Genomic DNA, 72,089 nt, shown 5'->3' with positions numbered 1-72,089 from the left:
CATGGTTCCCCTCACAGGAACATCAAATAATTTTCCGAGAAATTCAGAATTAAAGTCGGTTCCCTTCACAAGTGTAGAACAATTTCCTTCTTCATCAATTGAAAAATTCTCACAAAATTCATCCATTAGTTTGGGAATGAAACTTTGTCCATAACAATTTTCAAAAAGATGTTCCCAACCTTGAAACATAATCATATTAAGCAATTGACGAAAATTAACCTTCTTACACCAAGAAATATCAATGCATAAACCATGAACATACCTAGTTGCAGTGGATTTTCGTTTTACAACTTTGGTTGTTCCTCTCACAGGAAGTGTCGATTCCCCCTCACTATTTGCATGTGGTTCCTCTACTTCCATCTCCATAGATTCTTCAATTTTCTTCCTCTTTCTTAGGACCCTTGTTGGTAGATTAGGAGAGATATCCATAGGAGTTGGAGATTCGGTATTAATGGAGGAAGAAGAGGGTTTTTCGGATTTTTGGGAGAGAGAGAGAATGAGAAGTTGTTATGTTCATGATTTTGTGGAGGTGTTTTCGGTTTTAATGGAAATAGAAAAAGGAGTAATTTTTGTTTTAAGGGAAAACTAGGAATTATAAGAAAAAATTAATAAACCGTGTATTGTATACGTTTTGAGGAAAGAGCAATAAATAATGAGAACTAATTAAAGAAATAAAAGATAATATCTTCCAACTAACTTGAGAGATGTTAGGAAAGAGTAAAAAGATGAAAATCAGATTTTTAGGAGAAAAAATCTGAACAGATTATTTTAGTATTTTTGAATTTTGAAAATTAAAAAAAATAAAAACTAGATATAATACGCTAGGAACAGTGTTTGGGAACAACGAATGGAAACAACGAAATTTGGCTACTTTGGAACACAATTAATCTTTTAATCCTTTGTTATCACTTAAGGCATAGAATTGTCTTATGAACAATAAGGGGGATATTATTGTACATTGGTGAGCAGTTTTCAGACATTTTTACTCATACACATGAAATAATCATATTGAGATTGTGATGCATTTAAGAAAATAAAAACATCAAATATGCTCATCCATTCATAATGCCAAAGAATCAAAACAAAAAAAAATGAATAGCAATCATTTCAACTTGATCAAGCCAAGTTCAAGTCTCAATTTTTCAAACCTATCTCTATTTAAGGGCTTAGTCAAAATATCAGTAATTTGACGTAAATTCCATTTTAATAAGACCCTTCTCAACATTATCCTTTAGAAAATGATGCCTAATATGGATGTGTTTGACTCTAGAATGATGCACGGGATCTTTAGAAATACTAATTGCACTAGTATTATCACAATAGATAGGAACACATTCAAAGTTAATTCCGTAGTCACGTAGTTGTTGTTTTATCCATAGCATTTGGGAACAACATGCTGCTCTGCAACATATTCAGCCTCAGCTGTAGATAAAGCAACTGTGTTTTGCTTCTTGGTGCTCCAAGAAACCAAACTATGACTAAGGAACTGAACCATACCTGATGTACTCTTCCTATTGACCACTGCATAGTCAGCATCCGCAATTCCTTTTAGTTTAAAGGTATCACTTCTTGAATAGAATAGACTTAAATCGTCCATTCCCTTGAGGTATCTCAGGATTCTTTTCACTGCTGTGAGATGAGATTCCTTTGGATTGGCTTGAAACCTTGCACATATCCCTACACTAAAAGCAATATCAGGACGACTTGCAGTTAGATATAATAGTGAGCCAATCATACCTCGATACTTGGTTTGGTCCACACTTGTCCCTATAGTATCTTCATCCAATCTGGTTGAAGTTCCCATAGACGTATGATTCACTTTGGATGCCTCCAAACCATACTTTTTCAGTAGTTCCTTTATATACTTTTGTTGATGGATGTAGATTCCTTCTTCTGTTTGCTTGATTTGCAACCCCAAGAAGAAGTTAAGTTCACCCATCATGCTCATTTTAAATTCTTTACTCATGAGATTAGCAAAGTCCTTGCACAAAGATTCATTAGTGGCACCAAATATAATATCATCAACATATATTTGAACTACTAATAAATATTTTCCTTTAGATTTTAAAAACAAGGTTCAATCCAATTTTCCTCTTTTAAACTCATTTTCAAGAAGGAACTTAGAAAGTCTTTCATACTATGCTCTTGGAGCTTGCTTTAACCCATAAAGAGCCTTGTCAAGCTTGAAGACATGATTAGGAAATTCTTTATTTTCAAAACCTGGAGGTTGTTCCACGAAAACCTCTTCATTTAGATAACCATTTAAAAAAGCACATTTCACATCCATTTGATACAATTTAAAACCCATGAAAGCAGCAAAAGCAACAAAAATTCTAATAGCTTCCAATCTTGCAATAGGTGCAAAAGTTTCTTCATAATCTATACCTTCCTGTTGATTGTATCCTTTTACAACTAATCGAGCCTTTGTTCCTCACTATGGTTCCGAACTCATCCAACTTGTTTCTAAACACCCATTTCAAAACCAATAACCTTATTGTGTTTAGGTTTAGGTTCAAGGTGCCAAACTTTGTTTCTTTCAAATTGATGAAGTTCATCTTGCATAGCTACAATCCAATCAGCATCAGTGAGGCTTCTTCATGGTTCCTGGGTTCCATCATAGAAAGAAAAGCATGAAAAGCACAAAAATTTCTAATTTGAGACCTCGTTTGAGTTCCCTTGTTTATATCACTGATTATGAGTTCCACTGGATGGGAACGATGAGTTTTCCAAGGCTTAGGATGGAAACTTGATTTCTTTGATTATCTTCACTTCCCTGTTCTTGGGAACCAGGTTCAACAATAGTGTATTCATTCACTTGTGTTTCCTCGCCTAGTTCTTCTTCTTCTTCATTGGGAACATGAACATGATGTTGTTCCTTAGCCTTTGTTCTCATGACTTCTTCTTCTTCCAAAGTCTCATCAATAAGATTTTGATCTCTTACCAAACCTATCTTGAAGTCATCATCAACCTGTGTGCTTGTAACAAGATTATCTGTTTCATCAAATATAACCGCCCAGCCCCGACCACGAAACTGGTCCAGCCCGGCCCATGAACCGGACCAGCCCAGTCCAAGTAAATATTGAACCAAATTGTGTATATTTTAATCAAATTGTATATATTTTAATCAAATTGCATATATAATAATTCAAGCAAATTTTAAAATAATGAAATTATTCATTAATATTAATAATTGTATATATTTAATTTATTTTAAAGATTTTATGTAACAATAATGAATAATTTCAATGATTATATAATTTTGAAAAAAAAATTCTCATGCCGGCCCGCTAGCCTGGTCCAGCCCACTAGGCCCACGAACCGCCAGATTCGCTTCCCGAACTGTGAAAACCTGTGTGGGCCAAGATTTTTCAGCCCGCGGACCAACCCACCTAACCCATGAATTTCATGGTCCGGTCCTAGGCCATGAAATCTCAGCCCAACCTGCTACGACCCACGATCTGGCCCGCCCAACCCGCATCAGTGGCCATCGCTAGTGGTGGTTATAGTGGTGGTGGCGAGTGGCGGTGGTTGGTGGTGATGGTGGATCTTAAGTGTTAGATATAATATATATGAAATATTATTAGTATCTAATTTTATATTAAGAATAATTTTCTCGAAATCCACAGTATAAAAAGTGTTGTAACTATTATGGTAGGAGAAAGTATCTTTAAATTTTTTTTTCAAAGGATTAAGATTTGTGAAAGTATTGGGTAAGACCGTCTGACCCAATACCTTCCGTCGGACGGGCTGAGCCCATCAAAACGCGCGCGGGCTTTTTTTTTTCATATTTGTTTGTTTTTCAAAAAAAAAAAAAAACATTTAACGGTTATTAGATTATATCTTTTTACGATTTTGAAACTGTTTTTTATTTAGTTTGTGCTTGATTCTCGCTAGTTTCAAAACTGATTCTTCTATATTAATTAGTGATTATTTCTAGAATTTTTCTGCTTCTCTGCTTCGCTGTTGTTGAAATTTAGCTTGTTTTTTTGTTCGTAATTCATTACTGTTGCATCGCAAATATGGTGAAGAGGATCAGAGATGATGATTCTAGGTATAATTTGGTTTGATTTTTGCTGCAAATATTTTTTTTTTCGAATTCTTAGTGTTTTGTTGTTGTAATTGTAATGTAGCCCGAAGTCGAAGAAGGTGAAAACTATTGCATCTTCAGGAAAAATTTTGGTTGTGTCTACTGCTGGCAAGAAGAAAGAGAAAGATGGTGATTATGATCCAAGGTATATTTCAAGTTCTTAGTGTAATTGTTTTTAGTTGGTGTTGTGTTTCTTTCGTTTAGACATTTTTACCTTTAATTTGGTGTTTTTGATTTTGTTTTTTTTCTATTTTTGGACGTTTTCAGTTGATTATTGTATTTATTTCATTTTGTTAGGGTTTGTGTTTCAGTTGATGTTGTTTTTGTTTCATTTACTTATTTTGTTCTTTTTTTGGTGTGTTTTAATTGTTGTTTTGTATTATTCACATATGTTTTCAGTTGATGTTGTTTTTGTTTCATTTAGACATTTATTTCTTTCATTTGGTCTTTTTGATTTTGTTATTCTATGATTTGTTGACGTTTTCAGTTTATATTTATATTCTTTCAGTTGATTCTTGTATTCTTTCAGTTGCTTCTTGTATTCTTTCAGTTGATGTTGTTTTTGTTTGATTTAGACATTTCTACCTTTCATTTGGTGTTTTTGATTTTTTTTTTCTTTGTTTTTTGTCGTTTTCAGTTGATCTTTGTATTCTTTCAGTTGATTGTTGTATTCTTTCAGTTGATAATTTTTTTGTCTAATTGCAATACAATGAAATGAAAGAGTTATTATACTAAATGAAATAATAAGTAGACCAACTGAAAAATAAATATGTGTAACTGAAAAACAAAGAAGTGTAACTAAAACAATGTAAATTCTAACTGAAAATTTTAAGTGTAATTGGAATAGAATGAAAGGAAAGAATCATTATACTAAATGAAAAAATAAGACGACCAACTGAAAAATAAAGAAGTCTAACTGAAAAATAAAGAAGTCTAACTGAAATAATGTAAATGTTAACTGAGATTTTTGTCTTATTGGAATAGAATGAAATGAAAGAATCATTATACTAAATGAAATAATAACAAGGCCAACTGAAAAATAAAGAAGTCTAACTGAAAAATAAAGAAGTCTAACTGAAACAATGTAAATTGTAACTGAAAAATTTAAGTGTAATTGGAATAAAATGAAATGAGAATCATTATACTAAATGAAAGAATAAGACGACCAACTGACAAATAAAGTAGTCTAACTAAAACAATGTAAATTCTAACTGAAAATTTTAAGTGTAATTGGAATAGAATGAAATGAAAGAATCATTATACTGAATGAAAGAATAAGACGACCAACTGAAAGATAAATAAATCTAACTGAAAAAGAAGTGACCTTTGTATTCTTTCAGTTGATCTTTGTATTCTTTCAGTTGATGTTGGTCTTCTTTCAGTTGATCTTTGTATTCTTTCAGTTGCTCTTTGTATTCTTTCAGTTGATGTTGGTCTTCTTTCAGTTGATCTTTGTATTCTTTCAGTTGAACTTTGTATTCTTTCAGTTGATGTTGGTCTTCTTTCAGTTGATATTGTTGCTTGTTTTCAGTTAGTCTTATTATTTGATTAAACTTTCTTTCTTTCAGATGTGATAAATCATTGTCTAAGAAGAAAGCAAAGCTGATTTATCACCAGTGAAGTTTTCATTTTCAAGGTCTAATGCAGATGAACAGAAAGACACTTTTGATAGATCGTACGTTTTTTCATTATTCTCCTTTATATGATATGATTGTTTCTTTTTTTTTAAAATTTATTTTTGCTCACTTTTCTTAGGAATTTGACTGAGCAAGAAATGAAGTCTATTAGTATACAAGTATTGTCAGACTATTCTCATTTACATGAAGTTGTTAGTAACTTCAGTGATGAGCAGAAAAGAGAGATTAGAGAAATCGGGTTTGGCAGTCTTCTAGATATTAAGATAAAGAAGTTTTGTCCCAATCTGAATTTGGAGTTGTTGAATTATAATGCTTCCGGAATGATGTTTTCGACAAAGAATGGTAAATGATTTTTAATAAGTTTACCATTAGTGATGTTTTGGGTTTACCTGTATCAGATAAACCAGTTGAGGTTATTGATGATGATGCCTTTAGGAGGAAAGGTAGTCAGGTGGAGGCTGGAAGTGCAAGGAGGGATTGGCATAGGTTCCTTGATATTTCTGACCCCATGAAGCCATACATTGCTAAAAAACATTGGGATGATTTGTTTAAGAAGCATCAATGTGGGGATGATTTAAAGAAGTTGTTTGTTATTTTTTGCTTGTCCAAGCTCCTATGTCCAATTGCTGATTTAGGGCCTGCCCTGAAGTGTGCCAAGAGTTTTGAAGATGTATCTACGATTTCAAGCTACGATTGGTGTGGATATATCTTAAGAAGTCTTTGTACTGCTGTTTTGGACTGTCATCAGTCTATAATGATGAAGAAGAATGAGCTGGGACAGAAGAAAGTGACATTCAAGCTTCGAGGATGCATGAGCGCTCTGGCTCTTGCTATTATTCACAACTTCAAATGTCGTAACTGGATTTTTCAAATGTCAGTAAGCCATATTTATCACTTATTAGCAGGAAGAGAAGGATTTGAGTAGTGCTGTGAAGCAGTTTGAGATCAACATGGATTTTATTCTGCCGGTGAAGCGTGAAAAATAGAAGCTTGAGTTTAAAGCTCCTAGTGTTAGTGCTGCTAGTAGGAAGTCTGCTTCTCCTATAATAAAGGTGGTTGAGGGTCCATCACCTTCAAGTAGGCAGCTTTTTATGGATCTTCCTCATACTTTGATGACTGATGAGGAAATAGATGCTCTTGATGTTTCTGTGAGTTTCATTCGTCTTATGTTTTTATTATTGTTATACTCTTAAACTCTAACTGAAGACTGTTAAACTCTAACTGAAATAATGTCAGTACTAGCTGAAGAGTATATACATACCAAATGAAAATATTTTTATTTGTTTTCATTTCATTTAAGTTTTCATTTGATTGCTGGATTCTTTCAGTTGGTCCTTTTTTTTTTGTTTATGTTGTTTTTGTTTGGGTTTGAGTTGTTTTTGTGTCATTATGATATTGATTTGTTTGTTTATTTGTTTTGCTCTTTTAATCGAAGGAATATGTGAAGAACATGCACAAGTTAAAGAGGAATGCGCTTGCATTCTATCAAGTGAACTTGGAGATTTCCCAAAACATTCGGGAAGAAGGCGAGAAGCTGTCTCAAGACAGTATTTCTCTGGATGACAGTGAAGTTTTTAATCCAGAGTTTTCGAATCAAATTGACGACATATGCAAGCGTCATTTGGAAGCGAAAGATAGTGCAAACAAAGTTGATCCTACAATTGCACTATTGGTGAAGCGGACTGTGGATTTGGAGTTCGAAAGAAATGAAGATGTTCCTGATTTGGATTATGGTGTTCATGGAGGTGAAGAGAAAGGAGGAAGTAAGTTCCTTTCATTATATTGTTTTCATTTGATTGTTGTAGTTTTTAATCTGGTTGGAATAAAAATTATTGTTTTCAGTTTTAGTGGAATACTTTTGTTTAAATGAGAAAGTTAAATAGGTAAGTGAAAGAATAAAAAGACCAACTGAAAACTTTGACACTCTAACTGAAATAATATCAACACCAGCTGAAAATTAGATAAATACTAAATGAAATTTTTCTATTTGTTTTTATTTCAATCAAGTTTTCATTTGATTGCTGGATGTTTTCAGTTGATTGATTTTTTTTTTCATCTGGTGGAAACATTGTTTCAGTTCTTGTGTATTTAGCTTGTTTTTTATTGTTTTTGTGTTTTGAATGAAGATGATGAAAAAGAAGAAGAGGAGGATGAGAAGAAGAGGAATGCTGATGATGATCAGCTTAAAGATGATGATGATCATAATAATGGTGATGATAAGGATCACCAGAATTATAATGAGACGAAGCAGGATGATACTGATGATGATGACGATGTTGGTCTTCAAGGAGATGAAGAGAAAGGAGGAGATAAGGATTTGGATGCTGGTGTTCATGGAGATGGAGAGAAAGGAGGAAGTAAGTTCCTCTTATTGTATTGTTTTAATTTGATTGTTAGAGTGTTTCATCTGGTGGAGACATTGTTTCAGTTTGAGTGGAATACATTTGTTTAAATGAAAAAGTTAAATAGCTAACTGAAAGAATAAAAAGACCAACTGAAAACTGTGATACTCTAACTGAAATAATATTAATAGCAGCTGAATATCATATAAATACCAAATGAAACTTTTGTTATTTGTTTTTATTTCATCTGGTGGAAAAATTGTTTCAGTTTGTCAATGAATTGATTCATTTTTGATTTTGTGTTTTTCAGTTTTTGTGTATTTAGATTTTTTTTTATTGTTTTTGTTTTTGAATGAAGATGATGAGAAAGAACCAAAGGAAAATGATAAGAAGACTGGCAATGCTGATGATGATGGTGGTCTTCAAGGAGATAAAGAGAAAGGATGAAATAAAGATTTGGATGCTGGGGTTCATGCAGATGGAGAGAAAGGAGGAAGTAAGTTTCTTTGATTTTATTGCTAGCTGAAAGAATACAAAGACCAACTAAAAACTGTGATACTCTAAAGGAAATAATATCTTACAAATACCAACTGAAATATTGTTTCAGTTTGTAACAATATGAAAACGAACTGAAAAATACATAAGGCTAACTGAAGTACTATAAAGACTAGCTGAAAAATAAACAAGTCTAACTGAAGCACTATAAAGACTAGCTGAACAATAAACAAGTCTAACTGAAAGAATAAAAAGACCAACTGAAAACTGTGATACTCTAACTGAAATAAAATAAATACCAACTGAATATCATATAAATACCAAATGAAACTTTTTCTATTTATTTTTTATTGTTTTTGTTTTTGAATGAAGATGTTGAGAAAGAACAACCAAAGGAAGATGATACGAAGACGAGGAATGCTGATGATGATCAACTTAAAGAGGCTAAGGATAAGGATAAGGATAAGAGTTATACACATATCCCTACTCGCACCGCTAGTGTTGAGCTTGTTGATCTTTGTACTCGTACTCCTCCCGTTGTTGAAGTTGTTGAGAACGTATATAGTAGAAAGTCTTGGAGAGTTGATTCTTCTGCTAAAAGGAAAAAGATACATGATTTCGGTGGCCCTTCATTCCAACTATTAACTCCGAGTCATGTTGTTGAGGATGTTGGATTTGCAGACAGTGCAGAGAGTGGTGAGGGTGTTGGAAGTTCAATTCCAATGATCACTCCAGTTAATGTAAAATATCCTCGAGTAAGTATAGTTTTTGTTTGTGTGTTTGTGTTTTAATTTGTTTATTTTTCTGTTTCAGTTAGTGTATGTTTCTTCTCATTTAGTATTTCTTTCTATTTCAGTTAGTGTATGTTTCTTGTCAGGTTGTATTAGTTTATGTTTCATTTAGTGTATGTTTCTATTCAGTTAATGTTTGTTTCTTGTCAGTTAGTATAAGTTTATGTTTCAGTTAGTGTAAGTTTCATGTCAGTTAGTGTTTGTTTCTTGTCATTTAGTGTATGTTTCTTGTCAGTTAGTATTATTTTATGTTTCAGTTAGTGTATCTTTCTTGTCAGTTAGTAATAGTTTATTTTTCATTTGGTTTGTGTTTCTTTTCAGTTAGTATCTGTTTCTATTTCAGTTAGTGTATGTTTCTTGTCAGTTATTATTTGTTTATGTTTCATTTAGTATATCTGTCATTTTTGTTTAAGTATTTTTTTTCATATTTTAATGCAATGCAGGGTGATGGCTCTTATTCTGATCAATCATCATACAAATCCTACATACCTCAGAAACATTCAAAGTCAGAAATTCTTTCAACACCTGAATTATTGAAGGGGTGGGACTATGACCATACTTCGGATAAATATGAGAAAGTTTTGAGAGTTGAGGAAAAAGTTGATAATTCTGGGGATGAAAGTTTGGATAACCTCATTGACAGGATTTGTAGACAAGGAGTTGATTCTGATGAGCCCAAAAAAGAAGAGGATGAGGAGAAAGATATTGGAGATTTAGCTGGTGTTGCTTCTTCTTCTGCACCTGGTTTGTAGGCTTTCCCTGTCAATAATCATGGCATGATCTTTTGTCGAAGCTTGCAACAATATAACAAGTACCTGAGTGATCTCTCTCCTGAGAATGTGTTGCTGGTTGATTATCTCTTCTACAATGAGTTTGATGACGTTTCAATACTGTCATTGGATCCAGAGTCTGAAGACACAAAGACGAGAAATTATATTATGCTAAGTGATCTCATTGTGGACTTTGAGAATCCTCATAGCAACTACTCGGTTCAGTTGTACAAGTTTGACTTTGTTAGCATGCCTCGTCAAGGTTGGTTGACTAGTGGAGTTATTGATGGATGTGCATGCATGTTTAATAGGCAAGAAGAGGAATCACCTTCTGCAACGAGGAGATTCTGGTTTAATTTGATGCCTTTTGTAAGTGTTTAGTGTTATGGCTTAGTTTTATTTTCAGTTGGTCATATTCTCTTTTCATTTTGTTTTATACATCTGTTTTCATTTGGTCATATTATTTTTTTCCGTTGGTCATCTTCTGTTTTTCAGTTTGTCATATTCTGTTTTCAGTTGGTTATTTAGTATCTCTTTTCTTTTGTTGCAGAACTATATCAATTGGATGTGTGAAGAGAAGGCAAAAAAGGTTGAGTCTGATAGTGAAATTGACGAAAATGATATTATGTTGAAGAAGCTGGAGGGAACTAGTGAATATGATGAGAAGTTGAAAGAATGGGAAGAGAAGAAGAAAAAGTTGGGTACAAAAGATGATGATTTATTCTTCAATAAATGTAAGGAGGCTATTTCTTCATGGGTGAAAGCATTTCCAAGGAATGGTATTCGAGAAGTTGAACTGGTTAGTTGGATTGTATTATTGCTTACCATTTTTTTATTCCTTTTGATTTCAGTTAGTATCAGTTCATGTTTCATTTAGTGTATGTTTGTTGTCAGTTAGTGTATGTTTCATGTCAGGTAGTATTAGTTTATGTTTCATTTAGTGTATGTTTCTTGTCAGTTAGTGTATGTTAGTTGTCAGTTAGTATTAGTTTATGTTTTAGTTAGTGTATCTTTCTTGTCAGTTAGTAATAGTTTAATTTTCATTTAGTTTGTTTTTCTTGTCAGTTAGTATATGTTTCTATTTCAGTTAGTGTATGTTTCTATTTCAGTTAGTGTATATAAATCTTTCAGTTAGTGTATGTTTTGGTTTCAGCTAGTGTTAGTATTTCATTTACTTCTTTGTTTTCTTTCAAGTAAACTTATTGCTTTTGTATCTTATGTGTATTTTCAGATTTTTGTTCCCATTCACAAAGATGATCATTACACTGTTTTGGTGCTCAACAAGAAAGCTAAAAGGATTGAAAACATTGACAATCGTACAGACATGAAGGATTTTAATAGATATAAGCATGAGTGATTTAACGGTCTTACATACTTTGTACGTACCTTTTTATGAGCATTTGGATTTTTTCTTGTTCCATTTTATTACTTGTTTTTTTAATTGTTCTTTACTTTTTCATCTTCAAATGCAGTGTCGTGCTTTTGATTCTTTTATGCAAGTTAATATGAGATGTCGTGATTTTGATCATCTCCAACATTGGGGTAATGTGACTCTGTTTTTCCCTTGGAGAAACAAGGACAACAATAATGATTGTGGTGTGTATGCAATCAAGTCAATGGAGCTGTATGATGGTCAAATTGCTAATGAGTTTTCACTTGTTGACCTGAAAAGGGTATGATAACTTTGTTGTTTATAGGCAGAATTTTTACTTGTTAGATTTCTGTTTTTGAAATTATTTTAATAGTTTGATTTTTTTATTTCACAGACAGCCATCAAAAACCTTGAGCGGTGCAAGCTTGCACTTCGACTAGTGGAGCATCCTCTAAATAAGTTGAAGGACAAAGTGAAACGTGATTGCTATCTTTGGTCAGCAACGAAGCCTCAACTTATGGCAAGACAGAAGTTAAGAAAGGAAAAAGAGGTTGTTCTAAGTAAATTAGCATTTAATCGATCAAAGAGGACAAATAGAAAAGAAGCACGAGTTTTAGAGCGAAGGAGGCAGCACGAGGAGGAAGTTGAAGATGTGTTGAATCATCACTTTGAAGACAAAATCAAATTAGAGAAACCGTTGAATTTTCGTTATTCTTAGTTGCCAAACTGTATTTTTTTATTTTTTTTTATTGTAATATACAGTAGAAATAGCACACAACTCAATTTTGTAATGTACAGTAGAAATAGCACACAAGTCAATTGATATTTTTTATTTTTAGAATTGTACATTTACACTTACTTTGAGTGGAATATAAATTTTAAGTCTAACTGAAGCACTTTAAAGACTAGCTGAAAAATAAACAAATCTAACTGAAGCACAATAAAGACTAGCTGAAAAACAAAGAAGTCACTCTGAAGGACTGTAAAGACTAGCTGAAAAATAAACAAGTCTAACTGAAGCACAATAAAGACTAGCTGAAAAACAAACAAGTCTAACTGAAGACTTTATAGACTACCTGAAAAATAAACAAGGCTAACTGAAGTACAATAAAGACTAGCTGAAAAACAAAGAAGTCACTCTGAAGGACTCTAAAGACTAGCTGAAAAATAAACAAGTCTAACTGAAGCACAATAAAGACTAGCTGAAAAACAAACAAGTCTAACTGAAGCACTATATATACTACCTGAAAAATAAACAATGCTAACTGAAGTACTATAAAGACTAGCTGAAAAATAAACAAGTCTAACTGAAGCACTATAAATACTAATATAACTAACTGAATCTCGAGTAGCTGAAAAATAAACAAGTGTAAATTTGAATACAATTAATGGCTGGAATACAATTGAAAAATAATATTATTTTTACACTATTCAACTTCAGGTACATTTGGGATTTTTGTTCCATATTCATTCGGATGCCTTGTCTTCATTTTACGCTTCTCAAAATGTCCTTTTACTCTCTTGTTTCCCTTTGGGGGTCTTCCTTTTGTCTTTATCACCTCAGGATTTTCAACTGTCTGTCTTCGTAGTTCTTCGTCTTCGATTTCTTGTTGTTTTTCTTGATCAGTCTTGAAAACTTCTTTTACCGATTTGTATAATTCCTTCAACGAATTGTCACATAATTTTTCCTCCTTCTTCATTTGATTAACATATTTGTTGAACCCTAGTTTTGATAATGACAAAGAAACAAAGGAACAAACTAAGTAGTGAACTAATGAATTATTTAAGTGTATGGTGTTTAAGGTATCAATGCAAGGAACTGGGAGAATACGAAGTCAATGAAGAAGTCAAGAGAGGATTTCAAAGGCTAAGTAAACAAGTTTCTATGTTGATACTGGAGCAAGCATTGGATCAAGAAGAATAGAAGCTAGGCGTTTTATTTTCTAGTTCCAATGTAAAGGAACAAAGAAAGAATGGTAAGGAACTGTGGCTGTCTATTTGAGAATGAGAGTTTGTTTCTTTGTAAGGAACAAACTAAGTGGCACTAAGCGAATATGTTAAAGGAACTTAGTTAATAAAAGGAACTAGACTTAGGCGTGTAAATATTGTAACGGTTAAAAAGATATTTGAGTAAGTCATGCCTAAATTATAGTAAATTAGTTATATCTTATTTTAAATGATAAAATCTGTTTGAGAAAAAGATTTTATTTTTCGGAAAATAAGAAAATAAATATCCGGTTGTTAGAAAGATTTTATTTAAAAGATGTTATTTTCTTAAAGATTAAAAATTCAGTTTTAAAGATAAAAAGAGTTTTTATAAAACTGATTTTCGGATAAAGCTCAAGGAACTCCTATTACTTAGGAGTAATGGCTAAAAATATCCACGTTCATTTGTAGTTCATGGGATCATGGGACATGATGTAAAACGTGTTCCTTAGGGGAAGGAACATCATGGGTTAATGGACTAAACATGTACTCTAACTTTAATCCCACGTTCTTCATGATTAACACTATAAATATAGAAGTCTAGAGAAGTTCCAAAGTGTGTCTGACTAAGTAATTAAGTGAGTTTAACTTATTAAGTGTCAGTGCCTTCATTCTCTCATAATAGCCATTTGTTCTTTGCCTTCTTACTCTAATTCCACTAAGCTTATTTCGATCAATTGTATTTTGGTTTTTGGGGTAAGGGAACTTTGAGTGAAGTTTTGTAAGAGAGAGGCTTTGAGTGAAGCTTGTATGTGTGAGAAAACTTCGAGTGAAGTTAAGAGGAACTGCTGTTAATGGAACAGTGGCTCAGGAACTTGAGTTTAGGAACTCAAGGTGTGGCTCGAGTTAGAATTAGGTTGTAACAGAGTTGTTTGGCCTAATTAGTGAAAGTGTTGAGTTTAAAATCCCTAGTGATCGAGGTTGTTTCTTCTTGTTGGGCCCAAGAAGTTTTTCCTCGTAAAAATCCCTTGTGTTCCTTTAGCTTGTTTATTCGTTTAAGTTTTAATTTCCGCAAAAAGTTACGTTTATTTCTACACCTACAATTCACCCCCCCTCTTGTAGTGTTCCTAGGGAAATAACAATATTGACACTAGGTTGTAGAAATTATTGGTTATTGCATGTCTCCATGGTGTCCATAACAGTGCATTTTGGCTTTGGTCCTTGTCTGCTGTAATAACATTTTCTTAGTCAATTATTTCATTTGGCGAACAAAACTTTTCAGCTAGTTGATAAAGTGTTTTCGTTGGAGCTTTACTTTTTTCAGTTGGCTAACTAAATTTATTAAATAGTTGATAAATTGTTTCAGTTAGTTAAGTGTTAAACCCCACACCCCCAAAACCCCCCTCCACCTAGGGCTGTCAATGAGTTGAGACAGCTCGCGAGCTACTCGAACTCGGCTCGGTCAAAGCTCGACTCGAGTGAGCTCGACTCGAGCTCGAACTCGACTTGACAGGTTAACGAGTCGAGTCGAGCAACTCAATACTCGACTCGAGAAACTCGTGAGATACTCGATAAAATTTTATATATATGTATATATACTTTTAACTTTTTAAAGAAATTTTAACTTTATTTTTTTCTATAAAAATACTTGTACTTTTCTTTTTAAAAAAATGAAAAAAAAGTGTATAAAATGACCAAAAAGCAAAGTAAAGAATTTCTTCTATAAAAAAAGAACTATATAAATGACTAAAGAGCTTGAAACGAGTTCGAGTTCGAGCTTGAAATGAGTTCGAGTTCGAGCTTGAAACGAGTTCGATTTCGAGCTCGAGTTCGAGTTTAGGTTTCGAGTTCGAGCTTGAAAATTTGAAACTCGCGAGTTTTCGAGTCGAGTCGAGTTTGAGTATGAGTTTTCGAGTTCGAGTCGAGTTTAGTCAAACTCGAGCTCGACTCGCATCATTGCCAGCCCTACCTCCACCAAAATCCCCCCTCCCACACACAAACAAAACCCGCAAAACCCCCAATTAATTTTCTGTTAGTAACATTAATTGATCAGTTAGTTACACTACTTTTTCAGCTAGAGCCTTTTATTTTTCAGTTGACTAACTAAATGTTTCAGGTGATCTGAAAATTGTTTCAGTTGGAGTCTTTATTTTTTCAGTTAGTTACATTAATTTGTCAGTTAGTTATATTGATTAATTTCACTAACCTTGGACATTCTCCCATACTGCTGACTTTGCAAGTCTTGTCCATCTCTTAAGGATATATTGTTCTGGGGTTTGAAATATGCTGAACATGTGCATGACCCTTATGATGTGAAAGCAAAGCATCCCGGTCTCTGTGAAGCATTGACATGAGCACACTAATTCTGTTGTAGCCTGATCGTATGCTACCGTATGTGAATTGCTGAAATCTTCTTCTGATGAGACTTCAAACAACTTCAGCTCTGAGTTTTCTGTTGCAAATGCTCGTAAAAAGGATGTCATTGCCCACTCATACTCGGTTTCAAAGTCATTATACAGTGCTAGTGTGTATACATCAGCTGCATGTTTCAGAAGCTTTGACTTGGATTTGACAGCTTTGGGACGTTCGGTTCTGTTCCGGAAGTTGTCACTAGTTTCATTGCTTCTCCATTTCTTCACTGTTTGCTCAAATATATGGTAGAATTCAAACAAGTTTGTTATTGCTTTTACATTGAATGATATTGCCTTGTTTGTGACTTCACTTCTTTGTGATGATAAGATTCCAGCTGAAAACATATCCCTATTTAACGCGGTGCACCACTTGTGTCTCTGATCATATACTTGATCGAACCAATCCTTTTTCTCGTGTCCATACATTTCCATCATTTTCGTCCATAAATCTTCAAAGCCTGATTCATTTTGACACCCCATCAAGCAGTTCTTGAACATGTTCTTGAAGTCTTCATTGGTCTTGAGGGATCCGAAGTGGCTTACAAAGTTCTTCTCTATATGCCAAAGGCAAAGCCTATGTCTTGAATTTGGGAAAACCTGTTTTAAGATAGTACATATTATGCTACAAATCATTTTCATTTTCATTTGAATGCTTATGAATCTAACTGAAAGAGTAAACAAATAATATGAAGACCAACTGAAATATAAAGAAGTTTAACTGAAACAGTGTAAATGCTAACTGAAAATTTTTAGTCTAATTGGAATAGAATGAAATGAATGAATCATTAGACTAAAGGAAGTAATATGAAGCCCAACTGAAAAATAAATAAGTCTAACTGAAACAATGTAAATGCTAACTGCAAATTTTTAATCTAATTGGAATATAATGAAATGAAAGAATCATTATACTAAATGAAATAATATGAAGACCAACTGAAACATAAATAAGTCTAACTGAAACAGTGTACATGCTAACTGAAAATTTTCATTTGAATGCTTTTTAGTCTAAGTGAAAGAGTAGATCTTTGAAATGAAACAATAAGACATGCAACTGAAATGATAAGAATAATTACAAATTGACATTTTTGTATTCAGTTGTGTTAGTTTATGTTATTTATACCTTTTCAATTGCATTGCCCATGGCCTTATCTTGATCATTGAAAATTATCTTTGGCTCTTGTTGGCACATTGCTCTCTTGGATGTTTCTAGTAGCCATTCAAAGCTCTCTTCCTTTTCTTTAGTTATGAAAGCGCATACAAACATTGTTGTTTTCCAATGGCAGTTTATGCCAACAAATGGTGCACATATCAGTCCATATTTGTTTGTCCTATAAGTGGTGTCGAATATCATAACATCTTCATAGGCTTTGAAGTCCTCCAACATCATGGAATCTCGCTAAAAGTAGCTGACAATGTTGTTATGTTCCCCAAATTTCAGCCTGTAGAATAATGTAGGATCATCATCCGCGCTTTGCTGAAGTAGGTATAACACACTCTGCATATCCTTTCCTTCAACCAATCTTGTTCTGTATTATGTGATATAGTTTAGATGGTCCCTTTTTGTGTGGCCCACTACTTCCTCTGATCCAGCCTCATGACACAAAAAGTTGTATGCATGCATTGGCTTTATGCCAGACTCAACCATTGTTTCTATTAGTTGGCCTTTTTGTTCAGTTATCTTCCTTTCTGATTTCAGATGATGTATTTCTTGTTGTATTACGAACTCATGGTTGTGCTGCAACTCATGAGCTACTACAACAAAGTCTTGGCCAGGTTTTTCTTGCGTAAATCTGACCATGGCTTTGCATGCTGTTCTTATCTCATTGACTACTCTTTCCTTTCTTTCCTTGGTTGGCTCCTCAACATCTGGTATCTGAACATGATCTTGTTGTGTGTCTTCTTCTTTTGGTTCTGTTATTTTGTTTGTTGATTTTGAGGCTCCTTCCTTTGAGCAAACCAAGTAGAATTCGTATATAGAATTATCAATTCTCCTCCTCCTTAGAATTTGTTTCCTAATACTAAATCCTAATGCTCTTGAGTGTGCTTGATACAAGTTGTAACCATCTTTGTGATTTGTACCATGTCTCCCTATTAAACTGCTACTAATATTCTCGTCATTGATGTACTTGAGATTTTCATGTTCAGCTGTTGAGTTCATTGACAAAAAATAAGGACACTAACTGAAAGAACAGAAGCACTAATTGAAAACTAAACAAGTGTAGCTGAAAATAATTGTAATAGTATCAAATGAAAGAATCATTATACTAAATGAAACAATATAAAGACCAACTGAAAAGCAAATAAGTCTAACTGAAAATTATAAGTATGATTCGAATAGACTTTGGTAAATGAAAATTTTAGATATACTAACTGAAACAATGTAAATCCTAACTGAAAGAATGAAATGAAAGGATCATAATACTAAATGAAATAATAAGACGACCAACTGAAAAAAAAAAAAAAGTCTAACTGAGAAATAAAGAAGTCTAACTGAAACTTTTTAGTCTAATTGGAATAGAATGAAGTAAAAGAATCATTAGACTAAATGAAATACTAAGTAGACCAACTGAAAAATAAAGAAGTCTAATTGGAAATTTTTAGTCTCATTGGTTATACTAAATGAAATCATATGAAGACGAACTCAAAGCTAAATAAAGATAACTGACAAATATAGAAGTCTAACTGAAAATTTTTAGTCTCATTGGTTATACTAAATCAATATATGAAGACCAACTGAAAACAGAATAAGTCGAACTGAAAAATAAATAAGGCTAACTGAAAAATAAATAAGTCTAACTGAAAAATATAGTTGTCTAACTGAAAATTTTTAGTCTTATTGTTTATACTAAATGAAATCATATGAAGACCAACTGAAAATTAAATAAGTCTAACTGAATAATAAATAAGTCTAACTGAAAATTTTTAGTCTCATTGGTTGTACTAAATGAAATCATATGAAGACGAACTGAAAACTAAATAAGTCTAACTGAATAATAAATAAGGCTAACTGAAAACTAAATAAGTCTAACTGAAATTTTTTAGTCTCATTGGTTATACTAAATGAAATCATATGAAGACCAACTGAAAACAGAATAAGTCGACTGAAAATAAATAAGGCTAACTGACAAATAAATAAGTCTAACTGAAAAGAGAAGTAACGTTAACTGGAAAAAGATGTAACTGAGACAATGTAAATGCTAACTGAAAATGAGTAAATGCAATTGAAAATTATTTTTGTTGCACCTGTTTCTTTGTCGTCTTTTCTAGGTGATTCTCCTTCTAATTTCTTTCTTTTTTTTCCTGATCTGCTATCTTTATCAAACAATTTTTGATATGAATTTATAAGTTGAGTTACTGTGTGAAAGTTGTTGATTAATCTGAGCTCTGTGTTACCTTTTTCATTCCTTAGTTCATTTTTTAATGAACTTTCAATTTGTGAGTTCGAATCTTTGGTTGACATTCTTGCTTTAACTAGATTGAGAAGTCGAATGTCGAAGTGAGATTTACTTGCAGGGAGAAAGCAGATGTGTACGATAATTTCCCGTTGAACAATGGCAGATGAAGCTGTTGTTTTTGTTTCTTTTGTTTTTTTTTCGGCCGTTATAAAGCGCGTGATTTTTGTTATGTTGTCCGACGAGAGTGTTGTGTCGGACGAGTCCGACACAATACGTTCTCTTAAGATTATTATTGAATTCTTGAAAATTAAAGCGTTGCAGTTATTACATAAAGAATGAAAGCTCACTTTGAATATTATTATGATTTTCTTTTTGTAATTTGATGCCTGGTCCTATCTCGTCGTAAATACATTTTCAGATAATATTCCATGAGGAAGCAAATTGAAGCCAAGTCATTTAGCCAAAATGAACTACTTTCTATGTATCTCACTTCTAGGTTTGACAGTTTACAATAATCAACATTCAACTATGGCACCCAACAGTAAGGGGACAATGATTACATGCAGTTCCAAATCCAACAGCTCAAACCCGAGCTTCAACAGCCATCAACAGTCGCAAGGGTATTGTGGACAGCCCAGTTGAAGATTATGTGCTAGGAAATGGCCTATTACGGGATACAGAACTTGCTGAGCCTCCCCAAATGTATAATTTGTCAAAATGCTGCAGCTTTTGAATGTGATTACAAGTCAGTATTCCTGGAAAACGAAGGCAATGGTTCTGCTTCCTGTGGTCGAAGGATCAAAAGAACACCAAACATCCCAAGCATAGGGAGGACGACAAGCCACTTCAGTAGTTTGTAGTAATACATATGAAATGTAAGTGAGAACTCATCTGAGAAATGGAGACCATTGGAGTCCACCATCTCAATTATTACTGTCCCAGTTGTCCTCACACCGACTGTTGGGAGCTTCATACGGTGCTTTCCAGGGCTATGATAGATCTCACTTTGTTTTATGCTCCTCTCTCCTTGAAAATTGCCAGGAACCAGCAAGGTCATCTACATAAATTGAGAATCATCAGCTACTAAAAAGGATTATACAGGATCGATCAACAAAGCCAGAGATGGAAAGGAGCAAATTACCGTGACATTATATGGTGCTTGTGAACTGGATGGGTGTCTATAGGCATCAACAATCTCAAACTCGACCCAAAAGTTCTTGCCTTCTTCATCACGAAAATTTCTATTTGAAGGCAAGACATAAATTCCCTCCCGATTGTAACGACTTGCAACATTGTTTCTTCCTTGGTAAGCTGATCTCCATGCCTGTAGAAGTGAACTAAATTTGAAAAAAGGAAAGGATGCTAGATGGCAAAGGGGGAAACTTGTAGTCCCAATATGTAAACGACCAGGAGCTTCAAATATTAGTCTCAATATGCTCACCTTAAGCGGATGATGTGGAGATGGAGTAGAGAAGCAAAAAACATTTCCATTCATAGTTGTTACTATAAGATCAAGATCATCACCACCATCAACATTGTCCGCCAAAACCATACTGTATCTGTTACCCAATAAATGGAGACATTAGAATCTAGAAAGAAATGCGAACGTGTAGCTAACTGGAAACACGCAGCTAAAGCAAGTCTTACGAAGTTTCGCCAATATCAACAACATCTGTGCAAGACGTCAGTCCATCGATGAGATATAGATAACCATCAAATGAAGTCGTGACAATGGTAAGTCCCTTCTTTTTTTCACCCCGTTTGCTCAAATCAACAAGAAGAACCTGATTCATAACTCTCCCATGTGTCCTATAAGGATATGGACGAACGTGTTTCCCATCCTTACCGCTAAGGACATATATATTTCCAGATATAGTTGAAACCACAATATCTGTATAGCCATCCCCATCAACATCACCAACAGCAGGACCCTGGAATACAAATGTGTCAGGACTCACAATATCTAATTTTACAATTATCCGATATTTTTCATATAACTCTATACCCTCAAGAGCTGATTGATGAAAAAGCAGATCAAGAAATAGCAGGACCTACAAATTCAAAGCTTGCCATGGACTGAGTTAGATGCAGGAGCAAAAAGTTAGTCCCAGATTAATTTTATTTAATTAATTCCTTTAAGTTTCAGTCGTTTACTTTATACATTAAAGTAACATTTGGTGTTTCTCATGGATAACTTGTAAAACTAATGGGTTTGGATAGTTTTGTCATCGTCAATATAACATTAAGTTAGCAGTTGTGTTTTAATTATGGGCCTTCGCAAGAGGAGCCAAATACCAGCATCATTAATCACATTAGGAGAGATGATGATAATGCTGATATTGATTTGTGCGCGTTTGATTAAGGAGAGATGCAGCTGTGGGTTATTTTAGGACGTCTTGTTGAGTTGCATTATCGTTACTCGATTTCACCGAATCGATATTAAATTGGATTTCAACTTTCACACGTTACACAGTTACAAGGGTGGATTATTTTGTTGGTAATTTTATTAATTCATCTATTTCAAGGGTTTCATAAAGTTTGAAGTTCTATTTCTTTTAATTTTATGAAAATCGGACAACGCATCAAAAGAAAAGGTAACACCAAGGAAAACGTTATTGTCGCCTGCTTAAGCAGCATTTTAATCCAATGTAAACATGACATGAATCACAAGCATGTGAAAACCTTTTGAGCTTGTAAGAACTATAAGGTTACGAGGCATGGCTCCATAGGAAGACTAGTAACACACAACCCGAACCCCACCCCCGGCTATAAAAAAAACTATAATGATACATATGTTTCCCACGTTATGTGCTCTAGCAATATCATTTTAACATCTTGTAGAAACAATACACCAACATTATTCAATAAATTATACAAGTAGAAACAATACACCAACATTACTCAATAAATTATGCTCCGACCCTTTCTAAATAAACATCGGCTTCCCTCTTCAAAGTCAATCTATGACTGATAGTTTTTCTCAAACTATAATGATAAATATTAGGATAATTTGTCAAAACACACCTTGTATTACCACTTTTTGCGAGAAACAAATTATTATAATTTTTTTTACCAGCTGAAGACATTAAAATTTTATGTTTTGAGAGATACAACCTTACTCTATTTCAAGTGTCGACACACCAGTTTCCGGAGTTGACCATCAATTGCGTTTCCTATCAATGCCGCATGGGTGTCAAATTTTTCCTTTTCCCATCCCTTCCCCTCCATTTTCTCCTCAAAAGAGTGTAAAAACCTTATGAACGTGTTGACTGCGAGACAACTCCACCATTGAGCATCAACAAGTCAAATTCACTCATAGCCATGGTTGGCGAGGCTATTGTGGAGTCTAAAACATGTTCATTGTCCATCAAAAGTGAGCGGGAGTCTATTGTTAGATTGGTTCATGTTTGAGTTGTATTAGTTTGTTAGTTATGGAGTCCGGTTGATTATGGTTTGTTTTCATTATTAGAGTTGATTTCCTTTGAGTTGTAATTGTTATTTTCATTCCCTAAAAACTGTACTAGCTAGGCGTCATATAGTTGTTATGATTCTAAGTCATGTACAAGAGTCCTAGTGTTGGTAGGAGTGGATTATGCAAGTTGAGTTTGTTGCGAGATTGTAGCAAGTTGTGTGCATCATGGAGTAGCTCAAGGGCGTGCGTGAAATGTCGTTGCTCGGATACTTGGCGTGTTGTTGGTGTGAAGGGAGAAGCTAATGCCTACTATTGTAGGGCAACTTTAACCCCCCTTATAGTCGTGCCTAGCAAGGCTCCCTTACAGTCGTGCCTAGCAAGGGAGCCATGTGTGGAGTTAGCTCCACATTTTAAAGGCAGCATGCTACTTACACGTCCAAGCATCAAGATATGATCTACCTTTGTCCTACTTCGTGTGCTTAGTTGTTATTTTCTTATTTATTTTAATTTACGAAAAATATGAAAATTCGGACATGAGACTTATGTATTTAAGGACAATGATCATTAATGAGAATCATTGAAGTTTTATGCTTAAACAAAACCGAGTGTTGATCCCATTGAGTTTACTTTGTTTCTGGATTTGGAAGCTAAGTAATTCGTCCTTCGCTAATTAGTCTTGGCTAGCTAATTTGTGATCTTAGAAAGTCTTTAATTAACGAAGGTGGTGAAATTTGTATCCTTAGAGAGTTAAAGAAAGGCCATTATCATTCACAAACGCACCATAGAAACTAACGCTTCTATCTTAACCTTGAACTTTGTTCTAATTTACCTTGTATGCTTCGAGTGTTACTCCAAGCCTACAACATCTTGGTATGAGAGCTGGAAGTAAGTTGAAGAAAGCACCCGTAAAACCACCTACGATCCACCCTTACACACATCCCAAAAACACATCCTAAAAACACACCCCAAAACCGAACCTTTAAACCCCAAAATTATGGCATTCGGCGAGCAATCTGAGCCCCGGCCAACAGGAGAGAAACTTTAAAATGTTGGATGATGAGAGAATGGAAAGTTAAGCTAGGATGAATCTCCTATAAGAACAAGTGAGGCAGCTTTCTCTTAGGTTGCAATTGCAAGGAGGAAGGAGATACAGGAGAAGGCAATGGAAATGATGAGACACTTCCAAGCCTTAAGGAGACCTCCATACCATAATCGATCATCTAACGATATCAAGGTGGACATCCCTTATTATGATGCCAAATTGGATGCTGACATTATTGTGGATGACAATCATTGACAGATTGTTTGATTATAAAAAAGTTCTCGAGGACAAGAGAGTGAAGTTTGTGGCTCTCAAGTTGAGGAAATACGCCTCTACTTGGTGGGCTAGTGTATGTACTAAGAGGGAGAGGGCTGGAAGGAGAAGGTACACACTTGGGAGAAAAAGAAGAAGCTCCTCAAACAAAAAAGTTCTTGCCTACTTACTATGTACAAGATAACTTTGTTAGGCTTCATCATATTCAAAAGGAACGAGAGGTGTGGAGGAGTATGCAAGAGAGTTTGAATCATACTTGATGAAGTGTGAGTTACAAGACGATGAACAAAATTCATATGGAACCTTCCGCCTAATTGAGTTATCAAAATTCATAAGGACACTACTGTTGTCATAGTAGGCCTGCGTAGGAGTGTAGAACAAGTCCCACACTGCCCCCCCGTTAACTACAAATGTCTTTTGATAATATGAATTTCAATAACTCAATTTTGGCAATAAACCCTCATGGCAGTTTGATAGGAAGGTCATCCATGAAGGGGACTCTAATGTGTATTCGGTGTTGGTTGGTTCCAAAAGGGTACGTTTACACCCTCTATCTCCTCATTCAGTGGCACCAAAACAAACGCCTAAGACACCAAGTTACTTCATTTCATCAAGAGAGTTCGAATAAGAAGTAGAGGAAGAAGGTTGTGCTTATGCTTTGATTGTAAGACATGTTGCTACAAATGAAAGAATCCTAAAAATGAGAAGCTAGAAGCCTTGATGAAGGAATTTGAGGACGTTTTTCCACAGGAACTACCACAAGGACTACCACCCTTGAGAGGCATAAAGCATGCCATAGATCTTGTGCCCGGCGCCCCATTGCCAAATAAACCTACTTATAGGTGTGAACCAGTGGCACCAAGGGAGTTACAACGCCAGATAGAAGACTTGATTGAAAAAGGGTATGTAAGGGAGAGCATGAGTCCATGTGTTGTGACAGCTTTGTTAGTCCCTAAGAAAGATGGTACATGGAGGATGTGCATTGATAGTAGAGAAGTGAAAAACATCACAGTCAAGTATAGGTTTCCTATGCCTAGGTTGGAGGACATGTTGGACAAATTTACATGGAGCCTCTCTTTGAAGTGGATATCATCAAATGAGGATTTTAGAAGGTGATGAGTGGAAAACAACATTCAAAACCAAGCAAGAATTGTATGAGTGGATGATGATGCCCTTTGGCCTAGGTAATGCACCAAGCTTGTTCATGAGGTTGATGAATGAGGTACTTCATCCTTTTCTTAACAAATTTGTGGTTGTTTACTTAGATGACATCCTCATCTATAGTCAAAGTGTCGAAGAACATTTGTTGCATTTGCGTAGCTTGTTTGCAAAGCTTCGAGAGCAACACCTATATGGTAAGTTGGAGAAATGTGAGTTTCTAGTATCTAGAGTAGCGTTTTTGGAATACATTGTTTGAAGTTTTCATGGATTGGCCTCGTACTATAGGAGGTTTATTCGAAAATTCTCCTCTATCATGGCACCTACCACAGAGTTGTTGAAGAAAGGAGAGTTTAATTGGACTTCCTCAACACAACAAGCATTTGAAGATGTCAAAAGTAAGCTTTGTCGTGCTTCTGTTTTAGCACTTCCAAATTTCCACAAGTTATTTAAAGTGGAGTATGATGCAAGTGGTGTAGGTATTGGTGCAGTTCTCTTGCAAGAGAAACGTCCCATTTCTTACTTTAGTGAGAAATTGAGTGGTGCTAAGCTCAACTACTCTAGATATGATAGAGAATTCTATGCTATTGTTCATGCCTTGGATCATTGGTCACATTACTTGAGACCCAAACCTTTCGTCCTTCATTCTGATCATGAAGCCTTGAAGTACATCCATGGACAACAAAAACTCAATCATAGACATGTTAAGTAGGTGGAGTTTCTTCAGTCTTTCACATTTTCCTCAAGATACAAAGAAGGTAAGTCCAATGTGGTGGCAGATGTTTTGTCTAGGCGTTCCTACTTGTTAACAATAGTGAATGCACAAATGTTAGGGTTTGAACACTTAAAGGAGTTGTATAAGGAGGATGCTGATTTTGGAGAGAAATTAGCTCATCCGAAAGGTCTTTATGTGGTTCATGAGGGTTTCTTGTTTAAAGGAAACTAAGTTGTGTGTGCCTAAGTGTGGAGTGAGGGCTTACTTGTTAGGGAGGTGCATAGTAGAGGCATGGCTGGACATTTTGGAATGCAAAAGACTCTCGACACTCTTCAAGAGAACTTCTAGGCCACATATGATAAAGGATGTTCACTTGATGGTTACTCATTGTGCAACCTGTGAAAAGGCAAAGAGTACATTTCATAAAGGTCTCTATACACCTCTACCAGTGCCTAATCAACCTTGGGATAGTGTGAGCATGAATTTTATTGTAGGGTTGCCTCGTACTCAAAGAGGGAAATATGTCATAATGGTGGTTGTGGATCGTTTCTCTAAGATGGCTCACTTTGTTCCTATGCACAGACGATGCTAACACATGTAGCTGAATTATACTTTCGAGAGATCATTAGGTTACATGGCATTCCAAGGAGCATTGTCTTTGATAGGGATTCTAAGTTCCTAAGTCATTTTTGGAGGTGTCTTCGGCGCATGGTTGGCACTAAATTGCTCCTTAGAACTAGTCATCACTCAAACAAATGGCCAAACTGAGGTCACCAATCGCACTTTGGGGTCTTTGTTGAGAGGTTTGGCAAGTAAGACACAAAAGGATTGGGACATCAAGTTAGCTCATGCAGAGTTTGCTTATAATAGGACACACTCATCTACCACATCATTCTCTATTTGAGGTAGTATATGGTATTAACCCTTTGCTTCCTATTGATTTTGTTGCTATGCCTAAACATGATATTCATACGGATGCAAAAAAGAGATTAGAAGCATTCACTAAGACTTCTAAGCAAGTGAAGGCCAAGATGAACATCCAATATAAGACAAGGGCTAACAAAGGGCGCAAGCAACATAGGTTCAAAGTTGGTGATCTTGTGTGGATACATTTGAGGAAGGAAAGATTCCGTAGCAAAAGGAAGAATAAGCTTATGCCTCGAGCAGATGGTCCTTTTGAGGTGACTGGAGTCATTGGGGATAGTGCTTAAAAGATTGATTTACTAGATTAATTTGGGAATTTAAGTGCTACCTTCAATGTAGGTGATTTGTCTCCTTACAACGATGATGAGAATTTGAGGGCGAATTCTTTTGTGGAGGGGGAGAATGATGCGGATGCAAAGACACTTGTTCTACATGAGCCTATTGACTTGGTTATGGAGCACCTAAGGTTCAAACTAAAGGGAAGAAACCAAGTGTTGGCATGTGTGGTAACTTGGCTCATGGAAGGCGTGGACATGGAAGGCAAGGAGTAAAGAAGAAGTCCTAGTTCTTACTTATTACATAGAATCCTAATTCTATTAGGATTTGCCATGTTTGTTTATGTTAGTTATTATTACATATCTTATTAGGTTTTATAGTTTAACTAGGCTAATAGTTTAGGCGTGTGGAATTAGTTAGGTTTTATCCTAATTCTTATCTTGTTAGGTTTTATTTTCCTAGTTGCATGTAGCCTATATATAGGCGTGTTAGTACATGGAATAAAATCAGATTTTCGTTTGTTCTAAACATACTTCTTGATTATTGTTTTGCTTGTGAGCTAAACTAATCAAATCATTAAAGACTTTTCAGGAGTGTTAAGTGTTTAGTGTTATACATCTTAATTTCAGAAGTGTTATTAAGAGTGTTTAGATTCTCGTTTCAAGTTTCAGGAGTGATCTTATAAGCAAACACTCGTTTCAAGTGGGGCTATTTTCCCTTTTGTTGGCTTAAGTAGTTTATTTTCCCTTGTTCGAAATTGATTCATTATGTTCGTTTCTTGGATTCAACAAGTTCAAGACTCACATTCATACTTGATTATTAAGCTTCTTGGTTTAGTAATCATATCACTATGTTAATTCGTCCTTTGCTAATTAGTCTTGGCTAGGCTAATTTGTGATCTTAGGAAGTTTTAATTAATTAAGGTGGTGAATTTGTATTCATAGAGTTAAAGAAAGGCCATTATCATCACAAACGCACCATAGAAGCTAATGCTTCTATCTCAACCTTGAACTTTGTTCTAATTTATCTTGTATGCTTCAAAGTATTACTCCAAGCCTACAACAAGTGTAAAGCACATAAGAGAGTTAAGTCGCTCAAAAGCGGAAATTGGTAGGTTAGCACTGCAAAATAAGGTAAGGTTGTTTTTCGCAAAAAAAGATAAAATTTTATGTTGTTAAGTTGTCAGAAAATTTAACCCCTTAGTTTCAACACTTTTCTTTTATATTTGTCCCAAATTAGTTTGAACACTTCCATATTTGGCAAGGTCCCACTACTACTATATTATTTCTTTTATACTCCTTTACCCCACACTTTACCTTTATCAATAAAAATTACCAAACTCTCTAACCTCCATGAAAAATACATAAGTTATTTTGTAATTTTTATCGGTATGATTCAAGAGAAATTAATAGTTATTTAGGAATCAATTGAGTATCACGATAAAAGGTTGTTTGCCCTCTAACTTTTAGGGTCGAATTGCTCCTATGCCATGAAATTAAAATCAAAGCCTACCTGTGGTATAAGACTTTTCACATGTGCTTCCCATATTTCCTTTCCTTGAGCAGTCCAGGCCACAACGTTTCCATGAACATCAGCAGTCACTAGTTCGATTTTACCATCGTCATTAATATCTGCAGCCACCACAGCTCCTTGGATTTCGGCCATTTCAAGAGGAAAATTGTCCCTTACCTTACCTGGATCAGAAATCCGGGAAAAGATTAAATGAGTACAGAAAACAACAAGTTGCAATTCAGCACAGATACTTCGCAGCTAGAAACCCTTTCCGAGAATCCAACTCTTAAGCTCCACTTATACAAAATATACATGTAATTAATACTTCCCCGTGAAAATACCCTTTCTTGGAACCAAAATTTTCAGTGTGGCACGAGCTCTTGTTAGCTATCAACTACTTAAGCCAACAAAAGGGAAAATAGCCCCACTTGTTCCAAGAAAATCGGACCACATTTTATGACATCCTAAACCTTTGTATTATTCTTCCATGTCATGTTCTTCTCATCATAGATCCAGATAATTATAATCGACATGAGTGTTTGGTTTAGAGTAATTACAGAAGGAAAAGCATTCCACGAACCACACTCCCTTGTATGTGTGCCTCACACTTTCCTTCATTCACCCCAGCCTTATCAAATTACCCAAAAGTCTGAATTCCAATTTACCTCACCCCAGCCTCGATGATTTTAATTCCTCTGGGTTTATACTCCCTCGTTTTCTTTTGTTGTTCTATATGGAATCTTTTTGTGAGAGGAAATTGGTCAAAGTAGGAAGAACTTTCGGAAACTGAGGGAGTAATAGCTACCACAACACATCTACAACTTCATTAACTTAAAATAAATAATGAAAAAAGAAGGTACCTCCTACATTTGTCAGAAATACTATTTTAAAAAGTATGCAAACATGAGAGACACATCCCATGAACAATTAAAAATAAGATTATGCATCTGCATAAATCAAAATCATACAAAGTTGTTGAGCACAATTAAGATATTACCATGATGATCAAGTACGTAAAATAAGCCATAAGAAGTTCCAATGAGAATGTCTAGATTCCCGTCATTATCCAGATCAACCACAGTTGGTGAAGAATATATGTAAGCGCGGAATTTAGCAGTATCTGTGCTCAGATCCAAGGGTGCAGTCCATTTAACTTGTTTTGTGTCAAGGTTGAAAACAACGATGCCACCACCAACATACTTTCCAATATCAATGCCACCTAAATCTTTTGCATGCTCCGGTTTATCATAATAACTGTCAACTTAGCCAAAACAAAAGCACTAATATAAGCACTCAATCTTATGTAAACAATGGTAGTCATGGGAGAAATACTTATCATGAAAAAGTTCCAGACACATAATTGCATCACACATAAAAATGCATATTTGAGAGAATGCAAATGAGGTAGTTCAATCAGGCAAAGCATTTAAATAGAACAATCAAAAACCTACAAACTCGAAAGATTTAGTTTTACAAATATTCATTATATTTCATCTTTTAACAGATTCTTCAACGTTCAAATGCTACTTCAAAGTAGAAACAAAATCTTTCAGATACAGAGCCCAATTCGTTTAACCATAGAGCAACCTCTATGTACTCCACACCTAACTCCCGTTATTTCAAGATAATATTACTCGTCTAGGTTTATCACTTTGTCTTGAAACTATAGCTTCGGTATAAATAATATTTCAGAAAAACAGATATACAGCAACTACTACATATGGAGAAACCATGCAGGAGAACAGCATTGGAACAAACAAACGTCTAGTACGGAACTTGATGAACTGTTATTGGTCTGGCTAAGTTGATAGTGAGAGTATATTGGTTCTCGAACAGCCTGTAATGATTAAAGAAATTTGCCAAATGTAGAACAAGAGGTATTAATGTCTAAAAGAGCTTTTATTTGAAGAATGTTCATCAGCTCAAAGAACGATCTTGCATAAACAAGGGCTGACTGGATGATTCAGCCTGCGCAGTTTCCCTTAAATTCTCACTCGAGCATGCTCGCTTTGATGGATCAACTAGCTCGAGATCTAGAGATGTTTTCATTTCTTGGCAGGACAAGAAATCGCACGCAATCTTCCACTATTCAATATACAGTTCTTTTAGTTGTTTTCCTCCTTTATTTCCAACAAATAATGACTTTTAGTTGAACATAGGTCATATAGTTTTCACTTCAAAGCACTTCATCAGTGAAAGATTCCATCTCTTTGGCAGTTCTGCTCAAGTAATGATTGTTAAAGATTTCTTGCAAGTCTTAATGCTATATGAGAACCTAGATTTCAGTCAAAATCGCTGAGTTGTTTTGTGAACCTTTACCAATGATTTATTGATGGCACAGAATTCAAAAAGTTCCAACTGTTGGTCGTATACTCGTACCTATTCATGTCAATAATCACAAGTCCACCCCTACCAATATGCAACTTAACCCCCACAAATCCACACTGCCAACCCCTTCATGCCAGCATCAAATTCTGGTATCACAAACGTAGCTTTCATTAGCCTTGTGAAAGACTTGGACCTTCACAGCTTTCGAATCATCGACACCATGGCATGAAATCTCAATGGCATCTCTGCATCCAGAATGCATTGTAAAGGCCGAGACAACCACAAACCATTTGTGTCACCCGATAAAGTGGTTTCCAGGACCGTTACAGCGACAGCAGCCACATTAGCACTTGCATAGTCATTTCAAATAGACTAGATATTTGAGTGCAGCATTCTTGAGGTTAAAGTTAAACCTAGTTTCAAAGACAACGAAGCAACTACTGTAATTCCATCAAATATTGAATGGTTTGTCATTAGCAATAACGAATTTCTAGTTTTATCAACGGGAAAAGCAAATGAGCAAATTGCGTAGTCTAATCCAGGACATAAATCAATCTTGAAGATTAGGAAAGAGAGCAATAGAATCTTTTGCTTTTCAAAAAATGCAACCAATCAAGCCCTCGAGTAGTCGAGTACAATAAAGAGAAATGAATTTCTTGAGTGAGGTGTGTGGGAGTTAGTCATATAATAGGTAAAATGAATTCCAATGCATTACTGTTTAACCGTTTGTTCTAGGTGATAAGTTAAAAACTAAAACTTTAAGGCGAGTCTATACTCTAAACTGTATAGTTAATTGATCACGCACAAAAACGTTTTTAGAGTCTATTTTAGGGGGCTATAGGAGCCATGTGGTCTAGAAAATACATGTTACAAAAAGGATTAAGAAGTGTACGCATATTGATCATGCAGGAAAGCATTTTTAGAGTATTTCTTAAGGGGTTCTAGGAGCCATGTCTAACTCTAGAAAATACATCTTTCCAAATAAAAAGGAATTCTTTAGGAGAATGGTAGAATAATACGCCTGGATTGTCCCAGGGTTAATTCTAGCACATCTCCTTGCTGATGAATCCTACACAAATAACAACTCATTTCAACAGCTAGCATGTTCCCTATGATAAGTAAAGCTTCTTTCCCTAATCTCATGCTTTGTGTGCATGCATGCCGGGTCGTTAAGGCATCCGAATTCTTGAACTGCATAGTAAAATCGCAAGCTAGGCGTAATCAAACATGGCACAAAATTTCAAAATTTCTAAGCTTGGCACTAAAGTTAGTTTAAGATCTGAACATTTGTTATACATAAAAGCTTCGCCAAAAGGAAACCTTCCACATAGCCAAATGCCTTCTTTATTCCAGAAAAGAGCAAATTTCAGAGGAGCTAAAAAGGATATTCTGTAATAGTAATTTTCACTATTCAAATTCAATTCGTGTTCTTTTAAGCATACTTGGAGGATAAGGATAAATATTATAATTTCTTTGGCTCATGATTTAATCTAGTTGGTTTCTTTCAAATGTTTATGTTTTGTGGGTGGCATAATCTTGAATAAACCAGGAGGAATTGTGACTTGTTTTTCAAGACATCTGACTTAGTTTTCTCGAAGGCATGCCCTTTGGAGATAAATGTGGTGAAAGTCTATCTTAGGTGCTACACATATGAACGATCAAATAGTCCATCAGAAGCAAGAACTGATCTTGCTTCAAAGGCCTTCCATGTGATATAATGACAACTCTTTCAACAATGAACATTAACGTATTAATCATTAATGGAGAAACATTTTGTAATAATTTGCCACAAGACAATCTGCGCCACAAGTCTTTTGAACCCAATAAAGACACCATTATATATTATGCCTAGAACTGTCAATTCAGTTACTCGAGTCAGGTTCAGGTCGGGTCATCTCAGGTTTCAGGTCATGTTCGGTCAGGTCGTGTCAGGTCATTAAATCAAACAGGCCGGGTGCAAGTCGGGAACGGTCACAATTCGGTCAGGTTTGTCTCGGTTCATTTCTTCTTTCAGGTTCGGTCGGATTCTGCGCGGTCAATTTCGAGGCAAGTCATCTTTCGTGAACATATGGTGTCGGGTCGGGTTTATTGCAGGTTTGTAGCGGGTGCTTTCAGGTTCAGGTCATGCGTGGGTCTAGTACTTATCAGGTCTAGACAATAACGGTTTGGGTCAGTTTCGAGACGAGTTCAGATTTGTAGTTATCGGGTTGTACCATACTTGATTTCAGGTCACTTTCGGGTCGCTTCGAGCACGGAACATGTCATGAATTTTATGTGGTGTTGCTTCAAATTTGTATCATTATTTAAGATTTCATTGAAAAGCAATGCTTGAATAGTCATCTAGTTATATACCTTTTTATAGTAGTGTTATATGATTTATGTTATTATGTGGTGAAATAATTGACAAGTCGAGTTATCAGCAATCAACAAGTCGGGTAAAATCGGGTAACATGTGCCAACAAGTCATGTAAAATAATGTACCACATTGTATAACCACTCATCAACCGATGTCGCTTCCCATATTGGATAAAAATGCAACCCAATAGCTGCAGAAGTAGGAATAATGGCATCGATTCATGCAGAAGAAAAGGTTCTCTATTGATTCAAACGCTGTACCTATCTATGGGATAGGGATAGAGGAAGAGGAAAAACCGAGGATTTTGTCGCAACAGGTTTAATAAAATCAGGTAACGGGTCGCAACAGGTCGGGTTGATGACAAGTTACGTCGAGTTATAATCAGTTTCAAGTCCTAATCAGGTGTCGAATTGAGTTCAGATCGTTGTCAGGTCAGATCATTTCAGTTATCGGTCTTTTTTGGACGGGTATCGGTTCAGGTCATAGAGTATCGCCGTCAAGAACAGGTATCAGTTATTATCAGGTCGGGTACAGGTCAGGTTACAGGTGACCTATTTTGCCAAAATTTCAGGTACAAGTCAGATACAGGTCGTTACAGGTTCAGGTCGGGTTATCAGATCAGGTCATTTTTTGACAGCTCTAATTATGCCTGCATTATTACTAGCTAATGAGCAATACATTATTTCATCAAGAGTTCTCTTCGAAAATGGAAAAATCCTACACATGGAAGTATATGCCAAAACCAGTATAATCTTTACTGTCCATATTGAAGTACTGAATACCTACATTAGAGTTCGTCCACCAACTCTTTCTTCTTTCTCCCTCATGATGAACAACAAAAGTTAAATCAAGAGATGTTTCCTTTAACCTACACTTTCAATCTCAAATGCATTGCTGATGATTTCTTAGGAAAACGTGACAGACAATCAGGCAATCAGCTGTAAAAAAATCAATCATATATTGACTTTCATGTTGAAAACAATTGTAATTCATTATATCTGCAGTTTGCACATAGTTCCACTTCTTAAGTATCGCTTGGAAGTAGGGAAGAGAGGAAAGGGAAACCACAAACCTTTGATTCTTAGCTGAGATACATATAATAGTCAACTACTTAAGAAATGGCTCCAGTAACAGAGATTATCAGGTATCCAGCTTTCTTTAGTGGACCCGGAACATTGATACCGGGAACGTGGTACATGGCCACGTTCACGTTCCACGTTCCATGGGATGCGTCCCAGAAAGCAGAACGTGGTACGTGGCACATGGTCTAGGAGTCCATCTGGTTTAATCTAGAGGCTGTGTTCCGTTTTCCCGTTTCCATACCACATTCCGGGACGTTCGGCGTTCCATGTAACAATGACCCGGAAAGACATCCGGGTATAATTAAACAGACATGTAGATAACGGAAATAATATGAGAAAAAGAGCATGCAACCCATAGATACATGCAGGCAGTCATTATAAAAAACAACAAAAGAAAGATACTATAAACTAACGCATGCACCTTAAGAGAACACAGAAACGTTAGGAAAAGAACATGAAGGTTTTATCATTTTTTTCAAAAAAAAAGAAAAAGAAACATGCAAGTGGCACTAGCTTCCTCTGCTCGGATCTAGCTAATAAAAATTGCTCTAATAATGGTTAATTTGCAGGTCAAATATGCAGGCAATCCAGTACGCAAGACTTGCAATATCCTAGAGCCCCAGATCATGGCGCAAGACTTGCAATATCCTAGAGCCCCAGGCTGACATGCCTCCTATCCCAGTCATTCTACACCTAAACGAGCTTAAGGGAATACACAGATGGAAAGACACATACAGTAATCAAACACCGACACTGCTTCTGCACAAACAGTCAAGGGTAAAACTTTGACAAGCAGTATACTTATAAGAACTTACTCGCGATCAAAGAAATATGATACCGCAACAACCATTTCTGATACCCCATCATTATCTATATCAGCTATAACCTGATGAATCAAAAGTTAAGATATAAGATTATAAAAAATTACCAATAACCAGTGATAAAGTTTACATAATTATTGCAATTACCGGAGTGGACAATATATGTGAATCAATATCGACGTAGTCTTCGACAGTTTCATGTTGTGATTCAATCCAATCGTCATCCCCCCACATGTTCTCATCCACATAATCATCATAGTCATAGCTATATTCATCTGCCAGTTCATCACTACCACGAAATAGCTCAAAAGATGAATCTGCTTCTGCTTCCAGACCATCATCATTCTCTGCTGTTGCAGTTAGAACATTCTCGCTACCATCATTTGCTCCTTCGGAACCAGAATCTTCCAACAATCTTCTCCCAGAATTTATTCTGTTTCCTGCATTCATATTACTATCCATCCCATTCGTTAAGGATGCATTGATTGGTCTATCATTTACACGTACAGTATCATTTGACCCTGTATCTTGAGAAGAATTAGTCATTATATTCGGTAGCTTTCTGATTTCCTCCAATATGCTCTCGTTCTTCCTTCCATCATCTGCAGATGATGCATTCATTACATCGGAACTCTCTCCAGCATCAAGGGATACATTTGTGCTTTTTGGAATATTAATATTCGATTTCTCTTGACTTTCAGTTTTCTTGCCTCCATCAGATATTGATAAATTGTTCATAGCAGGATGCCCTCCACTTGATGAAATTTCAGCTGCATCAGATCCCACTTTATTTTTAATCGAATCTAGAACAGTCACCATCAATTTGTCAGCCTTAGTGGTTATAGTTGGGAGGAATGATAAACCTCTTTTTGCTAGCAGGGGTAAAACTGTCAATATATATAGGAAATAGTTGTCAATCAAACAAAAAAGTTATCTCGAAAATTGCAAAGTGTCAGTCAAACCAAAAAGTAGTCGCGAAGATTCCGATGCAAAAAAATAGTGTTCATGCTACTAAAACTAGTGTTCGTGTAACTAAAAATAGTGTTCATGCAACTAACAAATAGTGTTCATGAAATATAAAATAGTATTTTATTTATCTTCTATTTCATGGGACCCATATCACCAAAAAGTTATCTCGAAAATTGCAGAGTGTCAATCAAACCAAAAAGTAGTCGCGAAAATTCCGATGCTAAAAAATAGTGTTTATGCTACTAAAACTAGTGTTCGTGTAACTAAAAATAGTGTTCATGCAACTAACAAATAGTGTTCATGAAACATAAATAGTGTTTTATTCCTCTTTATCTGCTAGATGTTTGCAAACATCTAGCAAAAAGAGGTTTATCATTCCTCTTATAGTTGGGGGGCATTAAGCATTGAACATCCCCCGTGTAGAGAACTGTACTCTAATCATCGCAATTTATAGAGCTAATTGAATAATCTTAGGGCCTCACTCACATGCACCACAAATTATATGTACTTGGTCCAATCAATGAAAGCGAACTCACCATCTTTCGCCACCAAGAAATATAATCATATATGATTATAGAATCCATCCTAAGCATACATCTCGAGTATAGGCTACCACATCATTAAATTAGTAGACTGATATATGACCCTTCATGTTCTGTAAACATCATAATCCAAACAAAATCACTGTGTTCCCTACATTAATATCATATCATGAGCTAAATGCAGCATGAGACAGACTAAGTCTCCCCATTTCTCAAACAAAAGTAACCACACAAACAGCAAGTTAATCATAAATTAACCCTTATGTCCTAAGAATAAGTCACCCCTATCTCACCACAAAACCATCTCGCACAATAATTATTCTATTCGTAACTATTGACAGTCGACCAATAATCACTAGCTCTAAGAGCAGCATTGCAATGTTGATCCATAAAATGATAATCACATTTTTTATGCCTTTAAATTGGAAGGCAATGGGAGCAATTGCTTTAGCAAGTATATAGAGGAAAGGAAAAGCATCAATAAATATCCTTCTAAAGTCAAAGTAGCTCACGTGACACAAAATTCATTTCAGCAGCCTCCTGCACAAGCTGCGGATCATCAACATCAGGATGAGAGCGATCCACAGGATCTGGATTTAATCCCTCATACCAATTTTTACGAACTCTCCTCCGAGGTACAACCAGTTTATCTGACATCATATAGCCGGAATTTCTGAGGGAAAAAAGAGAGGAGGGGAAAAACAATTCAAATAGAAGAATATTACATCATCAGTTCCCAGCACAATAAAGGGGAGATCATAACCAGAAGACAGTCATCAAATTAATGATACAGCTCACCTGAAAAAGAGCACTTCTCCATTGTATGTAGCCAAGGATATTTCTCTCACGCCATCTTTGTCAATATCATAAAGAAGAGGGCTAGAATGAACAGTTGACTGATGATAAGCAGGCCACCCTGACAAATTACCACAAGTAAGGTACATGTAACAAACAGCATATAATGAGAAGCATTAAAGTATACCCATCACCCTGATTATTTCAGGCAGCAGAAACCAACCCATATAATCCATAATTAATTCTAATATTGACAAAAAGAAACAAAAGGTTAAAGAACACCATAAAATTACAAAATAAGAAGGATTTCTATGCTCAAACACAAACCTGGCATTTTATCCCCATCTGATCCTTCTAATACTTCCAAGTAGTGAACAAATGAAGGAACCACAACATCTAATTTTCCATCACTGCCAAAGTAAATATGATAATTTATCAAATTGATAAGTGAAAGAAAACCATCCTCACAGTGGAAAGAAAATAATAAGTTATACTCTTGGTCTCTAACATGGATTAGCGGACTTAAATACATTAAATATCAAATCACATCTCCCAAAACTGATCTACTCAACCTTTCTTCAATCTCTCCTCCCAGTTCAATAGGTTTGCTCCCTACTACATAATTTCATTAAACAAAATCCTCATGCTTAAGGCTCCTTCGGATCCATTCTAAGGCCTCGTTTTTTTTCACCTAAACTTATCATCTCCTTTACCAACTTAGGCCCTTTTCACTTAATTTTAAAAGATTCTTTCTCTAATTCAAAAACCTATGACACTTTAACTTTGCGGTATTTTACATACTAACTTTGACCACATTATTATGCAAATTTATGAAAAAATTACTCTAATATGTTGTTGGTTTAGTCTCAATTAATAATTTGATACATCAGCTTTCTGTAATTTTTACTAATAGAAAAATAAAGATAGTAATGCTCTAAGTTGTGGCTTGACAAGCATGAAAGTCAAAATGTTGCATATTTTTTGAAACACGAGAAGTAATAGTCAAAACAGCAGTTACACTTAGGGTGCGTTCTCTTCAACTATTGGCCCTGAACTTATCTGAACTGAACTTATTAAACCTGAATTGAACTGATTGGAACTTATTAAACCTGATTGGACCTGATTCAACTTATTGGACCGGATTGAACCTAATTGGAACTTATTGAACCTGATTGAAACTTATTGACCTTATTGGACCTGATTGAAACTTATTAGACCTTATTAACTTTTAGCAATTGGAACTTATTGGACCTTATTAGACCTGATTGGAACTTATTGCATCTGATTGGAACTTATTGCACCTGATTGGAACTTATTGGACCTTATTAGACCTGATTGGAACTTATTGCCCTGATTGGAACTTATTGCAACTTATCTGAACTTATCTAAACTTATCTGAACTTATTGGACCCGAAAAATAATTTTTTAAGTTGAAGAGAACGCACCCTTAGTAAAGATTATTTGCAATCAGTAAAAAAGAAGTAACATGATTACAATATCAGTAGAGAATCACCAAAAATTAGTTTGAATCAGCAAACATCAGTTTCAATTAGTTTGATTAGCAGCAAAAATTAGGTCAAGTGAAAAGGACCGTAGCTGAAATAATAAATTACCTAACCTTATCAGAGCTTAGACCTAAAACTCACTTCTTAAGGTGATAAGAAGTGTCAACGCCGACAAAACCTGCTTTCACGTAGTTCCCGAATCAAAATATTCAATATCCTAGATTGATTTTGGTGGTACACAATTCCTAAGAATCATAACACAGTAAAGCTAACATTCAGCAACATATAGATCCAAAATCTGTGTAGTACAGGATACTAAACTTACCGTTTCCTCATTCGGAGCGGCTCGTTTAACCCTTCCTCAGATTACCATAGTTAATACTTATAACAACAAATTTGCATCGAGCAACTCACGAAAAAAAAGTAATAACCAACCTGTTAATATCCGCAATCAACGGGGTTGCATATATGCTAGAGCTTACTTCTGCTTGCCATCGCAGTTCTAAATTTTGCGGGCATTGCGTGTTCAACAACTCGTCTTCATCCCTAAAAACCAAAAAACAAAAATAAAAACACGAAAAAAACAGCCAGTTTCACAAATAATTTCAGATTATTCAACAGAAAAGCGACAAACAACGAATTAGCTTACAGTTGAGGATATCCGGCAGAATCATCAGTGGCTTCACGCTCTCTGAACTTGTTGTTTTTCGATTCGTCTTGCGCAATGACATTTTCCGTATTAAATACAGCGAACAACAGGACGGAAATCAGCAACCTGCTGACCGCTGAGAGTGTCATTCGATTTTTCTTCAACTCTCAAGTTTCCGTTGTGAATTTGTGATATCTAAATCTAAATTTGAGAGGACAAAAAATCAGCAACCAGTGGAGAGTTTTATGACACTCAAGAAATTAGATACTCATTTGCTAAACGCTGCCCTAGATATTCCTATTAACGCCCTGTATTTTAATACACAAATACATGAGTTGTATTTTAATACTTTCACTCTCCCACCCTCCCACTCTCCTTCATTCTATTTTTTTTTTTTTTTTTATAAAGGTAAGGAAAAAGGGAGGTTAGGAGACCCTCCGCACGAGGGGAGCTCCAACCCGATCGGTTACAAGAATAGAATTAAGGGCAGAATGAGTACAATCCTCTATATGAAAATGGGAGTCAACAAGGTGGCCGACATTGGCAATCCAATCTGCAGCTCTGTTGGCTTCTCGGTAGACATGCCTGATAGACGTGACGGAGAAAGAGCGCATGAGGACTTGGATATCGCGGATGATATGCGCAATTGGCCAAGGAGGAGACCAAAGACCTTGGACGAAATTAATGACCATAAGATTATCGCCTTCAATGCATAGATGATGAAGATTGTGCTGGAGAGCGAGGCGAAGACCTTGTTGGAGCGCAGTAGCCTCGGCGACGAAAACTGAGGAAGAACCAAGGTTAAAGGCGGCGGCAGTAATGAGGTGGCCAGCAATATCTCTGATAATAACACCTGCTGCGGCTGAATTCCCACGAACCGAGCCATCAAAGTTAAGCTTGAAGAAGGAGGAGGGAGGTGGCTCCCAGGAGACAAGAATGGAAGAGGGATGCGCCGGAGGAGAGTGGATGTGTGAACCGACGAAGGAGGAGGAGAAGGGTGACCCAGCAGACTCGCACTTATCCATTGCATTACGTAAGGTCCCTCAGAGAATAGGAACTTCGCTCGATGCAGAATCCTGTAAATATTAAGGGAATCATTATGAAAAATAATAGCGTTACATTCCTTCCAGATACTCCAAAGGAGAAAAACAAGCTTGATAGTAGAAAATTTATCACTTCTTAATTTCGAGATACTGAGCTGTAGGGTATCAAGAGGCAACGGGGAAGGGAGCCAGTCTTGAAGGCCTGACAATTGCCAGAGAGGGCGTAGGGAAGAGCAGCCCCCAAATAGGTGGTCAAGGGATTCAGGATGGTTAGTGCAAAGAGCACAGGTGGAGAAGGGAATAATATTACGCTGGGCCAGGATGGCTCGAACCCCAAGGCTCTCCTTCATTCTATTGACCCTCCCTCACTTATCACTCTCTCTCTCCATCTCCCGTTCTCCGGCGACAAGAATTCCGGCGATAAGGTATTTCGGCGACAAGGTGGCAGAAACTTTGGCGGCGGCGGCGGCGGCGCATTTTCGGCCTCCGGCAAAACCTTCGCGAACATCCTGGCGTAGCGGTGGTAGACCTCCGATTTTTTCTAAATTTTTTGAATTTTTTTTAAGGAGGCGTCCACCATGGACGCCTCCTTTTTTTTTGAAATTTTTTAAAAAAAATATTAAGGGAGGCGTCCACCATGGACGCCCCACCACCGGTGAAGGCGCCCATGGCAGGCGCCTCACCATGTGGTGGAGCGCCTGCCATGGGCGCCTCCACCGGTGGTGGGGCGTCCATGGTGGACGCCCCCTAATTTTTTTAAAAAAAAAATTCACTGTAAAATTGAAAAAAAAAAAACTTCACATATGAATCCTTCACATGTGGTGGACGCCATTTTCTCTTATGCATCCTCTTTCTTTTTCCAGATCAGGGTATGAATCTATATTTGTAGAATTCATTGTTGCTTTGTTTGAATCTCAAAATTAGGTTATTTTGTTGATCTGGGTATTTGATTAATTAGTCTGATTTAAGCTCATTTGCAAGAATTTGGATTTGGCAGGTTCCAAGTTTTCCTTTTATTGAAAAAAAAAACAGAGAGAGGGGGTTGTGCGGTGGTGGTGCCGCGGCGGTTGGGCGGTGGTGGTGCGGCGGTGGTTGGGGTGGTGAGTGGAAGAAGATGGGAGATAAAGTGGAGGAAGAAAGTGAGGAGAGAGAAAGAAATACAAGTATATAAATACGGTATAAAAATACCGTATTTAGGGCGTTATTAGGAAATTTTAGGGCGTTGTTTAGCAAAGCCCAATTAGATATGAGGCGGGTTCAGCGCAGCTTCTGAGGTAGTTTTAAATAGTTTTTGGTTCTCTTTTAGTTTTTTGGGAAATTATTTTAGCCATTCACATAAATAGCTTTCAAGTAGTTTCAGCTAGGGGTGTTCATAAAAAACCGAAACCGAAATATCGTACCGAAATATCAAAATATCGGTCTAAATGGATGGTTACCGTACCGGCAAAAAAAAGTTTGAACGGTACGGTTACCGAACCGGAAAAATTAGCGGTTAAACGGTATAATTACGGTTATGATTTTTGAGAAAACGGTTAACCGAAATACCGAAATATTTTTTCCTCTATTTAATCGTTGTGAAACATTTTCAAACAATTACATTAATTCTAATATTTGTTGCTAAGTTACAACAATTAGAGGAAGTATGTAATTATTTAGAAACTCTAGTAATAATATAAACATTGTAATTAGGAAATGAAGTGAATTCTTAGTGTTAGTTATGTTTTCCAATCGATTTATCATCCACTTTATAATACATTTTATATTAGAGTATATATAATATTAAAATGTGTGCACAAAAAAAATTAAAAATATATATGTACATTAAGTAAAACATAATAGTATAACTTAAACAACGGTTAATGGTTAACCGAAAAACCGTACCGGAAAAACGGTTAACCGCTTAGGCGGTAACCGGTTTAAACGGTTACGATTACGGTTCGCAAAAAGAGCGTACCGAAACTTCCAGTTACCGAACCGAAATATTGTTTCGGGACGGTTAACCACCCATGAACACCCCTAGTTTCAGCTACCTTTTAGCTCTTGAGTAGATTTTAATTTTTGAGTAGTTTTTAGTTTTTGCTATCACTTTTTTTTTTAACAAGTCGTTCTAATCGGACTGAAATCTCGTATAGATCTACTCGGTCTGGGTTTACAGGCAAGGCCTCTTGGGAATAAGGGGAAGGGTAAGAACATGTACAATGGTACATGGCTCTCCAACTAGTTCTTCATTCTCTCTCATATATTCTCTCTTCAAGCTACTCTCAAGAACTATATCTAAAAACATCCAACAACAATAAAACTCTTTAAAGAGCTTTCTATTCAACTTTTCGTTGTTTGGTGGTCCTCATATCAATAAATGAACCTCATTTCATATTATGATCAAAATTATATAAATTAAGTTTTTCATGTAAATTAAATATAAGTACAAAAAAATTGTTTTTTTCATAATTTATCTAATGTGGAATTTCTAAAAAAAATATTAACGATTTTTTCACCATATATCCCTGACAAATTTTTTTTACACCGTATACCCTCGCAAGTTTTCAAACTCACCATATGATATGATTACTAAACCAAGAAGTCTAATAATCAAGTATGAATATGAATCTTGGAGATATGACCACCAAGAACTTCGAACAAACAAGTAAAGAACTCGAACAAGGATATGGATTTATTCAAGAACACTCCTGAACCTTGAATAAAAACTCTAAACACTCTTAAAATCACTCCTGAAATTAAGATGTTTAACACTAAGAACTTATCACTCCTGAAAAGTTATTAATGGTTTCAATTGTAAGCAAATAAGCACACAATCAAGAATAAGTTTAAACACAAAAAATCTCTAAGTCTTTATTGAAAAAAACGCCTCCCTTATATAGGGTACAACTTATGCTATTCTAACTAGTAAAACATAAACTTATCCTACTCCTACTTTACTTTAGACTCCTTATTAGACTCCAAAAGATAACATGTACAAGTCACATGTTTATCTTTTTAAAACATTAAAACATAAAACATAAAGATAAACATAGCAATCCTAACATAACTAGGATTCTATGTAGCAAGCGAGGAGTAATACTAACAGGATTAGGACTCCACTTCACTCCTTTCCACGCCAACCTCTAGGTCCCATGTTAGCACACAAGCTAAGACTTGGTTCTTGTTCTTGATTTGAAACCCTAAAGTATCCATGATCAAGTCAATAGGCTCATGGTTAACAAGTGCCTTTGCATCCATATCATTCTCCCCAGGGGCGGACCTATTAAGGGTCCTGGGTGGCACGTGCCCCACAAAAAAAAAATCGAATTCTTTTTACTTTTAAAGGTCAAGCAGATGTTTACAATAGGTTAAAACTAAAACGCGCGCAGAAAATAACATATAATGTAACTTGGTCCAGTGGTTCTCCTAGTAATATGGAATATTCTAAATGCTGTTGCCGGCCCCTAGGACCCAGGTTCGACTTCCCTTACTTGCTTTTGTTTTTTTTTTAGATTTTTTTTCTTACTCTTTCTCTTCTCCTACTAACCTGCTTTCTTTTTTTTTCTTTTTTTCTTTTCTTTCTTATTTGCTTTTTTTTTTTTTTTTTTAGATCTTTTTTACTTCTTACTCTTTCTCTCCTCTATTTTAGCATTTTTTTCTTCTCCATTTTTTATCTTCATTTTATATTGTAAATATTATCCATCTCCCTGAATTCTAATTCTAATTTTAACCTTTTTTTTTTGTTTGTGATATAACGATTACTTTTTCTTTCATTTACAAATAAATGCAACAATTTGACTTTCGACAGTATTCAAATATATTAATTATCACCAAGATTTATTTACAAATACTTAAAAATAAATTTTACTATTTAAATTTTTGTTTTGATTTCTATTTACATTATAAATTTATATCAGCTTCTTATAAAGTTTGGTAACAAATTGAAATAAAAGTTGCATTTGTTGATGAATGTGAAAGTCAATATGTTAAATATACTAAAAATGGAGATAGTATTGAATACTTAATATTATTTATTAAGGTTGTGAAAAATAAAGTATTGCATTGTTTTAAAATATAATATTATGTTTTTTCTTTTGTAATTTGGTGCCCCACCAAATTTGAAATCCTGGATCCGCCCCTGATTCTCCCCCTCCACAAAAGAATTTGTCCTCAAATTCTCATCATCATAGTAAGGAGATAGATCACCTACATTGAAAGTAGCACTTACATTCCCATACTCATCTGGTAAATCAATTTTGTAAGCACTATCTCCAATGACTCCAACAACCTCAAATGGTCCATCAGCTCGAGGCATAAGCTTGTTCTTCCTTTTGCTAGGAAACCTCTCTTTCCTCAAATGTATCCATACAAGATCACCAACCTTGAACCTAGGTTGTTTGCGCCCCTTGTTAGCCCTTGTCTTGTATTGGATGTTCATCTTTTCAATCCTTGCCTTCACTTAGCTTGTTCACAAGTTTTGTTGAATGCTTCTAACCTCTTCTTTGCATCCATGTGTATCTCATGTTTAGGCATTGCAACAAAATCAATAGGAAGTAAAGGATTAATACCATACACTACCTCAAATGGTGAATGAGATGTAGTAGAAGAATGTGCTCTATTATAAGCAAATTCTGCATGAGCAAGCTTGATATCCCAATCCTTTTGGGTCTTACTCACCAATCCCCTTGGCAAAGCTCCCAAAGTGCGATTTGTTACCTCAGTTTGACCATCTGTTTGAGGATGATGACTTGTACTAAAGAGTAACTTAGTACCTAGCATGCGCCACACAACCTCCAAAAATGACTTAGGAATTTAGAATCCCTATCAGATACAATGCTCCTTGGTATTCCATGTAGTTTAATGATCTCTCTAAAGTATAAATCAGCTACATGTGAGGCATCATCAGTTTTATGCATAGGAACAAAGTGAGCCATTTAGAGAAACGATCCACCACCACCATAATGCATCTTTCCCCCTTTGAGTTCGAGGCAACCCTACTATAAAATCCATGCTCACACTATCCCATGGTTGATTAGGAACTGGTAAAGGTGTATAGAGACCTTTATGGAAAGTACTCTTAGACTTTTGGCAAGTAGCACAATGTGTAACCACCAAGTGAACATCTTTTACCATGTGTGGCCAATAGAAGTTTTCTTGTAATGTATCAAGAGTCTTTTCACTCCAAAATGTCCAGCAACTCCTCCACTATGAACCTCCCTTACTATAAGTTTTCTCACACCACACTTAGGCACACATAACTTGTTCCCTTTGAAAAGAAAACCTTCATGTAACACATAAGGGCCATCTTGTCGAACCATTTTCTCCTTGAAATCCACATCTTCATTGTATAACTCCTTTAGATGTTCGAACCCTAGGACTTGTGCATCCACAATAGTTAACAAATAGGAACGCCTAGACAATGCATCTGCTACTATGTTTGTCTTACCTTCTTTATACCTTGAAGAAAATGTGAATGATTGAGAAACTCCACCCACTTAGCATGTCTATGATTGAGCTTTTGTTGTCCATGAATGTACTTTAATGCTTCATGATCAGAATGAAGTATGAAAGGTTTTGGTCTAAGATAATGTGACCAATGATCTAATGCACGAACAATGGCATAAAATTCTCTATCATAGTTAGAATAATTGAGTTTAGCTCCACTCAATTTCTCACTAAAGTATGAAATTGGCCTCTTTTCTTGCTAATAGAACAGCTCCAATCCTACTCCACTTGCATCACATTCCACCTCAAATAGTTTATGGAAATTAGGTAAAGCTAAAACAGGTGCACAACATAATTTACCTTTTATATCTTCAAATGCTTGTTGTGCTAAGGAAGTCCAAGTAAACTCTCCTTTCTTCATCAATTCTGTGATAGGTGCCATGATAGAAGAAAAGTTTCTAATGAACCTTCTATAAAAAGATGCCAAACCATGAAAGCTTCTACATTCAGAACATTCTTAGGTGCTATCCAAGTTGAAATTGCTTTCACTTTATCAGGGTCAACATGTACTCCTTCTTGTGACACAATGTACCCCAAAAACGCCACTTTATTTACAAGGAACTCACACTTTTCTAGCTTTCCATAAAGTTTTTGTTCTCTTAATTTTATGAAGAGTTGGCGCAAGTGAGCCAAATGGTCTTCCACACTCTTGCTATAGATTAGTATATCATCCAAATAAACAACCACAAATTTGTTAAGGAAAGGACGAAGTACCTCATTCATTAGCCTCATAAAGGAACTAGGCGCATTGCATAAGCCAAAGGGCATGACCATCCACTCATACAACCCTTGCTTTGTCTTGAAGGCTGTTTTCCACTCATCTCCTTCCCTAATCCTCATTTGATGATAACCACTTCGAAGATCAATCTTAGAAAAGATTGAAGCACCATGTAATTCATCCAACATATCCTCTAATCTAGGCATAGGAAACCTATACTTCACTGTGATGTTGTTTACTGCTCTACTATCTATGCACATCCTCCATGTTCCATCTTTCTTAGGAACTAACAAAGCTGGCACAGCACATGGACTCATACTTTCCCTTACATAACCTCTTTCAATTAGCTCTTCTATTTGGCGTTGCAACTCCTTGGAAGCCACTGGATCACATCTATAAGCAGGTTTGTTAGGTAATGGTGCGCCAAGCATGTTCTATTCCTCTTAAAGGTGGAAGTCCTTGTGGTAACTCCTACGGAAAAACATCCTTGAATTCATGCATCAAAGTTTCAAGTTGATCATTGTTATTTACCTTGATACTTGTAGTCACTTGCCTCACCACCAAAGCATAAGCATAACCTTCTTCCTCTACTTCATGCTCGAATTCTTTTGCATTTAGGAAGTAACTTGGTGTCTTAGGTAGTTGTTTAGGCGCCACTTGGGTAGGGTTTAGAGGATGTAATCTAACCCTTTTTGAACCAACCAATACAAAATAGACATTGATGTCCCCTTCATGAATAACCTTCCTATCAAATTGCCATGGTCTTCCAAGTAGAAGATGGCATGCACTCATAGGTAATACATCACACCATAGCTCATCTTTATAGCTTCCAATAGAGAATGAAATAAGTGCTTGTTTCTTCACTCTCATGCCAGTGCTATCATCCAACCAACTCAACTTGTAGGGTGTAGGGTGTGCCCTTGTGATGAGATTGAGTTTAGACACCACTTCAGCTGCAATAACATTAGTGCAAGAACCACTATCTATTATTACATTACAAGTATACTCACCTACTTTGCATCTAGTATGGAAAAGATTCTCCCTTTGTGCCATGTTAGGTGCGTGATCCACATGTAAGGTGCGCCTAACCACTCCAATAAGCCTTGAATCATCTTCTGCAAAAGCATCCTCTTCTTCATCATCTTCTCCCATGCTTTGCTCCTCTTCAGGGATGAACTCATACTTCTCTTCTTCTTCTCGCAAGTCTAAGTATTGCCTCATGGTAAGGGCTTTCTTGGTAGGACAACTGCTTGCTATGTGTCCTCTTCCTTGACACTTGAAGCATTTTCTCAATTCCTCAAACTTCTCCTTAGGCACGGCCACTTTAGGTTTTTCCATAGTAGTGTCTTCCTTAGGTGTAATGCTAGGTTTAGGGTTTTCGGACCACCTTGTGTAGGAAGTAGTAGCTTTTCCTTTTGAATTAGGGTCATACCTAGGTGTGTATGTTCCCTTAGGTTTCTCTTCCTTGTCATGCTCTTCAAACTTCATAGCTAACTTAGTCACATCCTCGAAAGTATGGTAAGAAGAAACTTCAACTCTCTTAGCTATGTTTCTATTCAACCCTTTAATGTACCTTGCTGTTTTGTGCTTCTCTTTCTCCTCTATATTACATATAAGGCCTAGCTTCTCAAACTCCATAGTGTATTCATGTACACTTAGGCTACCTTGGCTTATTGATGTAAGCCTTATGAACTGCCTTTGTTCATAATCATCCGGCAAAAACTTATCTTTAAGCTTCCCCTTCAACTTCTCCCAACTACATAGCTTGGGTTTGTTTTTCTTGGCTCTTTGTGCGTGCAATCCTTCAAGCCAAATCCCAGCATATTTCGTGAGTCTTATGGCAGCAACTTTGAACTTCTTTCGATCATCAAAGCCCCGATACTCACTTACTTTCTCTAGTTGGCGAATCCACTCCAACAAGTCCTCAGGCTTGCCTTCACCAATGTAATCCTCAAGCTTCAATCCTTTATCATCTGGATAGGCGTTCTTGGGTGGTCTTGAATCACCTTCATCCCCTTCATCCCCCGAATGTATGCCTATATATGACGCACTATTGGGATTGAGTCTCTTGTTGATTATGTCGGCCATAGCATCTAGGCGTGCCTCTATCCTCTTTGAATGGTTGCTTGCCTCAGTTTGAGTACGAGCTAACTCACTCATAGCCATAGTTAGCTTGTCCATCTCGGACGCCATAGTTAAGGTGTCTCCAAGTACCTCCTACACCTTTCTTGACCCTAAAGATTGGATCTTGATGCAATCTTGGATGTACAAAGTAGAATCTTGAATGGCCTACCTCTTCTTGAACCTTGTCGTGACAATCTTGAAGTGTCAAGATTGGTTCTTGGTAACCAAAGATCAAATCTTGCAATGTTCGAACCTTTCTTTCTTTCTTTGCCCTCGGATCTTTCTTTCTTTCTTTCTTGATAAGAGAATCCTTTCTATCCTCTCTTCCCCGGAAATCTGATACCACTTGATATGATTACTAAACCAAGAAGTCTAATAATCAAGTATGAATATGAATCTTGAAGATATGACCTCCAAGAACTTCGAACAAACAAGTAAAGAACTCGAACAAGGATATGGATTTATTCAAGAACACTCCTGAACCTTGAATAAAAACTCTAAACACTCTTAAAATCACTCCTGAAATTAAGATGTTTAACACTAAGAACTTATCACTCCTGAAAAGTTATTAATGGTTTCAATTGTAAGCAAATAAGCACACAATCAAGAATAAGTTTAAACACAAAAATCTCTAAGTCTTTATTGAAAGAAAACGCCTCCCTTATATAGGGTACAACTTATGCTATTCTAACTAGTAAAACATAAACTTATCCTACTCCTACTTTACTTTAGACTCCTTATTAGACTCCAAAAGATAACATGTACAAGTCACATGTTTATCTTTTTAAAACATTAAAACATAAAACATAAAGATAAACATAGCAATCCTAACAGAACTAGGATTCTATGTAGCAAGCAAGGAGTAATCCTAACAGGACTAGGACTCCTCTTCACTCCTTTCCACGCCAACCTCTAGGTCCCATGTTAGCACACAAGTTAAGACTTGGTTCTTGTTCTTGATTTGAAACCCTAAAGTATCCATGATCAAGTCAATAGGCTCATGGTTAACAAGTGCCTTTGCATCCATATCACCATATACCCTCCACTTTTCAAAAAATACATCGACTTGCCCTTATGACTAACGGTGTTAGACTTCCGTTAGTCATTATGTCCTAATCCCCTAACCCTAATTAACTAACTTAAACAAAGCCAAACCCTAATCCTAACCCCCTAATCTAATACCCTAACCACCACCCCTCCACCACCCCTTACCCCTAGCCACCCACTGCCCCACCACCCATCCCCCTCTCAACCGCAGCCCCCTCCCCTCCTTTCCCCGCCAGTCCTGCCACCCCCTCCCTCCCCTTCCCCTGTAGTCGCGTAGACCCCCTCCCCTTCCCCTGTAGTCGCCTAGACCCCCTCCCATTCCCTCGCAGCCGTCGCGCAACCCTCTCCCCTTCCCTCGCAATCGTTGCACAACCTTCCTCCCCTTCCCTTCGTGCACCCCTGAAACCCCTTCAAACCCTCGCACCTGAAACCCTCGCACCTAAAACCCTTTCAAATCGTCAATTTTTTTCATTTCAGGGGAAGGGGAGGGGGTTACGCGGCGTTTGTGGGGGAGGGGGTTGGGACAGGCCGACAACAGGTGGAGAGGGGAAGGGGTTCGAGACAGCAGTTGGGGAGAGGAAGGGGTTCGCGACAGGCCGACGGCAGGGGAAGGGGAGGGGGTGGAGAGGAGGTGAGGAGGGGTGGTTTGGGTTAGGGTCCAAGTTAGTGTATTAGATTAGGGTTAAGATTTGATTTAGGTTAATTATTTAGGTTTAGAGGAGGATTAGGGCCTAATGACTAACATAAGTCTAACATCGTCAGTCAAAAGGGTTAGTGGATGTATTTTTTTAAAAAAATGGAGGGTATATGATGAATTTCGAAAGTTGAAAGGATATATTAAGGTTTTCCAGATTTCATTCATATTTTTTCACGCGCACTTACGATCTCTCAAGGCACTTAGCACTCCCATACTCTCATACTTAAACACGTAATGTAACAGCCCCCATTATAGCTTACCTTAAATCAATTAAAAATTATACTTAACAACATTAGCGGAAGCAAATCATAGTCAAATTGTACGGAGGCTGTCACCTGCTTGAGTCAACCCATTAATATGGCTGAGTTGACTCTACGAGCTGATTTTAAGAGAAAACATACATCACATAAATATAGTTTAGTTATTACAGGCCCAAAATAATTTTATAAAGTACAACCAAATATTCTTCATAAAGACGGAGTTTAAGTTGCAAAATATGATCATGTTCAAGCTTTGATCCCCTATGATTGTTGAGACATGACTTCACTACAGCTTTCCGTCTGCCTACCTTAGCTTGCTATTTCCCTGCACAAAATCTGCCCCCACCAGGACAGGTTCACAGAACAAAAATCAGCTTACGCTGGTACACCAATCAACTCAAAGCTAATTATGGTGGCTGAAATTAATGAATGATCACACACCAAGGTTTCTTATGCAAATCACTAATTTTGGAAAACCACACCATCTTAAGATTTCACATTTCAAATGCTCATAAGTTCATTGTAAACTTCTCAATACAACACAAGGTTAAAACGGTTTAATGATAATGCGCAGGGAGAAGAGATCACACATTCAGGTGCATCAAGATGCAAACCTCCACACAATTCGGAGTTAAACTCCTACTATTTACTCGCTTGCAAGCTTTATAGGACATGTCCTCACACTATATACACACATTCCTCTTCTATACACAAAACGAATTCCAAATCGTCCATCACAATTTCTAAAATCATTCATAAATGTTCCATTCTTAATAGATAACTCTTTACTACTTTGATATGAATGATTGATGGAGTTTATGGCAGTAGTTAAATGATAACTTGAGGTGCAATACGACTTATCAAAAACAAGGTTTGATCACATTGTTCAACTAGCAAAGAGCTTGAATTATCGTAAATAAAGAAATTGTTGCAAATTCTTAAAACAAAGATTTAGTAAGCTTAAATAATAACTTGGAAATTAACCTTGATAATATGAGTTCTTAAATCTCTAAACCTACTGGTGTTTCCAAATAATATGAAGAAGCTCATTCGTCGAACTTTCCAACAAGCTAACACATAGTTATCTCTAAAAATGCGATTTTTAAATGTAAATCCTCTTATTTTGGGGTGTTATTGAATAAGAAAGCACTTAAAACCAATGTCAATACTCAAATACAGTAGTTAATGATATGAATCTTCGAATTAATCTTCCTAAAACTTTCACTTATCATTTGCTAAACATAACCTAAACATGGAAAAACAAGGTAGTTTAGTCACCCTTTTTAATGTAAAAATCAACTACCAAACAAGATTGTTCTTTTAACCATGAATACCTATACATGCAACCTCTTAATCATCCATTCAACTACTGCTCCATCAACCAACATCATTCCAAAATACTTCAAATACCAACCACACGCAAAATTCCATGACACATCAATAATCATGCAACTAGTTCTAGTGTAGTAAAAAAAAAATTCCACTTGGTTTGTGAACATGCAATGAATATTTCCATTTAATACTAATATATAGTAGCTAATGATAGCCTAAAACCAAGAAAATCATCCTTAAAACCGTTCTTAATAATTTTCCTAAAATTATATATATCTAGTGTTCCAAAAGAGGGTGATTTTGGTGTACCTTCACTTCCAACAGTAATAACTTGACTTCTCCTTCTTCTCAAGGGATGATTTTTACTTCTTTTTGTTCCTAAAACACAAAGGAACATTCACACAAAATTTCATAAGAAAATACCTAAAGGAAGTACCTTAATTCAACCCAAACATTCAATACACTTACTGTTTCCTTGATTGAAGAAAATGGCCTTGCTTCTTGAACTTTCCGACCTTTAAAGCTTGAATCTTTACCTTTCCAATATGCACCTTTATATAGGAAATATGAATTAGGCTTTGCATGCAAGATTTTAGAGAGAAAAATTGAAGAAAAATGAAGAAGAATCCAAGTCCTGCAAGTACCGAAGGTCTGGCGGGTGAGAGAGAGAAAAGTGTTCTGTTCTGGGCAGCAGGATTCTTTTGTTGTATTGTGATGAAATTTTTATGAAGTGTTTGGATACATGTGAACTAAGTTTGGGGGTTTTTATTTCTTGTGATCTCCTCTTCAGTAAATCAAATGAAGTCCTTATTCACACATTATCCCTTACAGAAATTTTCTGGCCTTCTTTTGTACTAATCTAATCCTAAATTTTATATTATATTGCATGCTAGTGGTCTAACTTTTCACAAGATGATTATTTCACCCCAAAATATCCATAACATATATCTCCTTGATTTACCTAAGCCCATATATTAAAAGGAACTCCAAAGTCCATTCTATTAAGCATACCCGTTAATTTGCTTAATAGTTGATACGTAATTCCTAACTTCCAATAATTCTCAATTCTCACAATTTAACTCCCTTAAATAAGATGTTCATCCTAGTACCCATATAACATTATTCATATTTTCATTAAACTAGTGATATTATTATTATTATATAATTTCTTCTAAGCAATAATTCCACATAAGCACAATTTATTTTTACACACAACTTGTCATATGTATTATCTACGTACGATCACATATAAATTCCATGACTTAGGTTACTTAATCACATACTAAACCCTATTTATTTACCGACTGTTACACATAAACACATTCAACCTTATATAAGCACATTGAACCTTATTCCATCTTCATAAGTTTTCATTGAAGGCTTCATGATTGTTCCTCTTGAAGGTTGTTATTCCCTCAGACCTAAGCCACGCCAGTATAATTCTGAACGTCCTTAGTTTTCCTTTTCTTATTTAATTTATTGAAGTTACTAACAATCTTTTCATGATGTACATCTTTAATAACGAATCATTATTTGTACATTCTAATTCTCTATTATTTCTCTTTTCTTTGTATGTATTGTTCATGATTGCCATGTTTATGCTTTCATCACCCACATGTTATTATTGTTTCATCAAGACCTAAAAAACTGTTCTAAAACAAGCAAATAAAATATTTTATTATTATTATTGGAAGCCGTTGACCCGCATCACAAGGCTGCCAGTCAAGGGTAACTAAAACCCCTCGTATACCCCGTTGGAAACACCAGCCACCATAACACATGAGCACCGTTGAACACCGGCCAACAATGATGACCGCCTGCCAGCTCCAGTTGCGTTGGGCACCCCCAACCTCGCTGACCAGCCAACCGCCAACACCTGCTAGCAGCACGCAAATGAGCAAGTCAAACGTGCACGATTTGCACGACCGTCGCCTCCAACGGCCCGCCTCTCTCTTTGCGATCCCCTTCCGCTAGCCATTGTGGCTCCAACGTCACTCGTGAGATATCCAACCATGGCTGGCTGTCCTTATTTAATTTATGCTACAATTCACTATAAATTTAAACTAATTTTTGTCCAACAATTTGTTTAAAGATTAAGGATTTAATTTTATTTTATTAATCCAAAAACTAGGGCAGGAAATCTGAATCAATTAGAAAAATTAAACATAATTTTGGGTTTGTTAAGATTTGGATTTCAATGTGCACTCTTAGTAAACGTTAAATCTAACAAGAATCCAAAATTAGGGCAAAAAAAATCTAATAGTATCTGAAAAATTCAGAAATGTTAGGGTGATTTCTTAAATTATCATAACAAATAAAATTAAATATTTTAATTATTATCCTCGAAGTTTATGATTAATTGAATTAAACACAAAAATTAACTTAATCTACAAATAATATGACAAACATCAAAAATTAGTGGGAAAATAACAAGTTATTTTCAGGCATCATATTATTAGATCTATGTGGGTGATGAACATTGGATCTTTTTAGCAAATTAAAAATCAAATATTTAATTACTGATTTTGATGATTAATCTTATTAACACTAAATAATTTTAAATCTAACAAATAATCTTTATAAAAATCTAAAAAATAGTTGAAATTAAACATTTATTTTCGGTGATTATAAAAAAACGGGATCTTTTTAGAATTTATTCTAGCATAATAAACATATAAATCAAAATTTATTAATTCCAATCAATTAATATCAAATACTTCCTGTGTTTTTTTATCTTTCTCATTTGCAATCTTGACACTATTCATATTTGGAGAGAATCTTCTCAATTTTTCTCAATCTAGAATAAAAATCGATCAAATTGGTCTTAACACCCTGAACTATAGCGCTGGTGCACAAAATAGCCCCAACTACGACTTATAGCCAGAACACCCCAAAGTATGAACTTGGGTGTAGTTTGTGCCATAAATGAGGTGGGCGCCCGAAATTCTCACCGGATTCTCTCCCTTTTATTATTTCTTCTTTTTTAATCCTAATTTTTTTTTACTTAAACAAAAAGAAGCCATTTGCCTTTATTTTCTCCTTCTTCAATTGAAGACAAAGACTTTCTTCCCCAATTCTCTCATACTTCTCCAGAATCCCTTTTTTCCCTAAGTGAACTCTAAATACTACAAGACTGAAATTTGCATAAAAAAATGATCTCAGCTTCATCTTCAAGTTTCAAGAAGAATTCAAATACCAGTTTAGGTAATGGTAGGGTTCACTGTCGACATTGATTGCCTACAATAGTGCAAACTACTTGGAAGTTCAACCAATAAAGGAAAACGCTTATATGACGGCCCAATATCTAGCACTCGACTTATAGTGTAACACCTCGATAATTATCTCTTTTCAGAAATACCTTTATAATATAAACTTAGAGAATAACCCAAGTATTATCCCCCGTGTGATAACGTATCGGCTTATTCAGAATTTTGCAGCAGAAAAAAAATAACTAACCTTTACACTTTATTATAAATAAAAAAATAAGTATTTAAAAATCAAACAATCTAAATGAGTCTACTCAAAAAACTTAATAAATTACGTTCCCATTAATGCAGAAAACAAAATATATTAGTTGCACATTCTCTCCATTCCAGATTTCCAATGATGCACATCTGCGAACCTGTAATGTCAATGCATTAAAGAATCTGCTCACGTAAATGGGTCATCACAAGATCAATAAGGCAAAGCCATGATCACAATCACAAACAAAGCACGTAATCAGCAAAGGTGAGTACTACATACTAAAACATAAACATTCCTAACATGATACTCAACAAATAACATGCAGGGATAAATAATAATATAATCATATAATATTCTGCACACAACTTTAATTGAACTAAACTCTAAACATCTTTTTATTAATCAAATGGAATAGTTATTGGACCAGAGTTGTCTTATATACTAATGCCTTCACTAGGAAGACAAAATACGGGAGCTACCACGTATTCCAGAAATGACCTGCGATATCGAGGAACCTTTGCTAACTTGTAATAGGGATGGTGATCAATCCATCTCCCATGAAAAGCCATGGCTCGCTCACCATGTACCCCAATTCCTAATGTCCAACTCTAGATGTGCACCAGTCTAAAGTCTATAACTATCCTCGTTACACTTTACGTTCTTTACAAGTTATTACTTGTTATGACATACATACAATCAACACAGAATACAAAGCAAACATGCACAACTGAACTTCTTTTATCTTAGGATTAATAAGTGATCACAAGTTCACAACTTACGACCCAAATCTTACTCTCTTTTAATCTAAAACTTTCCTATTTGTTGAACCTAGCCAACAATCAAACTTACCTTTAAAATGGCATAACTTGTCAACTTACCAAATAAGGCCCACAATCTTCATAAAGTAGTGAAAATAATACTTGTAGGGAACACATGAATAGCATGATTCAATCTTAATAACATATTAATTCCCCTATGTGAATTCATAACTCAAGTTCTCATCCACATGCTTGCATCAATAAATCCATACAAACATGAAAAATCTTTAACTCATAATAATTCTCATAATTAATATGCTTGCACCTAGGCATAAAACATGTAGAAATCAATCATACTAGAAATCCCATATGAACTTATAAAGTTCCTATACATGATACTACAACTTTTTCTCCTTAAATCATGATACTAATCACATAGCACACATGTATGTACGTACCTTGTGTAAACTAGTCGGCAGACCACTTTTAACTCTTTAAAAGTCTCCTAAAGAATATTCTCCGCCTAGAAATCAATACAAACTAAAATCAATACTCTTAAATAAAAACACAGCAACTTTAAAATATTTAAAATCTCCTTTAAACAAAAATTGATTTTACTATAGAAACTTCAATTATTTTTAATTCCTAGTATAGTACTACCATACTAGTAATTAAAATTCTTAAAACTCCATTAATAAAATCTTTTCTGAAATTCCAGCAACTTATAAAATCATAAAACCCTCTTTAAACATATGTAAACATGTTTAAAATTATAATCTGAACCAATCTCATAGTATACAACATGCTACTATGGTTTTCTAGTAATTAACACCCTAAAAATCCATGCTTTAATGATTAAAACTTCAATCTAACAATAATAAACAAATCTGGATTTTATTCTTATTATATATAATATATATGAATCAAGATTATTTATTAAAACAGTAAATTAAAATCAATCATGATTAACATTAAAATAAAGCATAAAAACATAGTCTTTAATGGAAACGTGAGGAAGAAGAAAAGAAATTAACCAACAAAGCAAAGAATTAAGAAAAAGGAATGAAAGGCGCCAAAACAAAGGACACGCGGCAGCAAAATCTGACGCTCGAGTTGAAGATTTGAAGGTTTTTTGACATTTTCTGTTGAAGAAGAAACATTACTTGAAGAAGAAGAAAATATTAGAGAGAGAGAGAGAAAACGAAAAACGGTGAGGAGATAGAAGAATGGATGTTGGCCGAAAACTTTGAGTGTGAGGAGAGAGAAAATAATCTTTGTGTGGGGTAAAATAATTGGGTATTAAGATATTTATAAGGAGGTTTCCTTTTGGGCTTAGGAAAAGGAGATTTGGCTCACTTAAAATTGATGATGAATAGGATAAATAAATTAGAACTCCTAACATCAATATAACTCCTTTTTCCTAATCTACTTAAAAGTGGGTTTCTCAACTCCACTTAGATTTCTTTTCGAATATAAATTGGTATTTAAACATTTATTAAAGCATGCTTGATTAAATATTTTTAACTTCCTTAAATCCTTAAAATAGTTCCATTTGACTTTTAAAATAGTCAACCTTCTTTAAATAATCAAATCATTTAAAACTAAATTATGTTTAAATATAAATACATAAAATACTACAATATATTAATAAAATCCTTTAAAATTACGGGGGATTACAGTCTACCCCTTAAAAGAAGTTTTGTCCCGAAACTTGACACGAAAACTCATATACTTTCAAAAGTTTGCACTCGTCTTTTCAAAAGTTTAAAAAGAATTGTGCCTCTTGTGCACACTTTTACTAACTTAAAACACTTATGTTACTTATGAACACATTTTCTTATGCGGAGAATCTACTTCTTTTGCACCAACATGTGCAAATTACCCAACATAGGCATACATATGCATGTAAATCTAATAGAAATAGACAAAAAACGCAAAATTTATCGCGTTCTATCCCCCTTGAAGAAAACGAGTTACGCCCTTGTAACTCACCTCAAGAAATAAGTCTTGATACTTCTTTCTCATATCATCTTCGGCTTCCCACGTTGCCTCTGCAGACTCGTGGTTAGACCAAAGTACCTTCACGATGTGAATGTCCTTAGTGCGTGTACTACGCACTTTCCTATCGAGAATCTTGACAGGTCTTTCCTCATATGTGAGGCTACTATCGATATGAATTCGTTCAGGCTAGCTCTAGGACATGACACTCATCAGTGATATAGCGCTTAAGTTGGGAAATATGGAACACGTCCTGCATCTTCTCAAACTCCATTAGCAATGCCAATCTATAGGCTACTTTCCCAATTCGCTATAAAATCTCATATGGGACTACATACTTAGCACTTAACTTTCCCTTTTTCCCAAATCTCATGACGCCCTTAGTGGGTGATACTTTCAAGAAAACCTTATCACCTATAGCAAAACTCTTCCTCACGTTGTTTCAAGTCATCAACATAACACTTCTGTCTATCTTGTGCAGCTTGAATTCTAGCCTGAATCAATCTGACATTCTTGACGGTTTCCTCAATAACTCTGTCCCCAAGACTATATTTTCACTAAAGTCGTTCCAACAAATGGGACTTCTACATTTCTGTCCATATAATGCCTCAGAAGGTGCCATCTTTATGCTCGCATGATAACTATTATTATAGGAAAACTCAATCAGGTTTAATTGGTCCTCCCAACTACCTTGAAAGTCAATCGCACATGCTCTCAACATGTCCTCCATAGTTTGGTTAGTCCTCGCAGTCTGACCATCAGTCGCAGGGTGAAAGGCTGTACTCATTTTCAATGTTGTTTTAAGATTTAATTGGACCTTTTTCTAAAATTTCGAAAGAACCTAGAGTCACGATCAGAAATAATATCCTTTGGAACTCCATGTAGTCTCACCACATGCCTAATGTAAGTCTTAGCGAGTTGCTTCTTTTTCCATGTCTCCTTAATAGGTATGAACACAACGGATTTGGTTAACTTAATCAACAATAACCCAAATAATGTCGTTTCCACTCCTTGTTTTAGGTAATGTAGTCACAAAGTCCATAGAAATAGAATCCCACTTCCATCCAGGAACCTCTAAATATTGAACCTTCCCCAAGGGTCTCTTATGATATATCTTCACCTTCCGACAGGTTAGGCACTTAGACACATACTCAGCTACCTGTCGCTTTATATTTGGACACCAATAGATAACCTTAAGGTATTTATACAATTTATCACCCTGGTACACACCACCTCCCTTTAAACCTTAGACTCCCATCGTCATGAATCTTAAAGTCAGCTTCCTTACCTTGCTTTGTTTTCTCCTTGATCTTATCTACGTGCTCATCCCCAACTTGACCCTCTTTGATCTTATCGAAAACTGACAAACCCAAAGATATGGCGCTAATTCTTGCCTCACTTTCCCCAGGATTTAAAAGTTCTAGGCTCAGCCTTTGCATATCTCGACACAACTCCTCAAGGACTATCAAGACACTTAAACTATGACTCGATTTTCTACTCAAGGCATAAGCAACCACATTGGCTTTCCCCTCATGATACAAGATGTCTAGGTCATATTCCTTAATCAACTCTAGCCATCTTCTTTTCCTCATATTCAGGTCTTTTTGGGTGAAAATGTACTTCAAACACTTATGGTTTGTGAATATCTTACAAGTTGCTCGATAGAGGTAATGTCTCTAAATTTTCAATGCAAACACTATGGCAGCTAACTCTAGGTATTGGGTAGAATAATTAGCCTCATAAGGTTTCAATTGACGACGCATATGCAATTACCTTCCCATTCTGCTGTAGCACACATCCTAGACCATTTTTCAAAGCATCACTATATACCTCAAATCCCTCATTCCCATCAGGCATGGTTAAAACAGGTGCAAAGGTTAAACGATCCTTCAAAATCTGAAAGGCTTATTCACACTTTTCACTCCAATCAAATTTTGACTCCTTTTTCATCAAGTTGGTCATATGCCTCGCTATCTTCGAGAAATCTCTCACAAATCTCCTATAATAACCAGCTAGACCTAGGAAACTTCTGATACTTGACACGCTTTTTGGAGTTGGGCACTGACTCCTTCCTTAGACACATAGTGACCCAAAAACGCTACTTTCTCTAAACGAAACTCACACTTAGAGGAATTGGCATATAATTGGTTTTTACTCAATGTCTCCAAAATGATCCTCAAGTGCTCATCATGCTCAGCTTCATTCCTCGAATATATTAGTATGTCATCAATGAACACCACCACAAACTTATCTAGAAACTCATGAAAGATCCTATTCATTAAATCCATAAATATAGCAGGAGCATTGGTTAACCCAAATGGTATTACAGTGAACTCATAGTAACCATAACGCGTTCTAAAGGCAGTCTTAGGTACATCCTTATCAGCTACCCTCAATTGATGATATCCTGAACGTAAGTCAATCTTTCAGAACACACTCGCTCCATTCAACTAGTCGAATAGGTTATCTATTCTAGGCAAAGGATATTTGTTTTTGATGGTTACATTATTCAACTCCCTATAATCAATACATAGCCTCATGCTACCATCCTTTTTCTTCACAAACAACACATGAGCTCCCCAAGGTGATGCAATAGGCATGATATAACCTTTATCTAGTAGTTCTTGCAATTGCATTTTCAGCTCACTCATCTCAGGAGGTACCATTTTATAGGGTACCTTAGATATAGGTGCATTTCCTGGAACTAAGTCTATGGTGAACTCAACAGCTCTAGCAGGTGGCATACTTGAAATCTCACTCAGAAACACATCCATAAACTTGTTCACAATTGGGACATCCTCAAGCTTTACTTCGACTCCCTTACCCACATCCTGCACACTACAGAAGAATAATTCACATCATTTTCTCATCAATTTCCTCACTTGCATTGCAGAGATAACTACAAACTTCTTAGGTTTCCTAAAATGTCTATAGGAGGTCGATTTTCCCAAAGGGTTTCTCAACTCTACCTTTTGAATATCACAATCGATATTGGCCTTGTAACGACTTAACCAATTCATCCCAAGAATCACATCTAGGTCTCCCAAATTGAATTCTATTAAGTCAGATGGAAAAACACAGTCTCTTATCTTCAAAGGCAAATTTCTAAACAACTTGGTACACCTTATGATCTCTCTAGTGGGAATACTGCTAGACAAGTCAATTTCTTTATAATCTACACTAGTAGAAAAAACCTCAAATGCTCCGATTGTTTAGGCCCCAAATACTCCGTATTTAACGCGTAGCAAACTTCATACAAGCATTTGAGCATTTTACAAATGCTCCGGTTTACAACTGAAGCATTTGTTTTTAAATGCTCCAAAGGAAAAATCGGAGTATTTGTGATCACAAATGCTCCAGTTTTTCCTTAACAACCGAAGCATTTGAGCTTTTCTTATAAAAAAAAATTCAGACGTGCTACCCTGCTGGCCAGCAGCATGAGTAACAGGTCTGCAAAACACGAGAAAACGAAACAAAAATTCCATCTTATAACAGGAGCCAAAAAATCACAACTGAATACATGAGCAGCCAAGAAATGTATCAACTGTAACAAAATCAAATACAATTAAACAACAGAACTTCCTTATGAGAAAACTAATGTTCCATTGCCATTGTACGTTTATCATTGATGTGTACATGGTTATGACTTGTGATAAGGAAACCATAAAACAGGACAGGGTCTTCAATTCTCTTGTTTCACTGGAGAAATTGACATGTGTTTATGATCCAGAGTCTGTAACACATCAGTCTACACTCTTCTCCTCCTCAGGATCAACTACATCAAAATCAAGGGATTTTAACAGAACTTGCTGAGCTTCGGAGAGCGCAGATTCCTTCTCGTCAGCAGCATATAGTATCTTCTTGATCGCAACAACCATCTGTAGTGGGTAACAACAGCAGTCATGTTACTGTCAATTCAAAATCACAAAATTTTTACATAGATCCCCAATCTTGTGAACCTGACACACAAATTCTTATATACGATGCACCACACCATTAGTTAGTGCAACATGAGTCACTAATTAAGATAAACAAGGTTACTGTCTATGCATATATAGGTTAGTAATGAGGCCACATTTATGCATTAAAATAACATAAACAAAACATAACTTTCCATCATGAATATAAAAAAAAAACCCAAAAAAATTCATAGATTATGAAAAAAAATCAGAACTCATCAACCACACAATTAAACTAATGAGAAAAAAAAAACACCCAAATGTAAAGTTTAGAAGAATTTACTTACCAAAATGAAAACCCAGAGAACTCATAAGGGCTTTATTGCATATAACAATAGAAATAGAAGAAACAACCGAGAGACTCAAAGCCCCAATTGTTCCAAGCTTCTTCTGAATTCTCAGTTCCTTCTATCACTCGAATACCCTCGTTAATCAGTTGCAAATCAAGTAAAATTCTAGAAAATGCCTTGTAGAAATTTACAGGTTGTAGAGTAATAGACAACAATTCACAGTAGAGATTTATAATAACGACTCAATATGCATCACCTTATATTATATATTAAACAAGTCCAAGATATGGCATTTAGAGAATGACATTACCCTAGGCCCATAGATTAGAACTGAGAGGGCATATAGATGGGTACTTGTGCCGACACGCTTCGATGCGTGTGAACGACACCTTTTGGCTTACCAGTTGTTCCACTAGTGTAGATAACTAATGCTGCATTGTCCCCTAGAAAAGAGATTGCCAATACAAAGTTAATTACCATACTCCAGGCATAGGAACACAATTGCCACGATATCAGACAAAAAAACATACCACCTTCTATCTTAGTTGGGATTTCAAATTCCTTCAAACTTGTGTTTTCATTTGGGTATTCACTTTCAGAATGACCATTGGGATTAGTTTCTGATGTCATATATCAATTAGTTATAACAAGATGATCAAGACAATAAATTATGAAAGAACATAAAGAATGAACCGATACATTTACTATAACTAGTTGTTAGGTAGCAAAAATAATTGCAAATAACTAAATATTAAGCATTAGCATAATCTATATAGGGAGAACAAACCCTTTTTATATTGTTTTTATTACTTACTCCACGAACATTCCAATCTTGTGGCTCACTCATTAGCTCTATCCCCTAAAAAAAAGCTCTTTGAATAGATAAATAGAATATAACAGTTACAACACTTCTTTTCTTTCATACACCCCACTCAATAATTCTCCTTTTACTTTGTGCCAAATGAAATGAGTAGACTAAGGGAGTATAATATAAATGTCACAACTAATCCATCAAAACAGGAATTGATCAACTTCAACTTCAGCACAACAACAACTGAACGACATTACAGTAACTATTGCCTTGAATCTTCTGCCTCAACAGGGCTTACTCGAGAAATGCTAATTAATCAGTTGGACCATTTACTACAAAAACCAAAGAATCAAACAAGAGAGAAATTCACATGCAGATGATAAATCCGTGATGCCAAATAGAGGCCTATTTTATTCTAAAAAGGGAATTCTCCACAAGCATCCTGGACAAACAAACTACATGATACATAACAAATTAACCTAAAACTTAGTTAATATTAAGAGTGGAAGAATAAAGTGAGGGTAAGGTGGTATTTATACTAAAAGTGTGTAGGAATATTTCAATTTAGGTAATGTATCAAATATCATGACATAATAAAAGAACATGGAGGAAGAATGTACCAGATCAGGTCTCATGAAATTTCCTGTTAATGCTCATATGTTATAATGGTAGTGGGTGATGGCATAATGAATACATCTATGTCGATGGTTGGTTGATGTACAAAAATAATGCACAGTTCTTTCTCGTGGCTCTTAAGATCAGCTATGATGTATAATTTTTAGATGCTAGTTTTCGCTTTTTAATCCCCTCCCTTCCCTATTCCTCCCCTTATTTCATGTGTAGAGGCCTTTCACAAGATCTGATTGGCTTTTGGACATCTTAGTGTTCTATTGTCCTTTCTGATTGAAAAAATCAAGAATGATGATCGGGGGTTGAGAACAGAGGAGCTATATTGAATGGATACTGATTAAAAGGACAACTGTGCAAGCTCTTTGATTATCATTGATTTCTGTGCTATGTATAATTATAGTTAGCTGTCAACTCATTATGGTCTTTTAGCAAGTCTGTAAGTCTCTTAATAAAAATAAAATTTTCAAGTTTTCTAGCATATGTAATAAATTTGCTTGAGATTTTCGCATATGTAATACCAAAACTGTACTCCCAGAATACTCATTTTTGTAGCACATGCCAGCAAAATTGGAAGTGACACTGGGAAATAAGTGTAGAGCCCATTTATGTTATGTACTTCAATATTCTAAGCATGTGCGGTTATATTGTTAGGGTCTCTATTAGCTCGTGACATGACAAGTGGATATAACCTTTTTGCTAACGTAAATTTAAATTCTTGTGCTTGCAGATATCACTACAATGTAGCTAAAAAAGGAAAGAAAAAAAAGCTGCTACAAGCTTCTTATTTTTTCCCCATATTCAAGAAAAGGAGAATTCAAGAAGTCAATATTCTCGAAAAGCTTAAACTGCGAATGAGTCACAGATTAACAAACTCCTAAATGAAGTTCAAAAACACATTGATAGCAATACTATATACTATAGTAGTACTCTACTCATCTACTAAATGTAGTCATGAACTTTATTACCATAAAGATGTTCTTTGAGAGTTCCATTGTGCATGAACTCGTATACAAGGATGCTTTTGCATCTTCTTGGCAATATCCAAGAAACTGCACCAGAATTATGTGATGAATCCTTGAGAGGAGTGTTACCTGGGTCACATGTCAATGAAAAAACCATTTTCATCAGCCATGGAATATTTATGCCTGAACCTATTTCACGAGTTATGTGGACAAAAGGAACAAGAAAGGTGCTTCAAGATCAGATAAAATATTTCTTATTCTTGCAAACATAATATTCTTGTGCTCAATTATGATAATTTGATAGCTATATCTTTTTCATCCATCCTATATCTCTTCTTTCTTATATACTGAATGAGCCTGCACATTTCTTTCAGATAATTATCACTGAAAAAATGAGTTAATGATATCATACCTTATATAGAAAGTTCTAATGTAACCTAGTTAATCCACTATAATGAATTTCCTAACAATTAATAAAATAAGTTACATATTAGTATATGGATTTACAATATTATGCAATAAATTGGGTGAAGCAATAAGAAATCTAAAGAAAAGAGGCGACAGAATTAGGGTTACCTTTAGATCTGAGAACAAGGAGGGAGAAAGAAAGAATTAGGCTTATCATTAGATCTCCTGTTGCTACTGATGCACCAACATTGTCGACGCTTCCTGCTGCCGCTGCTGACTCGCACTTCGTTCCAAGGTCAGTTCTTAATCTAATTTATCAAAATAAAATGGTACACGAAATTAGGGTTTTCAGGCATCAAGATCAAGTGATAAAATTACTAAGAATCAACAAAATTAGCCACTGCAAGTCCTAATCCCTAATTTCACGAACCATAAAACAAACAGAAACCCTAATTTCAAAGGTATCGGTGTCAAAACAATTTAATCACGGATATCATTAGGGACACTAGTACAAAAATTGCTAATTTAGGGTGTTTCACATAAATTTTTGGAGAGAGAAAGAAAGAAACCTGAGGGATCAAATGCTCGATTGAACTGCGGCCGGTGAACTGTGGTGGAAGCAGCAATGGCGGCAGACTTCGAACTCGATTGAACCTAAACTGTGGTGGAAGCAGCAACCGCCAGGGACTTCGAACTGCGGCAGACTTCGAACGACGGTCAGGGACTTGTGCGAAGCGAGTTCCAATTGAAATCCGACGGAGGGAGGGACGATGGAGGACGACTGAGTGGTGGAGGATGTGAAGGACTTGGGAGTTAGGAGGGAGAGGCGACTTAGAAGTTAGGATTCATAACTGAATTGAGAAGACTTGGGCTTTAATTTGGGACGGCTGAGTAATAAGTATTTGATAACAATTAGAAAATAACTCGCGCATACCTATCACAACTGCTCCGTTGATCAACCCGAGCATTTGTATCACAAATGCTCGTGTTGATTAGTCAACCGGAGCATTTGGTATAAAATGCTTCGGTTGACTAATCCACATGAGCATTTGTATCATAAATGCTCGGGTTGATTAATCAACCAAAGCATTTGATAAGTAGCAAAAGCTGTTTTTTACACTAGTGCTACTAACCCCATATTCTTTAGGATAGACGATGATATGAAATAAGTTGCCCCCGAATCAAATAATGTTTTAACAAGGACTGTGTTAATAGAAAAATTACCAGAAACTATGTTGGCAGATTTCTTAGCTTCCTTTCGACTAATCACGTACATCTTTCCCGCAAGCTTACTCTGGTTAGGGCTCTCACTTGCAGGCTTAATATAGTTCCCCTGATTACTCTGCTGTCCTCCAGGCTTAGGACCATGGTTTTCTAACTGGTTGAATCCTGATCTGACCTGATTACCACTCCCCTGGCCTTTTTGTTCCTTACCATGTTTATAGTAGCACTCGTACTCCCTGTGACCCTTCTTTTGGCAGTAGTTACAAGTCACTGGTTCTCCCTTACAGTCTTTCCTAGGATGGTTTTTGTCACAAAACATGCAGTGATGCACTCTTTCAGGTCTACCCTTGTTGCGCTTATCCTGGTTGTTTCTCCCTTGAAAATTCCCATTACCATTTCGATTTCTGTTGAAATTCCCTTGGTTTCCCCGAACATTAAAATCTTTCCTCTTTTCACCTATTACTCCATTTTTCTTATCTCTCCTTGACTGTAGACCATAAATATGGGATGCTCTCCCATACACCACATCTAGGGACATAAAGGTGTAACGCCCTGTAATTTATATAATTCTAATAAAAAACATCAAATGCCAGTACCAGGATCGAGCCAAATATTACATCTTTATTTATTATAGGATATAAAGAGTTTACAGGACATTACTGTCGTATTCCTAATAATAGAAATACAAGGCGAAAACAACCTAAAACATGATACTAATATTATAAAACATAAGTTAACAACATATAGTATATTAATCCTAAGTTTTTTTTCCTCACTCTTGCCCATTTCCAATACTGGTACCTGAAAACAAAACATTTTATAATTGTCAACCCAAAAGGGTCCAGTACATTCTCAATACCTTGTAAAAACACCTTGCAGATAATTATATAAAAGAAACAGTTATAATTGTGTAACATGATCTGGTTTAGTTTCTCCGACAAATCTCGTGTGCACACCCCTTCAATGACGTACGTCACTCCGGATAATATTTTCAGGCCTTTGGCCTCTCCTGATACTTCCGTGTGGACACCCCTACAATGACGTACGTCACTCCGTATATAATTCATTCCTCCAACACAAACCACGAACCTCCATTTTATTTTAACATCTTTCCTCCACCACGAACCTCCATTTCATAATAACATGTTTTTCCTCCACCACGAACCTCCATTTTATTTTATCATAGTAACATCTTTACATAACCTCATTATTACTACATATGATAATCTTTTTAGAATCACCTTTGTATATAAATCATAATGTGACAAATATCATTTGCATTATAACCACATTATTTGCAAATCACAATGTACCTTTATTATTAAGTAAAACTATTTTTCTACTAAAAAGATTAATATAACAACACATTGTAGCAAAATAACATTAAAAAAGGGTATCCAAGAATGTACCTGATAATATCAATGATACCTAATATTGAACTTACTATACTCCGTCCTCACACTCTCTCCCTTTGTTTAAATGTCTTGGATTTTTTTCTTTTGTTGTATCTCAATTTATGAATGATGGCTGTTATTTCCCTAGGAACACTACAAGGGGGGGGGTGAATTGTAGGTGTAGAAATAAACGTAACTTTTTGCGGAAATTAAAACTTAAACGAATAAACAAGCTAGAGGAACACAAGAGATTTTTACGAGGAAAAACTTCTTGGGCCCAACAAGAAGAAACAACCTCGACCACTAGGGATTTTAAACTAACTCTTTCACTAATTAGGCCAAACAACTTTGTTACAACCTAATTCTAACTCGAGCCACACCTTAAGTTCCTAAACTCAAGTTCCTGAGCCACTGTCCCTTAACAGCAGTTCCTCTCAACTTCACTCGAAGTTTTCTCACTCATACAAGCTTCACTCAAAGCCTTTCTCTTACAGAACTTCACTCAAAGTTCCCTTACCCCAAAAACCAAAATACAATTTGATCGAAATAAGCTTAGTGGAATTAGAGTAAGAAAGCAAAGAACAAATGGCTATTATGAGAGAATGAAGGCACTGCCACTTAATTAGTTAAACTCACTTAATTACTTAGTCAGACACAATTTGGAACTTATCTAGACTTCAATATTTATAGTAATAATCATAAAGAACGTGGGATTAAAACTTGATTACATGTTAAGTCCATTAACCCATGAAGTTCCTTCCCCTAAGGAACACGTTTCACATCATGTCCCATGATCCCATGATCTAAGAATGAACGTGGATATATTTTAGCCACTACTCCTAAGTAATAGGAGTTCCTTGAGCTTTATCCGAAAATCAGTTTTATAAAAACAGTTTTTATCTTTAAAACTGAATTTTTAATCTTTAAGAAAATAATATCTTTTAAACAAATTCTTTCTAAAAACCGGATATTTATTTTCTTTATTTTTCCGAAAAACAAAATCTTTTCTCAAACGATTTTCTTTTTTAAACTGATTTTATCATTTGAAATTAGATAAAACTAATTTCCTATAATTTAGGCATGACTTACTCAATTGCACATTTAACCGTTATACTTTTGCACGCCTAAGTCTAGTTCCTTTTATTAACTAAGTTCCTTTAACATATTCGTTTAGTGCCACTTAGTTTGTTCCTTACAAAGGAACAAACTTTCATTCTCAAATAAAGCTGCCAATGTTCCTTACCATTCTTACTTTGTTCCTTTACATTGGAACTAGAAATAAAACGCCTAGCTTCTATTCTTATTGATCCAATGCTTGCTCCAGTATCAACTTATATAAACTTCTTTACTTAGCCTTTGAAATCCTCTCTTGACTTCTTCCTTGACTTCGTATTCTCCCAGTTCCTTTCATTGATACCTTAAACATCATACACTTAAATAACTCATTAGTTCACTACTTAGTTTGCATCTTTGTTTCTTTGTCATCATCAAAACTAGGGTTCAACAATTTCCCCCTTTTTGATGATGACAACAAAGGTACAAACTAAGGAAAATAACAAATAATATAAGTGAATGATAATGATAAAAACATAAAGAAGAAAATGAAAAATAAAACACAATTATGTGAGTAACAGAATTTTGATTTTTCATTTACCTTAACCTATTTTTGATTTTTCATTTACCTTATCCAATTTTTTAATTTTTTTCATTTTTCATTTTTTCAAGTTATGTACAGTTTGTTCCTTAAATCATTTTCCCCCTTTGTCATCCTCAAAAAGAACAGACTCTGCATGTATTGATGAATTGATTTAACACCTTACACTACAAAAAAAACTACATATAGAGGCAAGCCAAAATTGCATCTAAATATATATTTGTAGCCCCTAATGGTGTTTAGAAGCAATTTTCTTGCTGCCTCTAATTAGTCCGTCGCTAAATATAGGTTGCCCCTAATGCCACTTTTTAGAGACAAACAAGTTATGGTGTTGCTAAAGACACATATGTTTAGAGGCAACCATATGCTTGTCGCTAATTGTTGGTTGCCCCTAATACCACCTTTTAGAGACAGACAAGTTATGGTGTTGCTAAAGACACTTATGTTTAGAGGCAACCATATGTTTGTCGCTAATCATTGGTTGCCCCTAATGCCACCTTTTTCAGGTACAAAACTTGAAGTGTTGCTAAAGCCACTTACATTTAGAGGCGACCATCAGTCAGTCGCTAATTATAGGTTGCCCCTAATCACTAGTACATAAATAGTCATTTGTGTCACACCTTAGTACCTTATTTACGTCGGTTCTAATAATGGCGCAACTGGCATTGACGCAATAAGTCCATCAACTATTTGCTTCAGTTCTACCTACGACGCCAATAATGATCCAATTAAATTGAAATTATAAAATTGATATTTGTGGCTGACAAATTTTTTGGCTATCAATTTTTTTTTGAATCATGTCAGACAAATATAAAATAAAGAAAGGAGGCAATTGAAAATAAAAAAATAGTATTATTTCAACTTTGACCAAATTACAATGATTATTTCTAACAGAGTATTAAAAAACAAATATATAAATAAAACTCCCTAACAAAAAAAAGTTACAATAACTTATCAATTAATCGATGATAAACCATAAAAAAAAAAAAACACAGAAGGGCCATTCTTAAAAATCTTTATTCTTCCGATGTTTCGAGTGCACTTGGAACTCTCTTATGATTGCTATAAGCATGTAATAACTTCTTTGAATCATCCACCATCTGAAAAACAAAAAACAACAATCAAATCAACATAATCAAAACCCATAAAACAACAATTAAAAAACAACAATTAAATCAACATAATCAAAACCCATAAAACATCAACAAGCAATTACAAACTCAATTCTCAAGCAATCATTGTTGTTGATATATAATATTAGAACATCAATTCTCAAGAACTTGTATTCTTTAGAGCGTAACTAGCTTTTAGCCATAAGAGAAAATGACTTGACAGTCAAAGCTATACCTTCCTGCAACCAGCAAGCCCACACAATTTTAAAAGATAAATCAAATATTTACAGTCACTATAAATTTTAAGAGATAAGAAGAGAGAATTTTAAAAAGCTACCGAAAAGAACCAACAAACATATAATGAGAGCTGAAACAAGAGGTTCATAGAACTGAGTAAAAGGATCCATGAGATAACATCTTCACTCGATTCCTCAAACGAGTAGAAGTATGTTCCTTGTTATGCAAAATTGTCCATGGTTATGTAGTATATCTGTGCTTCTGCACATTATCTTTTCTTTTCTTCTTAATTTCTGAGCAGTCTTACTTCATTCATACTTACTCTGTTCATACTTCATTCATACGACATTCATACGAAAAAAACGCAAATCAATTAAAATAAGAAATCGAAAAAATTGAAAAACCCAAAAAAATCGAAAATCAATTTAAAGATCAAAAAGGCCAAATTTTTTTTTGAAAAAGCAGAAAAATATAAAAAATAAATCGAAATAATTGAAAAAAAAACTCAAAAACCAATCGAAACAATTGAAAAAAAGCAAAAATCAGTGAAATAATTGAAAAACCCAGAAAAAAATCGTAAATCAATCAAAAGATCGAAAATGCCAAAATATTTATTGAAATAATAATCGAAAAACCACCCAAGCAAATATATCAAAATAACCAAGAAAAAACAATTAGAGAACTGTAAAAACTCCAAACCGAAAAGAACACAGAAATACCTTATATAATGAATCTAAAAACCCAAGAAATCATATATTTCAACCGAAAAATCAAATAATTGAACCCTAAAAACCAATGAAACCGAAACTAAAAACCTAAAAACATATATAATCGCACCTAAAAAACCACAAACATAACAGATCTGAAGAGAGTGAGAAGCGCATCGGCGGCAAGTCG

At 35.4% G+C, this 72,089-nt stretch overlaps 2 protein-coding genes and 1 long non-coding RNA gene across 6 annotated transcripts; all 3 read right to left on the bottom strand.

Moving 5' to 3' along the window:
* Positions 1–19,555: 19,555 nt before the first annotated feature.
* LOC104893817 (hypothetical protein) lies at positions 19,556–39,854 on the bottom strand. Of its 3 annotated transcripts, none has more exons than XM_010679953.3 (13): positions 39,586–39,854; positions 39,372–39,482; positions 37,759–37,841; positions 37,435–37,552; positions 37,149–37,309; positions 35,273–36,012; positions 35,120–35,190; positions 29,536–29,792; positions 28,539–28,720; positions 20,874–21,157; positions 20,668–20,785; positions 20,368–20,550; positions 19,556–20,283 (listed from the first exon to the last, which is right to left on the bottom strand). In XM_010679953.3, exons 1-13 carry the CDS (start codon positions 39,732–39,734, stop codon positions 19,966–19,968), a joined length of 2,775 nt encoding a protein of 924 aa, XP_010678255.1. In that variant the 5' UTR covers positions 39,735–39,854; the 3' UTR covers positions 19,556–19,965. The 3 variants fall into 3 exon arrangements, with proteins under 3 accessions (XP_010678255.1, XP_010678257.1, XP_010678258.1); XM_010679955.3 differs by having other exon boundaries at positions 35,273–35,928; XM_010679956.3 differs by having other exon boundaries at positions 35,273–35,895.
* Positions 39,855–47,301: 7,447 nt separating this feature from the next.
* LOC104893826 (uncharacterized) lies at positions 47,302–49,023 on the bottom strand. The gene is made up of 2 exons (XM_048645438.1): positions 47,639–49,023; positions 47,302–47,518 (listed from the first exon to the last, which is right to left on the bottom strand). Exons 1-2 carry the CDS (start codon positions 49,021–49,023, stop codon positions 47,302–47,304), a joined length of 1,602 nt encoding a protein of 533 aa, XP_048501395.1.
* Positions 49,024–61,973: 12,950 nt separating this feature from the next.
* Positions 61,974–63,391, bottom strand: LOC125497294 (uncharacterized). Of its 2 annotated transcripts, none has more exons than XR_008969256.1 (3): positions 63,291–63,391; positions 62,758–63,203; positions 61,974–62,389 (listed from the first exon to the last, which is right to left on the bottom strand). It is a non-coding gene; the product is annotated as an uncharacterized LOC125497294 (long non-coding RNA). The 2 variants fall into 2 exon arrangements; XR_007273924.2 differs by having other exon boundaries at positions 62,093–62,389; positions 63,294–63,391.
* Positions 63,392–72,089: the final 8,698 nt, after the last annotated feature.

The sequence above is a fragment of the Beta vulgaris genome, chromosome 5 (genome assembly GCF_026745355.1).
Source record: "Beta vulgaris subsp. vulgaris cultivar EL10 chromosome 5, EL10.2, whole genome shotgun sequence".
In the NCBI taxonomy this organism is placed as follows: Eukaryota; Viridiplantae; Streptophyta; class Magnoliopsida; order Caryophyllales; family Amaranthaceae; genus Beta; species Beta vulgaris.
This window is presented reverse-complemented; position numbering and strand designations above follow the sequence as displayed.

Bases quoted from the DNA above. Each gene is read 5' to 3' on its own strand.
- LOC104893826 (XM_048645438.1), bottom strand. From the start codon at position 49,023: ATGGCGTCCGAGATGGACAAGCTAACTATGGCTATGAGTGAGTTAGCT. The intron at 47,519-47,638 runs GTGTGATGTATT...TGGTTCAAAAAG, and splicing joins AGCTATAAAGATGAGCTATG to GGTTAGATTACATCCTCTAA.
- LOC104893817 (XM_010679953.3), bottom strand. From the start codon at position 39,734: ATGACACTCTCAGCGGTCAGCAGGTTGCTGATTTCCGTCCTGTTGTTC. The intron at 37,310-37,434 runs GTGAGCTGTATC...TTTTTCCCTCAG, and splicing joins GGAGAAGTGCTCTTTTTCAG to AAATTCCGGCTATATGATGT. The intron at 29,793-35,119 runs GTAAGTTCTTAT...CTAAGTTGACAG, and splicing joins TCATATTTCTTTGATCGCGA to TTATTATGATAAACCGGAGC.